Below are 60948 nucleotides of genomic sequence, written 5' to 3'. Positions count from 1 at the left end.
AGTCGTTACGATATCTTCTATATACTTCCCGTAGAGCCTGGAGCTCAGCAGGAGGCCAGGAGTGCCTCGCTCTCTGGAAGGCTTTTTGGGCAGTGGACTTGGCGCCTTAGGTTTTCTAGTTCCCTGCACCACCAAGGGACTGCTTTTAGGTGCTTCTGACGTTTTTTCATAGTTCTCTCACATGCTTGTTGAATTGTGGTTGTTAAGAGGGAGAGGTGTCCCTGTGGATCAAGATGGTTTAGTTGGGATGTATCCATTTGTAGCTTTGATTTTATATTGTCCTTGAAGGCATTCCAATCATCTGTTTTGGTGGAGTATCTGATGATATTGTGGTATATGGGAGGAGTACTATCAAGTTGTCTAGATAGATGGAAGGAGATGGCCCTGTGGTCTTAGGTGGTCCAGGCCTCATGAACTATCCATTATGATAACTTTTGTGCTATGGACCGTGTGGCGAGGGTAACGTCAATGGGGTTAATGGGACACAAACCACTGGCTTTCTTCTGTAGAGTCCACGTGAATTGAATCTTCTTAACACAACCCAGTTGGAAATGCTTTCACGTGTGGTCGCAGCAAACTCAAGAGAGTTGAGGACAGGACATCATAGGGTTCTGTCTTGCTGTTAGGGACAGTGGTCTGTTCTGGTTGACAGCCTGCATGTGACCTTGACCAGTTCTTGTAATGGTTCCTGTCTTCTGAAACTGCTTCCATTGCGATACTGTATGACACACGTCAGTGTTCTGCCTGCAACTGCCCAGCTTCAAGTAGTTCAACGGCCATCATTTCAACGCATCATCTAAATGACAATGACTTGCCATCCTGAGTACTGGAGATGCTATCCCACTGAGCAAGCCAAAAAATGGGAAAGAAATGATGCTGCAACCTGTGATTTTATAAGCATGAACAATTTGCATGCTATGGTGTCAAATATTTGCTTCAGCGGCACTTCACAATAAAATGAAAAACATTTATAAATATTATTAAAAAACTTCCCATTTCACTTATCCATCCCCACCAATAGTTTGTCTAGTTATTCTATTAATTTATTCAAGCTATTGACTTCCACACCAAGAAATGGAAGTTTGTTCCCACATGCTAGCTAATGGCAAACTTCAGCACATCTATTCTGCGACCATCCTTCCTCAATTTGAATTAAGCCCCCTCGTGTTTACTCTAAGCAAGAGAAAGAATCCTGTCAGCATTCAGCTTGCTCAATCCATTCAAAGCTTTGAACACCTTGAAGGTGCCTAGTCTCTAGATACTACAATTTGCAAAACTGAAGCCTTTAGTAAAAGTACCCTTTTTTTCTCCCATTGCAACTTTGCTGCCCTCTACCTGTTACAGCAGCTCTACATTCTAAAATGAAGCCTCCAGACATGTATGCAGTATCCAGATGTTGCCAAATCATTGCATTATACAATGGGAAAATAACCTTATTCCTGCTACCAAAATTGCTATATTCATTGACAAACCCTATCAGCTGTCCTGTCTGCACTGCTCGGAGAACTTCATATCCGACTGCACAATTACCCCTAAGGCCTTTTTCATTTTCCGTTTCATTGAGTGTAGTACCACACAGATGGTTCATTATTGTGGGATTACTTCTACACATATGCAGTACTTTGCATTTGTAAATGTTATTACAACTTAGTGCTATGTCTCAGGTCATTTAGTATCATTTACCACCATGCCAAGCTTTGTATTATCTGAAAAATTAGGGAATAATGATATTAATTACTGTCCATCAAACCATGGGGAAATTATACCAATAACATGAAGTATAATCACTTCATGTTATTGGTGGTAACCAATTTTTGCCTTCTCCCATTCAACCAACCCTTTATCAATAGCAGTAACTTGAATGCCACCCTGCTCCAATTTGCAAAACTATCTCTTGTGTGCAACAATACAGAAAGTTTTCCAGAAATCCAATTATGTAATATAATTTTTTCATCCAGTTCCTTTTAAGACTGCATCATGGTTGGTTAGTTAGGTTTTTTTTTTTTTAATGAAAACCCCAAACAGGAGAGGTATTAGAACCTAAAGTACTTAGTAGCATGCTTGGGTTGGAGGTTGAGAAGATGAAATAAGATATTTCTTGACATTAGACTTGAATTTCTGTAGACCGTAATTTTCAGGAAATACGTATGAAGAAAGGTTAGAGAAAATGGCAGTTGACCGAATAAACGAGGAAGGTGAAACGTTGGTATTGTGGGTTTGAAGTTGGACAGTAAATGGATGTTGGCTGGTGGCGGCACATGTTCGGACTGTTTTGAAAGAGAGAGCGGGAATTATAGAAGCCAATTCAGAAGAACAGCGCCCATGGAAGTTTCTGTAGAAAATACATGCAGCAGAAACAGTACGTCTATGAGACAGCGAGTGGAGAGACTCTGTTAGAGATGAATCATTAATTAACCTAACTGCCCTCTCCTGAATGGAATCAAGAAGCCTCAGAGAGGTTTTGGGGGCACCACCCCAGATGTGGGAACAATGTTCCATGGCAGGGCGGATTTGCGATTTATACAGAGTGAGCAGCTGTTTGGAAGAAAAGTAACGCTGAGAGCGAAAGAGAAAACCAAGTTTTTTAGATGCAGAGGAAGCAATATTTGTAATGTGCTTTTGCCAAGAGCGATTAGAAGTCAGGGTAATCCCCAAAAGAGATATATCAACTTGCCTAGAAATTGGAGTGTCACCAAAGATAAGCATAGGAGCAGAAGAATCCTTTTTGCGAGATATAAGACAGGACTGAGTTTTAGAAGGATTGAAATAAACTAAGTTGTCTTTGCCCGAATAGAGAATTATCTGGAGATCGGCATTTAACGAATTGGTAGCGGATATTTGAGAAGTTGAAGCTGATTGAGCAGGGCAAGGTTTCTCAAAATGGAAAGTGGAATGCAATGTGCTATCATTGGCAAAACTGTTGATAGGATTTCCAGTCTGTGGAAGAAGGTCATTAATATACAAAGGAAAAACAGTGGGGGAAAGAACTGAACCTTGGGGGACACCAGCATTAGTGGAGAAGTTAGATGACGGAGCCATCTACCATCACCCTGAATGAGCGATCAGAAAGAAAGCTGGATAACCAATTACAAAAAACAGTTGGCAAACCATCAGATGAAAGTTTGTTTAGAAGACCTTTATGCTAAACACGATCGAAAGAGTGATGTCAAGAGCAGCTGCTTGTGTTTCACCAAAGTTTTCCATTGAATTTGTCCATAAATGAGTAACATAAGTCATATTGTGGATCGACACTGACGGAATCCATACTGGCGATCGTTGATCGGACGGAAGGTTTCTAGGTAGCTTAAGAGTTAGTGGTTAATTGATTCCTCCATTACTTTAGAAGGAGTAGAAATAATTGTAATAGGACGATAATTCGATGGGAGGGATTTGTCACCCTTTTTAGGACCTGCTGGATATGAGCAAATTTCCAAGCAGAAGGAAAAACACTTTTGGAATAAGAAAGTGAAAAGGCGGCAACGACCAGGAGTAAGTTCAGGAGCACAGGTTTTGAGAACAACTGGAGAAATACCATTGGGACCTAGAGCTTTCTTTGCATCAAGATTCGTCAAAATCCTTTTGACAGAAGAACACAGAAGGCATTGAATGGAACGTGTTGGGAATGGTGGAAGGTGTTTTACCAAGATCATTAACACTTGAGTTGGAAGAAAAATGGGATGCTAGCAGATCAGCTTTATCGTTGGCTGAAGTGACAACAGAACCATCTGGTTTTGACAGAGGTGGGACCAGAGATGGGCAAAAGTTGTTGCCAATAGCTTTGGCAAGAGACCGGAATGCTTGGCTACCATTAGGGCAAGAAGCAAGTTTTCTACTCTTAGCCTGTTCAAAATCTAGTTTGGACTGATTAATAACTGCTTTGCAATTGTTATGAGCTTTGGTGTAGGCAAAAAATGAAACTGAAGAATTGGAAACAAGCCAGTTACAATATGCAACGTTCTTCTCTTGAACAGCATTAGCACATTTATTGGAAAACCAAGCTTTACATAAAGGACAAGATTTTAAAGTGGAGTGTGGAATAAAGGATTTCATTTCTACAAGAATAATTTCACTGACACGATCTGAGCAAACGTTGACATCAGAAGTTTTGAAACAATAATCCGACCAAGAAAAAGAAGAAAAGAAATCTTGCGGGTCATCCCATTTTGCATTCTTGTAATGCCAAACAATACGTGGTTGGGAACAGTCATAAAATAAAGGCTCCATTGGAGAAGAGACAATCACAAAGTTGTGATCTGAGGTACCTAAAGGACCACTCACTTCGACCATGTACTTAGAAGCGTTGTTTGTGAGAAAAAGATCAAGCGTGTTGGCTGTATGGTTAGGACTGTCCGGTATTCTGGTAGGTAAATGAACAATCTGTGTAAGGTCATTAGAAATTGAAAAAGCCTCAGCATCTCAACCAGCTGGGTCAGTGTGAGTAGAAAACGGAAGCCAGCTGGAGTTATGGACATTGAAATCACCAAGGAATATTATATCACTGCTGGGCAAGTTGGACTGGAGAAAGTCAAGTTGCAAAGAGAGGAAGTCAAAGAGCTCCAAGTGATTTGTGAAGTTGGGAGAACGGTAGGGACAGATGAGTTTGGCGCAATAAGGTAGAGAGATTTTAAGCCAGAGGAGATTCCAAATTACTAAGTCTGACAGGGAATATTGGAACGGACATATGCACAAGTACCACTTTTGAGGCGAACGGAATCATACAGCAAATAATTTGGGCAACTAAGATGAGCAGTAATTGAATCAACCGATAACTGAGATTCTGTCAGAAAAAGTATTTAGAGTTTGGCAGACTAAGTGGAAATGGACATCGTTGAGATTAGAATCTAGACCACATATATTTGTGAAATGAACTAGGAAGTGTTTGGGAGGTTTGGATCTTTCTGCAGATAAGCTTACTGTATTAGTTTGACAATTCATGTTGTATTCAACAGTAAGGAAAAGTGGGGGGGGGGGGACATGACGTATGAAGTACTGAAATTTTTGGATGTGCTGTACACATGGTAAGAATATACCCAGATCGTTGACATAACCTGGCCTTGATAATGCTCCCCGCATACACACTACTTGGACTCCCTCCAGTCACTTTGTGGCAGAGTAGAGGTAGCACTAGCTGATCTGGAAGCCTCCTAAAGAGTTATCAATAGGTTAGGTCCTGTGTACTAACTAGCGGCTTTGCCTGCGAATACTGTTTTAGATCTGTCCCCTCGAAATGTATATATGATTGTATCTCACCATGATGTCCATCATAACCTCAAAAGTCATCAGTCATACTGCATGATGGAAGAGATAGGGAACGGTTGGCCTCAAATTAGCTCTGTAGACTAAACATGGGTTCCACCACTTCAAGCCTCCAATAAGCAAAGTGGTGGTATTGCATCGGTTGATGAGAGTCATCTACGACCTAATAAATACCAACATCTGCCAACTATTAATAAGTATCTTTTGTTTATATTTCTATTTGTGATGCTCGTCATTAATGTGGCATATCATCCTGAAAAGGGTTAGAAATATGAAATTCCTAGGTGATACATTTCCTTCGAACGCCAGTGTATATATAAAGATACCAATTAAACAGTACTAGGCTGAATGCACGGGTCAGATCACCGAAGCTAAACAGCGTTAGGGCCAGTTAGTGCTTGGGCGGGTAACCACCTGGGAATCCCAGGTGGTGTAGGTGGCTTTTTTTTTACGGTTTCTCATTCAGAATCGAACCCTTACTCTCTTTTGTACATCATATTCAGCGTGACGCCATATCCATGTACAAAACCATCAGTTGCTTCTTGCCCGGATCCATATAATTGAAGTAACAGGGATTAAGCTTATTTTAACGGGACACAAGTTCTGTTGCAGCAACACAGCAGGGGAGGTGAATTATCCCACTCACCCAGACCACGTGTTCTCTGCGATTCGTTACCGATCTTCAGCAAGTTATTATCATCGATGCAGATGGTTACATCCTATTTCCTCGCAATCCTTTTGAACTGAATCTTCAGGCACGGCCCAGGCAGTTTTCACATGACATGACTTGCGTCCGTGGAGTGACAAAAATCGCAACGAAATGGAAACATAGCGATGCATGACGCAATCAGTACCTTTACAGCGCGGCCATGGTGTAACTCGCACGCGTTTTGCGTTTACTTGTTAAATCGCAATATCTGAGATTATAGCAGTCCAATTTTAAAATTTTAAAAACCAAAATATTCCTTTTGTCATTTTCTACCGTATTTCATAAAAGATTTCGACTGAAAAAAATTTATAATTCAATATGCCGAAGACTAATAGAGCATTATAAGGCGTATAGAGCATGAATGCAATGCGACCACCTCCATTCAATACATAGGAGAGAGAGATCTGTAAAAACTTCGTAATAAACTTGTAAAATAATTGTAAAATATTAAACCACAGTAACAGTGAAATAATATCGTTTCAATATATTCTAAAGAAATTTTACTTAACTTCCACTATGCATACTCGGCACACACAATTTTTTTTAGTTTTCTTCCCTAATTTTCAGATCCTAGCACAGTTCTTAATGGCGAACGTTTTAATCACCACTCAACAATCTTAGAGCAAATTTTGCTGACACTTAGCTCATGTTCGTCAGAATCGCAGTGCGATGTTAAACAGTCCTACAGGAGGTACCCAATTCAGCAGTTTCTTCTGTGCTTAATCGCTGATCGGAATGAATTTTTTCATGCACTTTGGCATCCATTCATTAATACATAAAGTTGTACGCCAACATGGACATTTGTCATCGACAGATTCTTGGCCTTTTTTGGAAATGTTTCATATACTATGAAATGCTTGTCGAACAGTCTCAATCCTTGCCCTGCAAGTCCTAGCAGGTGTACCACCTTTAGACCTAGAAATTGTCCGCACAGGTCTACTCTATGAAGTCTCCAAATGAAAGTAGGACACAATATTAGATTTCACCTCTGATCACCTCAACAACAGGACTGTAGAAGAAAAGAGACTTATCAATCATTTAACACATCTGGCAAACTAGGTGGACGAGTCTACAAAGGGGGCCATAACTGGAAAATTTATTCCAGAAGTCCAAACTGTTTATCCTAAATGCCCGACATGGTTCTCATCCGGGCCTACAAACCACCTTCCTTCTCACAGGGCACGGTTCCATTCTTGCAAAACTGACTTCTTTCCATGTAACAGACAAACCTCTGTGTAACTATGGATCCCCGGAAACCTGGGACCACCTTATGTACCACTGTCCGCTTTACGAAGAACTCCGACACATTCTCATTACCTTCTGCAGGATCAAGAAAACCATCTCTGGAACACGAGAAACACTACCGCGTCTTTTCCAAGTTTGCCCAAGACCTTTTTCCAAGCATCGAACTTTACCACAACCGTAAACTTCCGAAGGAACAGTGCCATACAACTCATTCTTAGTTCGTCCCAAGAGTGACACAACCACCAGCACAACTCAGATGCTGTCATTAGACCTTAGCCATGCTCCTTTGCCTTGACTTCCAGGGCGTGAGGGAGGAGGTGACTCCTCATCTCCCCCCTCGCCACCCCTCTTTTCCCTCTGATGGGGCATGGGCCTGCTCCACTGATTTGGGGGACGTCATCTCTATGGGACCCCTTATCTCTGTCTTTTCCCCCGGCCTTCAGTCTTCCCCTCTCTAACTTACAACTATTAGTGTCTGAATCATCTCTAAATTGCTAGAGCCCTACACACCCAAAAACTTAACATCAATTTGCATAACTAGTCTAACAAAACTCCTTCTGGTTAACCCTTACCTATAACTTTTTTTTTTAGGTTCTAGCCACTGAAATCTCAGGAAATTAGGTGATAGCACCTGCCAGAGTAAATAACTACACTGGTGGTTTTTTTTTTTTTTTTGGTTTTTTTTATGTGAACCCCAAACATGAGAGGTATTAGAACCTATAGTACTTAGAACCGTGCTTAGGTTGGAGGTTGAGAAGACGAAAGAAGATATTTGTTGACATTGGACTTGAACTTCTGTAGTTTGTAATTTTCAGGAAATACGTATGAAAGAAGGTAGTTCCAGAAAACGGCAGTTGAATGAATAAATGAGGAAGATGAAAAGTTGGTTCTGTGAGTTTGAAGTTGGACAGTAAATGGATGTTGGCTGGTGGCGGCACGTGTTCGGACTGTTTTGAAAGAGAGAGCGGGAATTATAGAAGCCAATTCAGAAGAACAGTGCCCATGAAAGTATCTGTAGGAGAGGCATGCAGCAGAAACAGTGCGTCTATGAGACAGCGAGTGGAGAGACTCTGTTAGAGATGAATCATTAATTAACCTAACTGCTCTCTCCTGAATGGAATCAAGAAGCCTGAGAGAGGTTTTGGGGGCACCACCCCAGATGTGGGAACAATATTCCATGGCAGGGCGGATTTGCGATTTATACAGAGTGAGAAGCTGTTTAGAAGAAAAGTAACGCCGAGAGCGAAAGATAAAACCAAGTTTTTTAGATGCAGAGGAAGCAATATTTGTAATGTGCTTGTGCCAAGAGAGATTAGAAGTCAGGGTAATCCCCAAAAGAGATATATCATTTTTCCTATAAATCGAAAGTCACTAAAGATAGTCACTAAAGCATAGGAGCAGAAGAATCCTTTTTTACGAGATATGAGACAAGACTGAGTTTTATAAGTGTTGAAATCAACTAAGTTGTCTTTGCCCCACTGGAGAATTACCTGAAGATCGGCATTTAAGGATTGATAGCAGATTTTCGAGAAGTTGAAGCTGATTGAGCAGGACTAGGTTTCTCAAATTGGAAAGTGTAATGCAGTGTGCTATCATCGCCAAAACTATGGATAGGATTTTCAGTCAATGGCAGAAGGTCATTAATATACATGAGGAAAAGAGGGGGGAAAGAACTGAACCTTCTCCACCGGCATTAGTGGAGAAGTTAGAAGACAGAGACCCATCTACCATCACCCTCAGTGAGCGATCAGAGAGAAAACTGGATAACCAATTACTAAAAACAGTTGGCAAACCATAAGATGGAAGCTTGTTTAGAAGACCTTTATGCCAAACACGATCAAAAGCCTTTGAGATGTCAAGAGCAACTACTTGTGTTTCACACAACCTTTCCATTGAATTAGTCCATAAATGGGTAACATAAGCCAGAATATCACCAGTGGATCGACACTGACGGAATCCATACTGGCGATCGTTGATCAGACGGAAGGTTTCTAGGTAGTTAAGAGTTGGCGGTTAATTGATTTCTCCATTACTTTAGAAAGAGTAGAAGTAATTGCAATGGGACGATAATTGGATGGGAGGGATTTGTCACCCTTTTTAAGAACTGGCTGGATATGAGCAAATTTCCAACCAGAAGGAAAAGCACCTTTGGAATAAGAAAGTGAAAAAAAGGCGGCAAATAATAGGAGTAAGTTCAGGAGCACAGGTTTTGAGAACAAGTGGAGAAATACCATCAGGATCTGGAGCTTTCTTAGCATCAAGATTCATCAAAATCGTTCTGATATCCTTCTGACGGAAGACCACAGGAGGCATTGAATGGAGCTTGTTGGGAATGGTGGGAGATGTTTTACCAAGATCATTAATACATGAGCTGGAAGAAAAATGGGATGCTAGCAGGTCAGCTTTATCCTTGGTTGAAGTGACTACAGAACCATCTGGTTTGGACAGAGGTGGGAGCAGAGATGGGCAAAAGTTGCGGCCAATAGCTTTGGCAAGAGACCAGAATGCTCGGCTACCATTAGGGCAAGAAGCAAGTTTTCTACTCTTAGCCTGTTCAAACTCCAGTTTGGACTGATTAATAACTGTTTTACAATTGTTGCGAGCAAAACTTAAGGACCAGTCAAGTTTTCACCTGTAGCTTCTCATACGAGTGGCTTGGATATGGGAAAAGCATACCAAAAGAAACCTCGTGAGGTACAGAAATTATGAAGGAAACAACACCGACACAGCAACGGAAACAAAACGGTACAGAAGGACTTTATTCAAAAATGGCAACACTGCACGGGCTTCCATGATACAGATACACCACTGCCAAATGTGGAACAAAGGGAAGAGGTAGTCTTCAGTACAATGTATGGCCACCTCTAATATCAATGCAGGCTTTGCACCGCCTGTCCATACTTAGAGCAATGTTGTTGATAAGTTCTTGCGGTAACCCGTCCATTCCTCTGTCAGCGCCATCTTCAGCTGGTGAACATTTTCTGATGGGTGTGGACGTGCCGCTAGGCATCTCCCCAGACCGTCCAATATGTGTGTGATGGGTTTAGAACGGTAGAACGGGTAGGCCAATCCATACGAACAATGTCCTCACGTTCCAAAAGCATATCAACAGCTGCTGTGCGATGGGGTGTGGCGTTATCATAAATAAACACGAACTCTGGGCCAATGGTACCTCGCTACTGTACTGAGTGGGGATGGATTACCTCAGTACAGTAGCGTGTCCCGATTACAGTACCGCCTTCCAGTATCTGGAGTTCACTCAAAATAACGCCTCCCCCAGACGAGAACACCTCGACCGCCATATCGATCTCTTTCAGTGATGTTTGCGGGGTTATACTGTGTGCCAACATCTCACCAGATTAGGTGACGTCCAGAATCGCTGCTGAGACTGAATTTACTCTCATCAGTAAAGAGTACCTTACTCCATTGCGCTGCTGTCCAGTCCTTGTATTCAATGTCGCTTCTTGATTAGACCGGGGTCCGAGCCCGTGACCACCAAATATGGAGGATGCGGAAAGGTCAGGGAAAGACCACCGCATATCCCCGGAGCAATATGACCTTAGTTGCTAATGCTCCTAAAAAAACAAAATAACAACAAATAACCATAACTGTAAATGGTGTCTCCACTGTAAACGGCGGCTAAATGACCAGAGGAACAACGTTATCCAACACTATACATATACAAAATCTATACACTTTTAAACCTCTGGCATTGACAGTGTTAGAGAGAGAGAGAGATAATCTTTAATGCCCTTCACGGCCAAAAAGCCAGGGGTTTACATTTTTACAGCCTCCCGAAACTTCCGGGAAAATAGAACAATTAATTTACAAAAAGCGGTAATTTTACAAAAGAAAACATATTTTGATACAAAGGAGAGAACTCCTTACGAGAGTTAGGTCTGATTGAGCTGGCTTAACATCGAGATAAGAACCAGCTCAATCAGACAGGAACAGATGCAAGGTACACATGTTATTGCTGATTAGTCCTACTAGACATAATTTTTTCCCTGTAAGTCCGGTCAACAGCGAATTTGTTTAGGTCGGCGTCAAGTGCCTGGGTTTGCTTGAACATCTGCTGAGGGAGGAACCTGTCCGAGAGATGCAGTCGCGCTGAATGCGAGTAGAGCTCGGGATTGGCCCTAAGGGCAGCAGGGGGAATCCTCCAGCCACAGGTATCCCAGAATGAAGGTGTTGCGATTATGCCTGTTATCATCTTGACTGTTACTAGGAGGCGTTGGTCGTCGACTAAGGTGGGAAGCCGTGGAATCCCGAGAGAGTTGGCAAGTTGCGTGGTACGAATCAGAGCTGGAAAGTTGTGCTTCCTGTTGGCCCACTTTAGTAGCCAGAATTCTGTGACAAAGAGTGGTTTCTTTATTGATGGTGCCGCTGACGCCCAAATTTCAGCAGCATAGAGTAAAGGTGGAAAGATGATTGTTCTTATGTACCTCACGGTTGTCTTTTTATCTCTGATATGAAGGAGATGCTGTTTTGCTATCCACCGGAGTCTTGAAGCACGTGTGAGGAGCATGTCTATGTGGACGTTGAATCGAAGTTTGGAGTCGAATACAACGCCCAGATCACGATGGCTGGATACAATTGGGATGAAGATGTTGCCGACCGAAGGCTGGAAACAAGAAGGAGTTTGCTTCAATGAATACACCATGAATTCGGACTTAGCAGGATTGATCTAGAGTCCGAACTGGCAGAGGTAAGATGTCGCTGCAGCGAGAATGTTGTTAATTTCCGTTTTTACCAGATCAAGGTCTTGACCAGGGATGATGGGAGTAAGTATCTTGATATCATCTGCATAGCTCAGTAGACATCGAGAATGTGCAACCAGTCGGAAGATAATAGATGAGAACAGAAGGCCGGAAAGGACCCCTCCTTGTGGGACTCCTGCGGTGACGGATCTAGTAAGGGTGCTATCTCCTGTATGAAGCTTTATAACTCTGTTATTCAGAAGAGAGGAGAGAAAGCATAATATGTTCCCTGTGATCTGGAAGTGGCATTCCAGGAGAGTGTGTAGTTGGTTTACTTGGACGGCATCAAATGCAGCCTCAATGTCTAAGTAAGTAACAGCTAGTTCGTGCCTTTTCTCGAATGCTGACAAGATAGTATTCGTGGTGGCTAGCAGATTTGTGATCGTCGATCTGTTTGGAAGGGAATAGTGAATTTGGGCTGGATTACTGGGCAAGATCTGCTTGGTGAGGATCGGGAGTAAGGTCTTCTCCAGGAGCTTCATCAGGCTGGAGGAGTTGGAGATGGGTCGGAAGTGTTTAGGTTTCGATGGCGACTGAACTTTGTCTAAAGGTTTGATGAGATAGTTTTCCCATTGCTGTGGGAAAATCTGGTTCGAGAGTAACTGGTTGAAAATAATTAAAAGTGGCTGAATAATGTACGGACTTAGGCATTTGAGCATGAATTGGGGAACTCCATCATCACCAGTGGTTGACGAGGCAGGTAGAGAATTGATGGCGACAATCAGCTGTTGTTTTGTGATCTGAATGGTGTTCAACACTTCTTGCTGGGTGGGCTCTGTTAGTAGAGCCAGATCTGAGTTTGGCATAGGATTACGATTAAATCTTGTGACGAAATCGAGCCACCATTCAGGATCAAGTTGTAAAGGAAAATGAAGGTTCACTTTCTTGTATGGAATTTTTCCTTTTGCCAGATCTCGGTTAACGTATAATTTGATTGCCTCAGATTTCAGGCGATTAAATTGAGTCGGTGCCCTTGAATAAACGATCCGATCATTGACATTTTGCGACTGTTTCCATGTGCGATGGAGCTGTTGCTTCAGCTGGAAACTCATTTTGAGTTCTGAATTCCACCAAAGTCTTGTATATGGACTGATTATGATTTTTTTAGAGGCAGCATATTTGGCAACCGTGTTGATCCAGTTTGTGAGAATGTTCACAGCTAGCTCTGGGTCACAAGTCTCTAAGGTCACCCAGGGAATGAGAGAGGCGGCTCTAATGCACTTATCTACATCAAGTGAGTTGGGACCAGTGATGTCAACCTTTTATTGTTGTCCTTCTGGTTTCTAATTTGGGGGCTGGCAGATATGCAGCCACATGTATTGGGACATGATCAGAGTCGAATGACGTTTCTGCAATGTAATCAAGGGTGCAAGGGACAGAGGCTAGAACTAGATCTAAGAGGTTATTCCCCCTGGTTGGAGCTTCATTAATAAGTTGTAGATCAGCACATCTGAAGTGTGCCAGAAGATCTTTTTTCAGATTAGATAGCTGAGGAGGTAAATTGAAATCACCACAAACTAAGTGAGAAGCTGTGGGATGCAGCTGATTGATTATCCAGTTGGAAACTTCAAGGATGATTTGCTGGGAAGGCGTTGGAGGTATGTACACCACACAGATGTCAAACGTCACGAAGTTGTATCTTAACGTAACGAGGATTGCTTCATGGTTAGGGGAGTTACTGGATTTATTATCCAATAGCTTGAAAGTGGATTTCTTGTAAAATATTGCGACGCCTCCACCCTTGCGTGCAATCCGAGATGTGAATACGACCTCATAATTAGCTGGGGCAGCTGCTGCTAGGAATTCTTCATCGTCATTGAGCCAGGTTTCGGTGATGGCGAGCAGGTCAAAATATCCGGGGAGCAGAATTTGCTCCATAGTGTCAAACTTGTTCCTAAGACTACGCACATTCTGATAAAATATAATGCAGCAGGTACTCTAGGTACTTTGATACGGACGGGTGGTCTCTGACATAGCACTACTCGATTCAGCGGGGTGTGTCTAGGACTGATGAGCACAGGGATCGGCATATTGGTGTTCCATGTCTGTGGTTCTGGTTGCGGTAACGAGATCTGGGATTGCTATGAATCAGAGTACCATTGGTGGGAGTCCTTTCCATTACTTCTATATCGCTGCCCTTTATGCCCGAGATATGGCATAACAAGAGCTCCAGCAGGCCACATTTCAGGATTGAAGAGTGCTTCAAAATCTGCATCAGCTACATCGATCTTAAAGGAGGCGTAGGTGGGATATTTTGTGGATAGCTTGGTGACTCTGCCATTCATTTTCAATGCAGCAAGAAGGTTTTCCACATCATCAGCTGCGGTAGCAGGGGAGAGCCTACTAATGAAGGCATTACGGATCTGCTTGCTCATCATTCCAGTGTTCGCAATTTGCATCTTGCTGAAGTGCAAATTGGTTCCAATAACTTTAAGATTGGGGCTCAGTTCCTTAAGAGTTGGATTACGGGTCAGTGTTTGTTCTTTTGTTCGTTGACTTGCAATCATTGCATACGTTGTAGTGTCTCTATGGGTCTTTACATTAGATACAATCGTAGTCCCTGCAATGGTTACCTCTCACGTTTTTTGAGGCGGAGCCACAATTGCGATGTACTTCAGCAGCCAAAGCATTATCCAGTTTCGAGCGCGAGGACCCCATATGTGAGTTTTGTGATCGCGAATAGGTGCGATTTGGCAGATTCTGCTCCTGATGAATTCTTTGGATCTTCTATGAGGCAGTATTTCCTGAGTATCCGTTGTGTTCTGTTTCTCACCCACAATGTATAGCAAGCGGAGATGGTGGAAGCCCCTAGTGCCATTTGACACTAACGTACTATACACTATTAAATGATAGATTTACTGACGTACAAGTTAGTGCAATTGCATGATTTCTATACGCAGCCAACTACTTAAGTATTTATAAATTGGTATCATTAAGTATACTCACTTAACCCGGTCTAAGTCCGCCCTGTTTTTGTCTAATTTTTAACCCTAACTCGAAAGTTGCTCCCCCCGAAGAAAACTAATAATTTTCATACTTTCTACTCAATTGACAAAATTGAAACTCTCAATATACATAAACAGAAGTATATTCTTTGATTTCCTACCTTTAGCGCTCAGCAAAAACTATTAATTCACTCTAAAACAGCAAAAACTATTAATTCACTCTAAAACAGCAAAAACTATTAATTCACTCTAAAACAGCAAAAACTATTAATTCACTCTAAAACAGCAGAAATGTACGATCACATTTCAATTTATTAAGTATTACTACTTAAGTAGTTGGCTACGTACAGAAATGATGCAATTGCACTAACTTGTACGTCAGTTAACTCCCTACGTAACCAGAGGCTTTAGCCCTAAACTATTCTGTAATGATAGGTTTATAAGCATCGCCGCATGCAGTTCATAGTATTTGGAAGATTTCTGCTCTGTTCCCATTCATCCCACAAAACACAATCGCGCACGGTCTATTTTCGTAACGATTATGATTGTAACAGAGGCCTAAGGTACCTCTGAACATGCTACTCATTATTTGCTTGGTATAGTGGGAAGTGTCCAAAACCAGTAATGTGGCCAGCCCTCCCTAAACTTACTCAGCTCTCTCACTTCCATTTGTTTACTAATCTTGACTGTTTACCGTCACCACTTCTTTTGCTATAAATAAAATCTTAGAACTTTTTTGATCAGACCTCACTTGTATAGGAATGTTTTTTTATTGAAATTTTGAATATTTGAATGCTTGAAATATCACTTTACTTTCCACTTCTTATTTAAACTTTTTTGTCAATGAAAGAAGAGAAGCTCTCATAAAATTTTTAAAACAGGTCCTGTATGAGGATCTTTTTTAAATATAATAGTGGAATAGTTTTAAAAATAAAAATAAACCAAGTAAGTAGAGTAATTGAAAGAACTAAATGGAACCTTTGCGTTTAAAAACTTTTTTAATGGAAAGTGCGGTGAGAATACAGTATTAGATAAGTCAATATAAGTTAAGTTTTCATATTGTATAATTTAATTCATTGCGTTTTTGAAGTTAAACAATATTTAACAAATTAATATTTAGAAATATAATGATTTTTTAAGGTAGATAAATTGAGTTTCTATTAATTGTGTAATTCACAACAAGTAAGTACACAACTGAAGTTTCTCAACTTTATTGATATCTTTTTAAATACACATTGCACATATATCTACAAAGATAATATAACCAAATATTCAATACTGGCAGTTTATATCACAGATGAAGCTGGTTACCACATGAGGAAGCATTATTCAGTTAAGAGTTTTTTGCAGATATAACTAACTGTTCTGATTTTTTTACTTTCCAAATAGCTCTTTTACCATTTCCTCCAGTTGCTCTCTTTGTAAAAGCAAAGCATCAGTACAGCGAATAAAGTCATCATTTTTGAAACAGTTGGCCCTGATTAAAAAAAAAAAAAAAAAGATTTTAAAAGTTGTATAAGGAAATACTATTTCACATACTGAAACATATATGTGTGTGTTCTGCGCGTGTAATTAGGAATACAGATGTAATATTTTCAATTATTTCTGTAAGAAGTTAACAAGTTCAGAAACCTCCAAATATAAAGATGAATCACTGCAGAAAGACATTGTTTAAACTGTGTATTTACACTGAGTGGACAGAAATCATAGGAGTAACGGTCCTTTCAGTGTACCTAGTAACGGGTCGGCCCACCTTTCGCCCAAATAATAGCGGTCACACACTGAGGCATTGAGCCCATTAGTTCACGAAAGCGTTCCACAGGAATTTCCATCTATGCTTGCTGCCCCGCTGTCCATAATTCAATCGCATTTCTAGGTGGAAGATCCAAAGCTCGAAAGGACCTTTCTACATCATCCAAAAGATACTCCACAGGGTTCATGTCCGGCAAACGGGTAGGCCATTCCATGGTGGTAAAATCTGCGGAATGCTCTTCGAACCATGTTTTAGTTACTTCGGCTTTGTTGGGATGCCCATTTTCCTGCTGGAAGAGTCCATTGCCCTGCGGGTGCACGATGACCATGAAGGGATACAGATGGTCTGCTAGGATGGACACATAACCTGGACCGTTCACAGATGCGTCTAGACGTACTAGAGGTCCCAATCTGTGTTAACGCCCCAGACCATTACCGACCATCCACCTGCGTGAACAGTTCCTTGTTGACATGGCAGGTGCATAGCTTCGTGCGGTTTCTGCCAGATACGCACCCTCCCGTCCACTCAAAATAACTGGAAACTTGACTCATCGGACCAGGAAACCCGTCTCCAAACATCCAAGGTTCAGTGCCGAAGTTCTTTTGCCCAGTTAAGGCGTAGAGTCTTGTGTCATGGTGTTCGCAATGGTACTCTGGTAGGTCGGCAGCTCCCATAACCAATTATTGCTAATTATCGCCTGATGGTCTTGTTAGAGACGTTTCTAGCACGTCCCTCGTTAAAGTTGGATGTGATTTGTGCCACTCTCGCCCTCCGGTTGGTGCCTCCGTAGCCAGGTGGGCAGGAGCAGCAGTGCGTAGAACACGCTTCTTGATTAGACCGGGGTTCGAGCCCGTGACCACCAAATACGGAGGATACGGAAAGGTCGGAATGACCACCGCATATACCCAGAGCAATATGACCTTAGTTGCTAATGCTGCTAAAAACCAAATAACAAACAAACAGCTCTCTGGTTGGCTGAAACAATGCGAGATAGACATCGACGGCCACTTTCATCAACCACCTTTTTCCCACAGCGCTGTCCACGATCAGATGTTATTCCGGAAATGGTGTATTCCAGATACACTCTTGATACTATCGAACGGGGACAGTGCAATTTCTGTACCACTCCGCGATATGCGTCGGGCACCCACTATCATTCACTTTCAAAATCGATTAACTCATGTCGTTTATTCATATTGACATCGAATTACCATCTAAGTGAATGTACCAATATAGCTGCCAAGCGGTGGGTTCGTCCATTAACGAGAGGGGTGACAGCGTCGAGTTGCCCAGGAACCAGGTATCCCATAAATTCAGTCCTTTCAGTGTATTTATTATTTATATTAATACAAAACACAAAAAGATAGTGAGCGTGCAGCATCCTTGATAAACAAACGAGGAATTTATTAACATTAGAATTTTCAAGATATATATATACATATACAGTATATTATATTAGGATTACTATACGGGTTACTATAATATATATATTATGTAATCCATTACGGGTTACTATAATATATATCTATATATATATATTATAGTAATATTGTAGTGTATATATATATATATATATATATATATATATATATTATAGTAATCCGTAATGGATTACATATACCCATATAGTGTCAAATTCCTAGGAGTAATCCTTGATGCCAATCTCACCTATAAAAAACAAATCCAAGCTCAGTATTCCAAAGCCCTGAGAGCGTTCTGGGGAATGAAAATTGATCTGTGCAAAACGCACAATAAGAAAATAATCAAGAAGTACCTCACAACTTACTTCTGTAGTGTACTCTCCTATGCCGTGGAAATTTGGTCGGCGGCACCACCCACCAGCCTCAGGAAACTATGGGGCTTCGAATTCTGGGTGCTGAAGTGGGCCAACTTGTGGTCGCACCAGAACTACACAACGTCTAAATCTACTCTCTGCTGCAACCTGCAATATACGCCCATAGTCCACAGAGCCCATGTGCTAAAAATAAAGTCATTCCTTCATCTGTGCTCAGCTAAGCAGGATCACATCAACATCTGGAACACGGTTGGTTGGCGTTTGCCAGGCAGACATCTCCGTAGTACCCCCTCCTTGTGCTCAAGGCTCCAGCGGTTACAGAATTTCAAAAGACACTTCCCAAATGTGACTCTGGACACTCTCAACTCGCTCCCCATCGACATTGACCTGTGGAATATAGACAAGGCATATCGAGATGGCATCTTGTCCCATCTTGCTGTTTGTAAAGGACATTTATGTAAGTGCCGATCTTAGTTAGCCGATGTAATTTCATGTTCAGCTCAACTTGTAGTCCTTTTTCACTGTAATTACTACTTCATTCATTTTTACATTGTGACTATTATCTTTGCTTTGATCTATTAATTATTATTTAGTTATTATTATTATTATTATTTATTTTTTTTTTATAAATCAAAATCACTTGTATAAACGACTAACTGTAAGATTCCTCTGGCTTTCTGTGTAAGGAATCACTAGTGTATAAAATTTATGTTAATAAACAATCTTTTTATTATTATGTATTTTGTCTGTAAATTGCTTGGTCGATTTGAGAAAACACCTCAGTTTCTTGGATGGGAAAAACCTTGCTGTTTACACCGGAGGTCGACTAACTCTGCCACGGAGTGAAAAAAAAAAAGCCCGTTGCAGTTCCTCGCGTAATCGATGGGATTTCACCCGCAAAGACTGGGGCCACAAAGGCCGGGTTTCATGTCATTTTTACATGGCGGTATTTATTTCAATTGTCACACATGGCGCCGCGGTGTGGTATAATAGTTTGACGATAGTAAGAATACGTTTGATCCTTCAGGTCCAACGGCTTATGATGCTGCAAATGACTCGTGCATGTCAGACCACATCAACCGCCGCACAACACGTTCTTATTGGATACCTACCACTAGATCTTCATGGCATATACTTCAGCCTCTTTCATGCCATCAGGTTGAAATACTCACCATTAAAACACATACGGACACTAATATCAAACATGAGATGACTCGTGTGGACTGAACTGGTTTCTTTATGCGGCACGATGTAATAGTTCATCAACAGGTGAAATTACTAAACTATTCATTTCAGATGTCGCCTTCCTCAACAAAGGATGTTGCAACTGGCTCTATCCCAGTGGCGGAGAGGGCTAGGATCAGCAGGTGCATTGTACGCCCTGACTCCGAAATCTGATATTGTGGCGCTTTTTAGCATTATGCAATTGGCACCATTTTTTGTGAATGCATCTGCTGACAAAAAATCCTGCCTACTCCACTGTTCTATCCTAATGTCTACACATTCTTCATTTTGACTGGCCATGGGTCATTTAAAAGGCATCTTCTTGACTTTAGTCTGGAGGACGATACTTTTTTGCATCTGTGGAGATCCAGAGAAATGGAACCACGTGATGCACTCCTGTCCGACCTACTTCTTCCGGCCCTCAATGCACCGACAATCCATCCAGAGGCTAGGATGGATTGTCGACCTATGCCAATGCGGTCTTCAACAGCCGCTACTATCATTCACAACCTCCAACTGGAACACCTATATCTACCACAGCGCATTCTGTCGACTAGCCCCCCACTGCCAGTCACAGCAGAAATTAAGTAACTTGTCAGCCATATGGATATACCAACCAGTGTAATGATTCTGTGCTCCTCAGTATGCACCATTGCAGTTACTTCACCAGTGTCTACTACGTGACCACTCGAGAGCCATCTGTAGCTTTTCCTTGTCCATCCACCGTGACTTCATCTTCTGCAATGCTCAAACGTGTTCTCTGCTGCTCCTAGAAGACTTCACCGGGTGATACTCAACTTTTCTTGATAAAACTCCTACCGGAGATTCTTGCCAACGTTGACACCTCTCTGCGGGGGATAAACCAATTGTGCCCCCAAGGATCTTCCTTGGGTGGGATTCCTGCCTTCACCTCTTCTCCTTGAAGTTTCTTTGCTGACGCCTGCTTTCCACCGGTATGGGATTATATGCGTATCCTCTCAATGATATCTGTACTTGAAAGCAATCTCGAATCTCGGGAAAACGTTAAGTAGTCTGATTGCTGTAAATTAAATGACAATAACGATCTCAGAGGAGCATTTACTGAATTTAAAGAAGAGCAAGGTTCTGATGGAGGATGCTGCATATATTCAGTTATAATTTAAAAGACTGCATGTTAAGTGTATCAAACCGTTGGGATTGTTAATGAGAGCATCGTCAGACTTTGATGATTCTGTTGGATTAAAAGTGTGCTAAAGCCTCCTTAAGTCTACAAAGGTGGTGGTAAAGAGTTGAGTAAACTAGATCAGATCAGCGAGTTCTATAGTAGAAAGATCATGGAATTTGTAGTTAAGTATAGGACCACCTCAACAAAAATGTTATTTAGAATAGATCTCACCATGGGTTCGTAACGGGAAGTCATGCTTGATCAGTCTGTTAAATTACTATTATGTAGTCATTAAATAGCTGGATGCAGGTGACAGTTGATATTATTATCTATATTTTAGTAAAGACTTTGATAATGTCTCTCATACATAGATAGAGTGGAAAAAGATGAAGTTTAAAATCCCATACTGGTCCGGCTGGCTAAATGTTTCGATACTATCAGGTTTCTTCAAATATAGGAGAAGAGGGTTGTCACAAATGGTTAGACTTCAGGTGGACTAGCATAAGTAGGGTTCCCCCCATCGGGCTCATTGTTGGGTCGCCTCCCATTTCTAATTTTGCTAAATGATAACACCATTTCGGCATTTTGAAAAAAAAAAAAAAAAAAAGAAAAACACTGATATTTACTCAGAAAAGGATGTTTCTGAATCATTTTCTAATGCTGATTTCAAAAATTACTTTCGTTTGTTTCGATAATGTCAGATTTCTTCAAAAATCACGAAAGAAAATTTGAAAATTAATTTTACAGAATTTGTGCACTGAAATTATAACAAAATGCTACTTTTACAAGACTTTTATATTTAAAAATTATGATTTAAATATTGAAAACATTAAAAAGGGCAGTGAGGTAAATAGTCCGCTAAGAACTCACCTCTCATTTTAAAAACTGGCCTATGAGTAAAATTTTCGTTTCTTTAATTTTCTTGCAAATCCTTCTTATTTACAGTCCCTCATCAGTATCCAACAAGTCAGCCATCACGTTGGCATTCCACCTTCCCTGATACCCCATCTCCATGTCTTTAATATCCTGGTGAAACCTCTCACTCTGGTCTTCACTAACACTTCCTTGATTTTCTTGGAAGTAGTCGATGTGGGAGTGTAAAAAATGTATCTTGACACTCATATTGGAGCTCAGCTTCTTGAAGTTTGCCAATATATTTTCAACCAGATTCTTGTAGTCAGTATCCTTGTTATTCCCTAATAAGTTCTGAACCACATACCTGAAGCTAATCCATACCTGTTTTTCTTTTTTATTCATAATTCCCTCAAAATCTACGTCCCTCATCCGTTTATAAATTTGAGTTCCAACAAAAATACCTTGTTTTGGCTTCTTTCGGTGATCAATAGGAATTTAATACAAAGGCAGTTGAAGCAGGAACCTTCCTGGGGTAAACTTTCATAAACCGTTTCATCAAATCCAGTTTGATGCGCAAGACAGAAGGAAGGGCAATTTTGGGATTTACCAGTGATTTATGAACTATGTTGTTTAATCCAGGAAAAAAACTGCTCTCCTTTGGATATACCTTGACATCCCAGTACTTACTCCTTATCTGACTGTCCCACTCACACAAAAAAGAAGGCATTTTTGTATAGCCAGATTGCTATCCAAGTAACAAGCCTATCACTTTGAAATACCCACAGCAAATTTTTGCACAATCTCAATGCTTCAACACAGGTTCGGACGACTTTATGTGGAGTCCATTGTTTATCTTGATCACAGCGTTTCACTCCAAAATAAGCACTGTCCACAATTTTTCCAAATTCTCTAATATCTTGACTTTCCTTGAGGACTACATGCTATGATGTGGTCACAAAGGAATTAGATGGAAAAAATAATTTTGATATCATATACTTGGATTTTAGGAAAGCTTTTGATACTGTTGCACATGGAAAACTACAGTAAAAGTTGGAGCAGTACGGCTTTAAGGGCAAGTTGGTACAATGGATAAAAGGATGGTTGAGTGGAAGAACACAGAGAGTGGCAATGAATGGACACTGCTCTTTATTGACTAATGTTATTAGTGGAGTTCCCCAGTGGTCCGTTTTGTCCCATTGTTGTTTTCTGTATTCATTAATGATATTGAGAAGGTATATCAGGCTTAATGTCCAAGTTTTCAGACGATGCAAAGTTGTTAGGGTTTTTAATGACAGCAAAGACCGTACACTGCGGCAACCCATCTAGAAAAGTTGAGAAGATGGGCTGAGAAGTGGCAACTGAAGTTTAACTTTTACAAATGCAAAATACTGCATATGAGTAGAAGTAACTCCAGAGAAACGTACCACACTTAAGGTGGTAGAAATAAAAAATACCTGTGAGTAATTGTGCAGTCAGATATGAAATTTTCTAAGCATTTCAGACAGGCTTCCAGAGCAGGTCATGGGGTCTTGTCAATGATATACAGGAATTTTTCTAGTAGGGAAAATGAGGCGATTATCTCTTTGTATAAGGCAATCGTCAGGCCACGCCTTGAGTACTGCGTACAGGTCTGGAGGCATCATTTTAGGAAGGATATAGAGTTGCTTGAGCGAGTGACCTCTCTCTCTCTTTCCCCCCCCCCTCGTGGAATGTACGGTGGACCATACAATGAGAACATCCTGAAATTATTATGACCCCTCCTCTACAGAGAGGAGTACAGAGTACAGAGAGGGCAACAAGATTGTGAGGGGAAAGAAAGGGTCGTCTTACCAAGAAAGGCTTAAGTTCTGCAATTAACTTAAGTTCTTAATTAAGTTCTGCAGCGTCTGGAGACTAGGCACCTGAGAGGTGATCTAATTGAGGTGTATAAGGTTTTGTAAGGATTTAGCAGGCTCAATTCTGATGGGATTCTTCCTCTTGCTCAGATTACGAACCTGAGGGAGTATAAATTCAAATTGAGGAAAGACAGTTTTAGAATAGATGTGCGGAAATTTGTCTTTAGCCAGCGGGCAGTTGATTGCTGGAACAAACTTTCATCTGTCATTGTGGAAGTTGAGAGTTTAAATAAATTCTTGAGAATTTATTTTGGATGTGTGAAATGGTTTTTTTTTTTTTTTGGCCGATGCCACATAAGCTTGCTTTCTTGCATCACATGCTTGTACTACTACTAACATGGAATTTTCACATATTTTGAAATGTAAACAAGCAGCTAGAAAAGCACATGGTGTGCAATTCATAATTTGCAGGACATTTGCTACACTCATTAACCAAAACATTATGACCACCTACTTAATAGAGTACATGTATAGGGACAGCGTGCATGTCACAATCACAGTTCTTGGTTTGTGACATGTTGCATTTGAAGTTCTTTGCATATGACCTCTCTCTCCCCCCCCCTCGTGGAATGTACGGTGGACCATACAATGAAAACATCCTGAAATTATTATGACCCCTCCTCTTTCTCCTTATCCTTCTCCCAACTTCCCAGCATTCATGATCTCACGCATTGCGAAGAGTGGACCTGATCTATATCGCGAGAAACATCTCGAAACCATGACAGCCCTTCCTCAAAACTTCATAGTTAAGAAAACATTCAGGTAATAAGAATTCTCCAGTTGGTTGTTATAGGGTTTTAGGCGCATTAGCAACTTAGGCCGTAATGCGCCGAATATATTATGTCTGTAAGTTTCGCGTGTTCTGTGGTCGACTTTCTGATTTCTGGACGAAAAAACCCGAATCTCCAGGAGAAAAGACCATGCTACTCTTGAGAGAACGACTAACTCAGCCACGCTGTGAAAAAGGCGCATAAAATTCTTCACGTCATCTCTGGGATTCGAACTCGTCTTCCACTCGGTGTGGGAAGGACGTCGATTCTATCAACCATACTACCCACGAGGACAAGAATTCTCCATGCTTCAACGGCACGATTTCCTTTGATCCATAGTCAAAGTTTAATGTGCTTGTATCTTGCACCATACCATTTGACGGTGTCCATTTCTTTTTGTTATCAAAGTCTTACAGGCTGCTTCCTTGCGTGAAAATTCATGTTATGAGGCTCTCTACATATCATGGAAATAAAATTGCTTTTGTTGGTGCATACAGTTCCAAAGTCAAATTCTCAAGAGTTAGATCGCAAGACAAGGTCTATGAAGCCACATTGGCTCCTGTCATTCAGTATTTTATGCCTTTTCCAATAATACCGATTGCTGTCTAGAAGTAATGTTTTTTTAAAGCTGTATTTCATTTTATCTTATTAATTGATTAGTAATTCGAAGACCTTTGAGAGCTGTGACATTCATTCACTGGAATGAATGGGTGTTAAATAACTATCAATATACTAATTCTTTTAAAAAAATGTTTTTTAATACCTGCATGACGTGTGGATGTCAGGTTCGCGATAAAGCTGAAAACACTCTTCACAGATTCTCTCAAGTCGAGTGAATTTGGCCTTGTCATAAACTCCCATGCATCCTAAGCTAGCAAAGCTGCGTTTATGGAGTGTTCGAGCATATGTAGATATTGGCAGAAGAACAAAGACTCCTAAGAGAACGGTGCAGATGGTCATCTGATTCTTGAACAGGTTCATCTGTAATTGAAAAACAGAAAAAAAAAAAAGTATGTTCATGTGTTAATTATGAAGTAAAAGATCCATACACAGTTCATTAAAAATCATGGTTTTAAATCAAGCTGTTATACGTAAATTATCAAAACCGTTCTTTTTCCACGAGTTTTGCATATACACTCTACAGTATATCAACATACCACATATCATTCGATAGGGCCTGACGAAGAATAAAATTTATGATATTAACCAGAATTAAATGGATCAGTTTTTAATTATGGAATTACATATTTGTATATTCACTTTTTTTTCGAAAGTTGGCTCAATTATCCTTAGGAACATTTTTCGAATTATGCGAAGTATTTCGATTTAATGCGAATTTTTAATGGATGTGGATCAGTCACTACGGCGTTTTGTTTTTAAGACTTTTTTAGGAATGAATGGTCAAATAAAAATTTTGAGACTTACACGTATATTTTTAGAACTACACATCTAATATAGAACTCCCGTATTACAAAAAAAATCCTTCATATGATTCAATTAGAGAAGGAAATTATGGTATATTACTAAGAAGTTATATTACTAAGAGAGCTTTTAAGAAATCATACTTTACCGTGATTAATCTTAAAATTGTTTTAATTAGTTTATTGGTAAGAAAAGTACAACATTATTACAAACATTTTCCTAATCATTCCCAATATCTAAATTAAAAAGCCGCTACGTTTCTGCATTCCATATTGAATTCAATCCTCTAACCATTAGATGGATATAGTCTAAGAAAGATTTTTAAGAATTCACACTTTTTCCATGTGAATATTGTTTTAATTAGTTTCGTTATGTGAATATTGTTTTAATTAGCTGGTAGGAAAAGGATAAAGTTATTACAAACTAACAAGTTCCAATATTCAAATTAAATAACGCCAACGTTGCGAATTCTATATAGAATTCCGCATCCGAGACAAATTTTTAAGTTCTGAACGAGTGTTAGACCACTGCTCGCACCTAATCATATTTTTAATGGACGAACAAATTGTAACTATCGGGAAGAGAAGAGATACATTAAACAGTGTCTATTTCCGAAGTCAATTTTAATTCCAACCAGTTGGTCAAAAACTATTCAGTGGTACACAAACTTCTGTGAGCAGTGCAGACGGCCTGCTAGGACAGCCATGGGATTACATCAAGGGATTATATTACATACAGAAATTTTGCCAATAGAAGTAAGGAGATGATTATCCTGTTGTATAAGGCAATGTATAGGCCACGTTTTGAGTACTGCGTAGAGGTTTGGAAGCCTTATTTCAGGAAAAATGTAGAGCCGTTTGGGACTGGTTCAGAGAAGAGCAGCGATGTTAGCGAGGATAACAAAAGGATGTTTTTACCAAAAATGACCAGTTCTGAAAAGTTCACCCTTCTGGAAACTAGGTTCCTGCAAGGGCTGAGGTATTTAAATTTTGAAAGGATTGAGTAAGCGAACGAACGAACACCTCAATCAGATCCCGAGAGCTGCGTTGCAGTATTCAGATAAAACTGTCACGTGTGGGTGTAGAGAAAGTCTGAGGAATCTGCCTCAGTGCTTTACGAACGTAACGATGTTTCAAGGAGCAGGGTGGAGCAGGGATTTTAACACTAATAAACACTCCAAGTGTTTATTAGTGTTAAGAACCATCAATCATTTACCCAACTCGGACGATTCCGAGATGCCAAAACCTGATAGTTCTGTGGAGACGATTCCCCTTCAGGTGCTCGCACGATGATTATCGTGCGAACACCATGCCATGAATTTGATCTTTATAATTCTCCATTCCATACAGCGAGTAGCGTAAAGCCATTGTTTGAGGAAAACGAATTCCGACAATTCGCCTAGCCAGCCTAGAATCCGGAACTGAATCCCGTCGATGACGTTTTTGATGAACTCGAATGCCAGATCAGGAACTGCCAAAGTTTATGGGGTTTTGAGTGGTGTGAGTTGAAGGAGTTACTTTCCTTTCCATTCTTCTACGCCGTTTCTTTTCTTCTTCCACTCCTACATTTTACTTTCCCTCTACGTTTTGCTTTTCTAAGTCTAATAGGGACAAGTGGATAATAGAGTTATTATCCCACACATATACAATAAGCTCCGAAACGGTGCCGTATGGGTGATGTTATCCGCTGAGAATAAGTAATAATAGTCTTCTCCTATGGTGAAGCGTTACTTATTGGAGGTAGTGCAATATCATGGCAACTCATTGTGAAGATATTCACAATATGAGATTATACTTAATGATACCAATTAAGTATATTGCAACACCAGGGTACCTGCCCGCCCACCGATGATGAAGCCAACTAGCTTCGAAACGGCCGTCTGGGGAGCCTGTTAATCACAGAGTTTCCGAGAATAGGTAACAACAGTCTTCTCTACTGGGGAAGCTTTGCCTATTCGAGGAGTTTTTGAGTGGTGTGAGTTGAAGGAGTAGTTGTCCCTTTCCTTCTTCGACGGCTTTTCTTCTTTTTCCTCTCTACTGTCACTTTCCTACACCTTTTTTGCTGTATTAAGTCTAATAGGGACAGTATGAGGATAAAAGAGTATATTATAATTTTTCTAATTTTTCCAAATTATATACCTTTTTTCAAACGGCGCTGTGAGAGGCTTATTTGTGAATTGTTTCGTTCAGATGTGTTCTACTCGTTCTGAAGATTGAGGAAAGTGTTTGATCGTATCAAGAGGTTAGCGGCGGTTTTTCCAGCTGAGGTAACCCCTTTGCGGGGAACCTCCTTTAGAGGGGTAGTAAGTGAATAATTTATTCTTTTGTTTTACATTTCTTTGAAATTTATTTCTGCCAAGTTTACATACGAATTTTTTTGTTTTGTTTTGTTTTGTCGGGCAGGACACGGGATTTGTATCTATTCATATTCCTTAAAGGAACGGAGACTAATTATGGCACAATTCTTTTATTCGAGAAAGGACAGTGGAGTTTCAGACTACAGAAGTTTGTTCAATTAGAGAGGTAATGTTGGGAGTGACTCAGGTTGTTTCGGTTCGCGAGATAAAAGGATTAACTCCATTACTGAGGCAGAAATATCAGTTGGTCTTGAACACAGTAGAGGCAAGAGAAAAAGTTTTGAAACGGTTTTCTTTTCTAAATGTCGTGATAAAACCTGTGAAAATTGGTAACATACGCAAAGTTGTTACTATTGACAGGTTTCCGGTAGAAATATCCAATAGTCCTGTCGAGAGCTTTTTTTAACAAATTTTGTAAGGTTGTTAAGTCTAAGGAAAGAATATGAGGAATGGCCAGGCGTAGAAACAGGTACGGTGCAAATTCATATGGACATGAAAACTCCCTTGCCAAACATCATTGATTTGATGGGTCACAGGTTATTGATTAATTACCCAGGAGTTCAGAAAGTTTGTTTGAGATGTGGAGGTAAAGACCATTTGGGAGCAGAATGCCAAAAAAAATCACGTTGTTTTAATTGCAATGGCACAGGTCATATTATGGCCAACTGCCCTAATAATTGTAAAAAATGCGGACCTTCCACGCATAAGTTCATTCAATGCCTGGAGGGTACGTTTGCCGAAAGAGTTGCTGGTGGGGGAGGACAGCAGAAAGCGCGCGAACCGCCAAAAGAAAAACCTATGCCTAATACTGAGAGTACGGAAAATATAGTAGCTCAGAAGGGTGAGACACAGATAAAAGAAATCACGCCAACATTTACAATAGCGTACGATATGTCGCCAACAGTCGGAACTGACCTAGGGCATGGAAGTGGAAAATACAATACGAAATGTACATAAGCGGGGGGAGGGGGAGAAGGAAGAAATAAGCAGTAAAACTAAAAGAGCAAAAGGGAAACAGAAGAAATTCAAGAAGAATGTAGGTAAGGAAAGTCGGCAAGACGGATCCGTAACCTCGGGACAAGGATTGGCTCTGAGGACTGGGCCGGTCGGGAGGCCAAAACAAAACAAATGGAGGAAACGTAAAGGGGAAAGAGGTATCAATTTTGTCAGGCGGTAGGAAAGATCGCAAAATACTTTCGGGGTCAGATTTGGATTCAGATGGTATACAAACAAGAGAATATGAAGGAATAGAATGGTTAAATGTAGTAGGCAACACAAAAGAATATAGGCGAAGCTTGGCGGAAATTGTTAAAACTCGAGGAGAACCGGTTTTTCTTTGGAATGAAAACGAGGAGGGTGAAGTAATAAATATACAGTTCGTCCGGGGAGATTTCGTTATTTTCAATATTAGAAATAAGACGGTTGGAGATTTCACCGTGTTACTCACCAGTAACAAGTTAAAATTAAATGCTGATCATGGGAATATCTTAGCAGAAGTTCTGCTCATAATGTCCGGAATAACATTTATGTGGTTAAATGTACAGGGTCTGAGAGCGGTTAATAAACAAAGGACGATATGGAAAATTATGATGAACATGAGGGTGAAAATTTGGTTTCTACAAGAAACTCACTTCGCAAGTTTAGCAGACATCCAGCAGTTTCAAAACAGATACCGGTTGTTAGGATTTTGGAGCTTTGGGACAAATCGATCTGCAGGAGTGGGAATAGTAGTGGTTCCTCCAATTTTAGGGACTATGCGACTAGCGGGTATGAATACAGAAGGTCGGGTTGTTGCAGTAGATTGGAGTTATGGGGGGGGGGGCATACTATTAGACTAATCAGTGTCTATAGTCCAAATTCTACATTGGAAAGGAAAATTCTTTTCAGGGACTGGGCAACTATTTGAGGAGGACGCAGTGGGTTGTAACGGCAGGGGACTAGAACTGCGTTCCTGACCCCGTCATTGACAAAATTCTGGGGGAAACGCGTATCTTGGTACAAGGGGGGGATAGTAAATTAATCAAGGTTGTACTAAATGGGACTTGGTAGACGTCTGGAAGGAAAAAATCCGGGGAACCGAGCGGCCACCAGAATAGCTAATAATATAGGAACTAGAATAGATCGCACTTATACAACGTGACAATTGAAGGATAAGATAACAATGACACGGCATGTGAGATTTGCTGGAGGTCGACAAGTTTCAGATAACATGGCGGTAATGGGGAATGGAGACTTGTTTACGAACGTTAGTATGGGAAAAGGCTATTGAAAGCCTAACCCAGCAGTTCTGGAGAGAGTAAGCGATAGAGGACTGGGACTTCACAACAGTTATTGTTGTTTGTTTGTTTGTTACTTGGTTTTTAGGAGCATTAGCAACTAAGGCCATATTGCTCCGGGGATATGCGGTGGTCATTCCCTGATCTTTCCGCATCCTCCGTATTTGGTGGTGACGGGCTCGAACCCCGGTCTAATCAAGGAGCGTGTGCTACGCACTGCTGCTCCTGCCCACCTGGCTACGGAGGCGCCTTCAACAGTTATTAAAAAGATAGTACAGCAAGGTGGAAATGAGTGGGAAACGTGGGAGAAAATTAAAGAAAGTTCAAAATCATTTTATTATTCAAAAATTAAGGAAACAAACGAACAACGTAAAAATCGAGTGAAAGATCTTTTATAAGAAAAAAAGAATTTGCCAACAGTGCGGGAATGAAAGGACAACAGCAGAAGTACAGGCTGTTATTGACGGTATAATATTGGAAGAAGAGAAAGAAAAGGCGCGTAAAATACAGTTAAAATTTAGGGAGGCTGATAGTCCTTCAGCTTACCAAAGCTGAAGGACTATCAGCGTTTTACCAAAGAAGACTAAGGCTAAATAATCTAGCCAAAACGGTCCAAGAAATTAGACAATGGTAACACATATTCATCAACGCCCATTATTGCGAATCGTTTTGTAAATTATTATGAAAAAGAGCTTGCTTTGCAAAAAAAAAAAAAAAAAAATACTGGATAGGTGCACACAGTTAAGGAAAAAAATTATATGTCCCTTTAAGGGTGGTTTAAAACCATTCTACTGGACACTGTTTAACTTAGAAAATCCAGAAAAGCCAAATTTAGGAAAACATAAATCGCGGTTATTTTTTAAAAATCTTAAAATTAGTGGAAACTACCCATCGCGTATTAACTTCGTGGAGGGTTGGTTACGGAAATATACCAGTGAACGATATCACGTATAGATTTAGTCAGACGGGTAACAGATTATGCGAATTTTGTACTGAAATTGAAACAGTGCACCATCTATTTTATTGTCGATTTGCGCAGAAAGTTTGGAAGAGAATTTGTAGGTTTTTGAGGATAAAACAGTTCACGCTGGAGGAGGTAATTCACTTGCAATTCGATCACCCTCGGGCAAGAAAAAAAATGTTCACGCTATTTTTAATTACAGAGGCAAAATATCATGTGTGGAAGCTTCGAAAACGGAAAAGGTTTGGGACCTTTAGGGGATATCTTTGGGACTTGAAACAAACAATGTCTGCTTCCATGCAAAGGTTTGCCGACCGGGCTAGCCAGGTGGGTAAAGTGCCTGCCTAGCAACCCAAAGGTCGCGGGTTCGAATCGATCAGAGTAAAAAAATGCAAAAACCTTGGGAGGTGCATTATGGCCACAGAAGCCGATGCGCCAACAACTAACTAACGAAAAAAAAAAAAAAAGCAAAGGTTTTTACAGTTGGAAAAATGGCGTTTAGGATCCGACAAGTTTCTTAAAAGGCGGGGAGAGCCACCACTTCTTTGGTGTTTGGTCGGAGATGAGGTACATCTAAAATATGGTTTTAGATATAATACTTATTATATATTATATTATATATTACATTATATATTATATATTACTTATTCGAGGTAGTGCAATATCATGGCAACTCGTTGGGAAGGTATTCACAATATGTAATGACGTAATACTTAATGATGCCAATTTATAACTACTTAATAGTTGGCTATGTACTGAAATGATGCAATTGCCCTAACTTGTACGCTCATCTAGTTTATTAAAGAATTTTTCCCTATGGCAGGTTTCTCTACCACTTATTCCACCCATAATAAGACATCCACACTTGTTTTTCCATTCCATCTCCTTGTAGATACTCGTCATACTCTTCACAGTCTTCTGGTCTGTAGATCACTCCCACTTTACAAAAATGACTTCACCACCCCTGTTTTCCCTAAATACATCATTATACATGCCATAATGGAACTCTTCCTCCCCGATTTCCGGGTGGCACCTCGTTTCTGTTAGCCTTATTATATCAGCATCAGTTGTCCTAATCAGGATTTCGAATTTACCGATTTTGTTGATAACATTCCTGACATTACTCTAGATACATTTAAGACCAAGTGTTCTTCTGTATTTTACTACCGTGACACAAACCCCTTGAAGTTATTTAGGCTTGTTTCCCTAGCTTTATCTTTCCGCTCATTTGAAACGTTGCGATCCTAAGAAAATATTTTTCGAAATGGGACGGTACCATAATATTTTTGTTACCATTCTATTATTGTAGATTAGGTCTAAAACAGTGGTTCGGAACGTTTTTGCGAAATTCAAGTGTAATGGAATTATCAAATGAATATTGAGGAATGCATCTTATATCGGATTTTAATGACTGTTGTTTTTGTAACAGGGTTTTAGGACTCTGGTTGTACTGTACTATCTGACGATGATACGTCTCTGGTTACTCCGTGAGACTGACTCAAAAAAACATGCTTGTGTGAGACTGACTAACTCAGCCACATTGCGAAAAAGCCCAATAAAAAATTCCTCACGTGATCGAACTCAAGTCTTTTCCACCCAGTGGGGAGGACGGCGATTCTAGCAACTGTGCTACATGCTTAAAATGAATCATCACCAGGTTGAATGCACTTGTTATACCATTCTTATTACATCATGAGAGATTATTAGCGCCTAGGATGCAAAAGGTTTTGGCTATAAGTAATATGATTTCTAATTCACAATTCGGCTTTAAGAAAGGCTCCTCCACCGAAGACGCCATCAGAAATTTGGTGAATCTATGTAATACAACACAGTAGAAAACATGATGGTTATTGTTATCCACTTTGAGGGCGCTTTCGATACACTCTGGTGGGAGAGCGCCCTCAGATCACTTCGACAGGCAGAATATGATGATTTACTCTATCAGGTTATTAGATCGTATTTTTCAAATAGGCAGATAAAAGTCATCTCACAACGTTTGGTATTTTCAAAATTCATATCCAGAGGATGCCTGCAAGACTCGGTCCTTGGGCCTTTCCTCTGTAATTCTGTTATAGACCAATGGTTACTAAACGAAAATCAAATTTACAATAAAATAGCATATGCTGACGATTTAGTGCTATATATACCAAGCAGATCAAGGCGTTTGCTGGAAACACACGGGAAAGAAATCCTGGATGATTTACTGGAATGGTCTAGAATAAACAAATAAAAAATTTCGGAGACGAAAACTAAAATTATGATCTTCAATAATAAACTGGATTATAACAGACCTCCTAAACTTCATATCAACGATGCCCAAATTCCTTATGTTTCTCAAAATCTTGGTCTCTTAATTGATGATAAATTTTCTTTTATCCTCCACGTAAAGAACTTAGCTGAAAAGATTAAGAAGTTTACTGCCAATGTGCCAATTGTAGCATATGCGTCTCCCATATGGTTCCCTAGGGTTACTCACGTCACAGGTAAGGCCAAACTTTTATTATTGCAGAGAAAGATGATGTTGGCAACAAACAGATGCCGCAGAACAACATCAACCAATGCATTACAAGTGATCTCAGGTTGTATTCCGATTGACTTTTATGTGGCATACCGAGACATGATTTCTAACTTAAAGAAATGTTTAGCAATTCACACTTGTTGTAAGTAATCCTGGACATTGTAAGTAATCCGACCACGGACATTCGGCAGGAGAAAATTAATCTTTGGGCAAAATTCACTGAGAAGTGGAAATACAGATGGCAATCTAGTGAAAGAGGACTCACTAATAGGGAGTTCATTGAAGATGCAACATTTGCTGTAAATAAGAAAGTTATGGGATGGTTTTATCCTTCAACGACAACGTCGTATTTAATAACTGGACATGGTTCACTGCGGGATAAATTGTGTAAATTTGGACTTGAACCTAATCCTTTGCGTTTCTGTGGGGTAGTAGAAGATTGGAGGCATGTTCTACTTTATTGTCCGGCTTATGACGACTTCAGACAAGAACTATTTAACATCACTCAACCTATTAGGACTGATAACCTCAATATTTTGATTCAAGATGCCAAGAACTTTGCGGCACTCCAATCTTTTTCTGACAAGGTATTTAAAAGAAGACCCACCTTGTTTACTAATTCTAGAAGTGGACAGTAGACTGATGTATTCATGAACTCATATTTCTGTTCTTTGTTTGTTATTTGGTTTTCAGGAGCATTAGCAACTAAGGCCATATTGCTCCGGGGATTTGCGGTGGTCATTCCCTGACCTTTCCGCATCCTCCGTATTTAGTGGTCACGGGCTCGAACCCCGGTCTAATCAAGAAGCGTGTGCTACTCACTGCTGCTCCTGGCTACGGAGGCGGCCCTTATATTTCTACCTTACTAGGTCAAACAGCTTTTAACTTAGAAACGAAATTTAGTTTTCTTAAATTAGTAATAATTTGGAATGTATATAATGGTATTAACTATACATATAAGGATTTATTTGTTCTCTGGGATTGAGAATTTTTGGTTCAATTGTTTTATTGGGCTAACGACCTGTAGCCTGTGTTGCCCCGGTTCATATCTAGTTTTAGGATAAGACTACACAAGCTGTATAGTCTTTTTTTGGGTTATAAGTTAATCTAGTATTTAAAATCATATTTTAACATGCATTCAACTTTATACTAGACTTAGCAAATTTCTCCTTTTTTTTCCTCGGGTTGGGCATCCTAAGGGCTCCTGTCCTTTGGTATTGCACTCCTTCCGCTGGACGACAAATTAGTGCAGCAGCACTAGATAATAGAACCGGGCAGAACTCTCCATGCTTAAAAATGAGCACTAGGCAGTGATTGACCGAGTGTTGTTCGCTGTAGGCAGTGTTGGTTTTTCAACACAGATTTTCCAAGATGGAGTTCGACTAAACGTCTAGGTGCCACCCAAAACAAGTACATACGCATATTACACCGTTCTAAAAGTGTCTGTAAAGAGTTAGGAAGGCATCCAAAGAGATAATGTTTGGTTTGACAGTTACGTTTTTCGTTATGTCTTCAACATAATGAAATCTCTTTCCTGTGTGGGCAGTTTACACCTTGGGAAAAAAGGAAGCGGCCGCTAGTACTAAATCTGAAGAGTAGGGTGGATAGTTGATCTGTATAATGCCGTGTTTCTTCAGAAATGTCTTTACAATTGCAGAATGGGCAGAAAGGACCAGCCGCCTTTCACTCGAAATTGCGGCCTCACCCTAAAATGCGCTACAATGTTCTTTGAAGCACCTGTACATATAATACAGCAGTGACGTTCCCTCCCCTTTAGGTACACTTTCCTTGTGAAGCACACCCTGTTTGTCAAGAAACATGATCAGCATCGTCTTGATCCTGGACTTTTGTAAACAAAACTTTTTGAGCCTTGGTAATGATTTCGAAGTTCATTGTATGTTTTGACGATTCGTCTCTGGTTGTACTGCAACCATCACCCAACACTCATCTCCAGTGACCATAGTCGAGGAAATTAGGATTGTCTTGACAAGTCTGAATGAGTCTCCAAATGATAATACTCTTCGTTGCTTCTGCTTATCCAACTGAGGCTGTGTGGAAAAGTTTGCACAGATCTTCCTTTTCCTTAAATTTTCATGCGGAATTTGATAAATCGTTTCTTTACTTATATCCAATTCATCAGCCATTATTATTCTGAGGGTCAAATGATCCTGCCACAATTTCCCAAAATTCTGAAACTGTGTCCTCCTTTCATAACTGAAAACTGATAAGAAAAGGAGACAGGAACAGCCATATTAAATGCATATGTGAACACTAGAAAAAGAGAAATGAACCATAATAGTCTACTGAAAATAATAACGTCTTCCAAACAGTCAAAAGATGCTGTAAGGGAATTAATCACGCTTAAAAATTAAGTAAGACATAAAAAAAATAAAAAGATTTATTAATCAGCAAAATAGATCACAAATTGTTATTGTATTTTAACAATAGAAAACAATTTGCGACATAGAAAACAATTTTAACAATTCGTGCAGGCAGCGGAGATGCACAAATGTCTCTGCCCATCCTACACTTGTAAAGGCAAAGTTATGTCATCTCAAGGCACTGTTACATCATCCTGTAAAATTAGTGTGAGGTTACATCACCATTACATAATATTAGAGTGGTATTGCATCACTTTGTTTATAAAAGAATCCACCTGCTGCTTCACTTTCTCTTCAGCAGCGGCATGGCATACACCCAGTTAACTCCTAGGAAGAAAAGCGTAATTATTTCTCTTGCCAGGAAGGGCTTTTCTAGTCGACATACTGTATATCTGCTAAAGTTGGCTTTAACCAGTCTACTCTGTCAAAGTTACTTAAAAAGAAACGTGAACCCGGAGATCTAAAAAGAAAATCTGTAACCGGACTCAAAGAAAATTACTGCAGCCAAGGACAGAATTTTGAAGTGTTTATACCTTCCTGATACTCCCGTAAGTTCCACATACATAAAATCCGTGTGGAAGGAACATACTGGAGTAAATGAAAGTGATAGAACTGTTCGACGAAGACTTCTGATGGGTAGTCTGAAAGCATATCGATCCTGCAAGAAGCCTTAATTGACAAATTCATGAGGAAAAAGTGATTCACCTGGGCTAAAGAACATGCAAATTGGACAGTTGAGAAATGGGAATCTGTAATATTCTCTGATGAAACCTAACCTAATTTAACTCCCACAGACCAAATGGTTAATGATACCTTTTGGCGTAGATCTAACGAAGCTTACCACCCAGACTCTATTCAATTAACAGTAAAGTTTCTATTGGACCAAATGGTTTGAGGGCAGATGAGTGGGCAGAATACATTTTGTAAATAGTGATGTTAATAGTGACTACACAAAAAAATTTTGTTTTTTTATTTGTTTATATAAAAATTTTTTTTGTAAAAAAATTTAAAGGAGGCTCTTCTACCACTCATCAGAGAGAGAGAAAATCTACAGTGATGCAATTTATGCAGTGAAAAGGGAAAGAATTGAGAATGAGAGGGAAATTTTATGAATTGGGGCCATTACAAAGCAAAAAGACCCCGAATGATAATATATGAATATATAAATCAAAAAGAATGAATATATAAATCAAAAAGAAGGTTGTGTTTGTGTGTAAAGTGTGTTTAAGGTCTAACGGCATCAGAGGTTTTCCCATCTCCGAAAAAGAAGGTCGTATGAAAGTTAAGGAGGAAGCGAATCTACTGGATACACGAATAAATAAATGTCTTACGATAACAACCTCGATGTTGTTATTATCAAGGGCCAACTACCGAAATTTGAAGAAAAGACTGCGACATGTAAGCCTCTGTTTCTGATATAAACGTTATACAATTAAACGTTATTACATTTTGAATTTATCAAATAAGGAAAGTTAAAGTCAAAATATTTACGAAAGAAAACACTATTATAAACAAGAAGACCTCAGGCGGAGAAAATAGCAGAGATCAATAAAGCCTACAAGGAAAACAAAAATAAGCTTATGTTGTTAATGTTTAATTAAATTTGTAATAAATATATCCCAGCATAGAAAACGAAATAAAGAACGAACAAAGTAGCAAAATAAAGGATGTCAAACTTTGTGAAGGAGAGAAAGTTTAATATACGAGAAAGAATATAGCTTTTTGTTTTACGCGCCACCGATTGGTTCAGGGACGCAACACCTTTATGTGTGTGTATAAAGGGTATTGTAATATATGCTATACGATATATATCACAACTCCTTTATATATAAGGGTGTTGCGACCGTGAGCTGCCTGAGCCAATCCATTTATGCACGAGTAACAAAAAGCTGTATTCTTCCTCGTATATTAAACTTTCTCTCCTTTTTAACATCCTTTATTTTGCTACTTTGTTCGTTCTTTATTTAATTTTCCATGCTGGGCTTATATATCACGAATTTAATTAAACATTAACAGCATACAATTGTTTTTGTTTCCTTATAGACTATTCCTTACGTAAGAGTTGGTATTATTAACAGTTGTTGATAAACAAAAATGCCTTTCTCCATGAAAATTCAACAGAAGAACTAATTTTTATGAAAGTATTGTGTAATGCAGATAATCAATAAATCGATTAGAATTCTAATTTAAAATGTTACAGCTATACGACTTTATTAAATTGCATATAATGTTACTTAACGCTGCCTGGCAACTGAATAATACGGTTAAACCAATTTAGAGATTGGATAGCTTCACCCTACTACACCGGTGTAATGTAGTGTATCGTCTTTCCCGGGTTAATAATGCGTTTTAAATGAGTAAATGTACATCTGATAAACGGAATTTATGTTATTGTTATTATTGTAGGAGCATCAACAACTAGGGCCATATATATTGTTTACAAATTTCGTGTGTTATGAGGTAGATTTTCTGTTTTTCTAGACGAAAAACAAGAGTTTCCAGGAGAAAAAATCATGCTACCGGCGCTGAAACCAACTAACTGAACCACGTTGTGAAAAAAGTTCACAACGTGGTTGAGCGCATAAAAATTCTTCCTGTCATCGACGGGACTCGAACCCAGGCGGTGGGAAGAGGACGGCGATCCCCAACTATGCTACCGACGAGGGCACAGAATTTATCGAGTTGTGTGTATACTCACTTATACTGCACATCATTGACCCTATGCTTGAAAGGCTGCGTCTGTTTATATACGAATTATATATTCAGTATATATTTTTACAATCGTGGGGTTAACCGACAGTATTCACATTTATTAAATTTACTCTACACCCGGACAAATAATCCAGAAAAGAAAGACAACCAAAATTTAAGAGAGAAACTTACCCTTCTTCTTGTAGCTGCTGTCTTCAGAGTAGACGAAGTGATGGTTGCAGTATTTTGTCCACTATTATATACCGTAAATAACCACCAGGGGCTTCCATATATCGCCATGTACTATCAGGAGTGGCTGTGCTTCGAAGCATCCTCTGTAACGACACCAACGCTGTTCATTCAAAATAACTTATTTCTGACGTCATCAGATGAGATAAACATACAAATGAAAGTTCGATTTTGGTTCGACAAGTGGTTACCAAAGATCACTCTCAGGGATTCCTCGCTGACCACGAGAGCTAATAATGACCCCACGAGATTTGCACGAAGCAGATCGTCTATTCTTTTCCACAGTAGTGACTCCTGCCGCTTATTCGATCTCAATTTCATCACAGATTCCTCCGTAGACTCTTCTCATTGGAAATGTGTGCGTGTTTTTTCCCTGAGGACAGTAGTTGTCACCCTCGTAACCTTCCGCCCCAACGGTAGAGATGACGGACTCGCTGGAAGTAAACAGAAGCAAATGGTACCTTTATTTTGTTCTTAATAACGTAGTATATAGCTTAACATACAGTTTCGGATTACTATTTCCAAACTCATCCCAAAATAATGGGAATGGGGAAGCAGCAGAAATACTGCTTTCTGAAGAGTGTCAGTTCTAAATGTGATAAACTTTAAAAATATATATGTGGACGGGCACTCTCTCTTTCTCTCTCTCTCCAGATTAAATATATCATTTAGTGTACAAATATTTTAACGTTTTACACATTGTATGAGGGATACAGTAAGCGAAAGAAATTTCTTTACATCTTTTGTGGGCTCATTAATTAGTACGGAACTTCTTGAAAACTAAATTCTTGGGCCGTCTAATGGCTAACAGGACTGATTCGGCTTGCAGAAAAATTTTCACAGCCCTCGATATTTCGTAGAGTGTTAAATAGTATACTATGCACCAAAAAGCTAAAACGGATAAAATTTTTCTTCCTAAGAAGTAATTTAAATCAAAATAAAAATTTTAATTCGGTATTAAATGTAGTATAGTAATGCAGGTGCTTGTTAAAGAGATTTCTTTATATTGTAATTGGCCAGGATTGATATTAATGTGGGCAACTATGGTGAATCCTCCTTGTAATTTTTTAATTTAATTTATGCTGATTAAACTTACGTATTAGCGATTATTTTCTACTATGCTTTTTTCTGTTGCCATTTGGGAACTGAGGTTTCATACTTGAGATACTGTGATTTTTGGACGGATTAAAATGTTTCTGTTGTAATATACACTGAATGATCACTGAATTATGACCACCCTTACGAAAAGTAAATGCGACCCGTTGACCACGTGAGGTACGAGAGTGCGCAGTTAGTCGACGTACGTAGCATAGATAAGGTATCAGTGGTTCAGCAGGTAGTAAAATTCCGAGCGCGATGGGTAAAAGGAAGGATTTATCGGACTTTGATAAAGGACAGATTGTGGGAGCTCGACGAGCTGGTACCTCGATTTCCCAAACGGCTGAACTGGTGGGGTGTTCTAGAGCCGCCGAAGTTAAAGTGTATCAGGACTGGCGTCAAAATGGTCAACCAACGACTTGACGGCAAACCTACAAAGATCAGCGAAAGGTTGAAATTAGAGGTGAGCGCCAGGGGTCCGACGACTCCTACAAGCGAGCAGGCGCAGCCCTGTTCAAAAGTTGACTACCCAATAGAACGTAGGCCAATCCGGAACAATATCTGGCATGACCATGCGTCGCACGCTCGCACGTATGGGCTATACCAGCAGACGACCCCTACGGCATCCTCTCCAAACCAAGGTTCATCGGCGTAAAAGACTCGCCTGGTGCAAAGAGCATACAAGTTGGACGTTAGAAGACTGGAAGAAGGTGCGCTGATCGGATGAGTCACGTTATTTACTCCACACCGTGGATGGTCGTGTACGGATTTGGCGTCAACAACATGAGGCTCTTCATCCTTCATGCATGGTATCAAAGGTGCAGGCCAGTGGAGGCGGTTGTATGGTGTGAGGCATGTTTCACTGGCAGGAATTTGGATCCCTGGTGCATGTGGAACAACGTATCACTGGTCTCCGCTATCGTCAACTGCTTGCTGACTGTGTACATCCCACCTCGCTATGTTACATTTTTTTCCGAATGGCGATGGTGTCTTCCAAGATGACAATGCGCCGAGCCATCGGGCACTTGTTGTGCAGGAATGGTTTGAGGAATACAGTTCTGACTTCCAGCATATCGATTGGCCTCTGAACTCCCTCCGATATCAATCCCATAAAGCACTGGTGGGACGCTATGGAAAGGCATATCAGGCGTCTGGATACACCAATAACCTCCATACCTGCATTGCTGGCCGCATTACACACAACTTGGTTGGCCATACCTCCCGAACGCTTCTTGTTTAATTTGCTGTACTGAGGGCAAAAGGACGACCTACGAAGTACAGGTAGGTGGTCATAATTCAGTGATCACTCAGTTTAAATGTTAAGGTTCAAGATCGAATACAGGACAGCTACAATAAAAAAAATAGAGTTAATATATGTTGGATCATCGAGCATATTATAAAGTTGAAGGTCCACATAAAATAGAAGCTTTTATACAATATTTGAATTGTAAAATGGATTAAAATTCAAAGATTAAGAAACGAGAATATTTAATAAATGATAAAAGAAAGAGTGCGGTTATCATTTCTAAGAAGGAAAACTTAAGAAAATACTATACAAGCATCAGTCCGTAAGTAATGCCTTTTCGTTCATAAAAGTATAAAAGGACAACAGATACAAAAAAGTATACAGTATTTGAAATTTATATTAAACAAGCATCGGGAAACACATATGCATTATTCTGTATCCACCTTGTTTATCAATACATTTTCCCATTGTTCTTCCCTACTCACTTATGCAGTACGATAAAATTATGAACCCTGCTGTTACAGCCAGCCCGTTACTCTCTTTTTCAGCTCCACATCACTCAAAAAGTGTTTTGAGTGATGTAATAACGCGCGAATCCTAGGTTTGCAGTTTTCATCTGAGTCATATGGGCAATGCATGTGGACCACGATAAAGCCCATATGACTTACTTTTCATCTGAGACATATGGGCATTATCATGTTCCAATATCATTTCGTGTTTAGAGTTTTTCTTTTTGTTTTATATCCCTAATACGCTTGTCAAGGTTTAACAATATCGTTCCATATTCATAGTCTGACCATTTTTTTAAAAAAATCGACTAAATTGCCCTTTTCTGTTCCAAAATATAGTGGATATAATTGTTTATGATGATTTTGTGATGATAACTCGAAGTATTTTCTTCAATGGAGATGACAGATGTGTCCATTCCATAGACTAGTGTTTCGAATAAGGGTCATCACGGATTATTTAGATCTCATCACCTATTACCAGGCTTTAAAAAAAATCTCATTGAAAGTTATTTCACTCCTGCAAAGTTCTTGGCAGACTTCTTGCCTGAAAATTTTCACATCTCTTATTAATATCATGAGTACTCATTTGTAGCATATTTTTCTGTAATCTAATGTGCCTAAATGATTAATACACTTCTTTGGGCATCGTAGTGCTGGCATCATTACATATACGGTTATTGTCCTTTATTTTTGAATCCTTCCATCCGAAATTTTACAATTTTCTTCAGTGCACACAGACCATACGAAGATTTTTTACTATTTACGGGTTTCGCCTCTTTTCTTTTCTCCTGGTACAGTATATTTAACTCTGCCTTTAATCTCTGTATCTCTTTTTCTTTTTTCCACTGCAGGGTTTTTCGTCAGGAAAAACAGGCAAATCGACCATAGAACACACTAAATTTACGGACATAATACACAGTGCATAGCAGATGAATTTAATTATTCGGGTGACCTAAACTAATAGTTTATTTTTTTTTTTTATGCTAGCAATATTTTAATCTGCGCAGGTAGTCCAATGGTTATAATCACAGTCCTCCCCACACCAAGTGGAAAAGGTCCGGCATCGGATTCCGTCAATGACGCGCGTCAACTTACACATAGGTTTTTTCATTCGGTAGCCGAGAATTAGTCGATCTCTGGCGTGGATAGCAAGATTTTTACCCCCCCCCCCCCGAAGCTCTGGATTTTCGGCCAGAAAAACAGGCAAATCGACCAGAGAACTGACACAATTTATGGACGTAATAGAGAATACGGGCTTATAATCGTTTAAGTTGCTTCATGTGCCAGAAGTATGGAAAAATGCAATTGGCTTGTTATAGTGCTCTTGCCTACGCCTGTTGTGGAACAAAGAACCATAAAATTACTGTATATTTAGCTCCAAAACCGACATGTATTACCTGCCAAGGAAAGCACCCTACTTGCTCATGAGTAAGCTTGCAGTGGAAAAAAGAAAAAGATACAGAGATTAAAGGCCGAGTTAAATATACTGTACCAGGAGAAAAGAAAAGCGGTGAAACCCGTAAATAGTTAAAAACCTTCATACGCCCAGATGGTTTTAGGAAGGTGTCTCATCGGAACGAAATTACTATACCACCTAAAGAGCCATTTACGCCCATAGCACTCTATTTATTAAGCTCGCAAACATCCCTCCCGAGAAACACCAGTCAGCTACTGTTCCTATAAGAGTACCTCCTTCTGCACCCGTCAATCAAAACGTAGTGTAAAGGGAAATCGAAAAAACTGAACCAGAACCAAACTGAAACGAAAGAAAAACATTGACGTTGAGGTAAAGTACCAGACCACTCGGTCTTGGAACTCTTTGTAGAGAAAGAAATGGGCACAGGATAGCATCCATACTTCCCCAACAAAATATAAATCCAAGGCTGAAAAAAACCAAGCCCTCATCACTTCGAAAGCCAACCGACGGATTCACCAAATCCAAATAATGGATAAGTTCCTAAAATGGAAGTGTCGTGGATTCCGACGAAATTTAGATGACATCGAGGTCCTCCTGCAAAAGTATAAACCGATTTTCTTTTGCTTCATATTTAAAGGCGTGCTCTCTTTCTCTTCCTCCTCCTCCGTGCTCTCTCCTCTATGTTGGATGTAGATTGGTGTACTTTATTTCGGTTGCATCATGCACTTGATCGAAATTCGAATATGGGTCTCATAATCGAAATATGCATCTTCCAGAAATAGCATCTTTTAGTGGCTTGACCCTATTCACCATCAAGCTGTTCGTATTGCTGCTAGTGCGTTCAGAATATCTGTCCAAGTCTATATGTGGACGCATATGAACCGCACTCATTGCTCTAATGGAAGCAGTTGTCTCTATAATATGCATTTAAACTGAAATCCTTGACAGGCAACCCCATGTGAACATCCATTTTTGAGCCATCGCGGGAAAATGTAATAATCGCCAGATTTTCAACTGCCCATTCGGTATTCATATCCAAAAGCTAATCGGAGAACTTAACATTACGGTAGACTAGGTTGCCCGATTACTAAGGCAACCCCTTCCATCTTGGCATGCTCATATTCCAGCATGCGACTTCTCGATTAAGAACTGGATGAAGCCTGATCTCCTTCTACGTTCTACTTTATTGAGCACACCAAGCTGAACATTCTGATTTCTTGTTCAATTTACACAGATGGCTCGCAGTCGGAATCGTGTACAATCTGCTGCTGCCTTTGAAGACTACTATATCTGAAAAGGTTCCCACTGAATGCAGCATATAACTGCAGAGCTGCATACTATAGAATTAGTCTTGTATCACATAAGAACTCATAAATTCTAACGGTTATATGTATCAAATTATACACTGAGTGATCACTGAATTATGACAACTCCTATGAAAACTGAATGCGATCCGTTGACCACGTGAGATACGAGAGTGCGGAGTTAATCGACCTACATAGCATAGGTAAGGTGTCAGTGATTCAGTAGGCAGTGAAATTCCGAGCGTGATGGGTAAAAGGAAGGATTTATCGGACTTTGATAAAGGACAGATTGTGGGTGCTCCACGAGCTGTTGCCTCGATTTCCCAAACAGCTGAACTGGTAGAGTGTTCGAGAGCCGCCGTAGTTAAAGTGTACCAGGACCGGCGTCAAAATGGTCAACCAACGACCCAACGGCAAAACTGCAAAGGTCAGCGAAAGGTTGATGTTAGAGATAACCGCCGGGTCCGACGACTCCTACAGGCGAACAGGCACAGCACTGTTCAAGAGTTGACTACCCAATACAACATGGGCCAACCCGGAACAATATCTGGCATGACCATGCGTCGTACACTCGCACGTATGGGCTATACTAGCAGACGACCCCTACGGCATCCTCTCCTAACCAAGGTTCATCGGCGTAAAAGACTCGCCTGGTGCAAAAAGCATGCAAGTTGGACGTTAGAAGATTGGAAGAAGGTGTGCTGGTCGGATGAGTGACGACACCGTGGATGGTCGTGTACGGATTTCGAGTCAACAATATGAGGCTCTTGATCCATCATGCATGATATCAAAAGTGCAGGCCGATGGAGGCGGTTGTATGGTGTGGGACATGTTTCGCTGGCAGGAACCTGGACCCCTGGTGCATGTGGAACAACGTATCACTGGTCTCCGCTATCGTCAACTGTTGCTGACTGTGTACACCCCACCCCGCTATATTACACTTTTTTCCGAATGGCGATGGTGTCTTCCAAGATGACAATGCGCCGAGCAATGGTTCGAGGAATACAGTTCTGACTTCCAAGCATAACGATTGGCCTCCGAACTCCCTCCGATATCAATCCCATAGAGCACTTGTGGGACGCTATGAAAATGCATATCAGGCGTCTGGATACGTCAATCACCTCCATACCTGCATTGCTGGCCGCATTACACACAGAACTTGGTTGGCTATACCTCCCGAACGCTTCTTGTTGAATCAATGCCACGTCGGATAGCTGCTGTATTGAGGGCAAAAGGAGGACCTACGAAGTACTAGGTAGGTGGTCATAATTCAGTGATCACTTAGTGTATATCAACAGTTGCATTAAAAATCGGTGGCAATAATAATAAACACCGAAAAGATTTCAGTATATTACAGGCTTTATCAGCGATTAGATATACTACACATCCGGTCCTGCATCGTGTTCAGTGGATGGTACTATTATATTGGGGTTGCCCGGAATGTTAATTCAGCTACCCACGTGTATTGTGTCTATAAATTTCGTGTGTTCTCTGGTCGATTTTCCTGCTTTACTGGACGAAAAAATCCCAGTTTTTCCGGGGAAAAACCTTGTTATCTGCGCCCGAGATCGACTAACTCAGTCACGGAGTGAAAAACAGCAGACGGTACACTCTCTCTATGAGGGTGGATTTGATATCCACATATGCTGGATTGCCAGCCACATTGGGATTAATGGAAATGGTTTGGTGATACTGCAGCCAAATCAACAACTATCACGAATAATCTTAGCATGTCAGTCCCCAATACAGTAAGTCCCCAGACTACATTGCAAATAATACCTAATAACGTATAGGCAGGAGTGGAAAGATAAAGGAAACACTGTGATAAGAGTTAAGGATAAGATAGGATATGAAAAGATTTAAAGATAAGAAATAAGATATGCACTAGGGCTTACAATACCGAGATCCCGGGATCCTGGTCATTTTTTCCGGTATTAAAAAATACCGGTTTTCGGTACTAATTAAAAAAAAAAAAAAGTTTATAATTTAATCACACAAAGGTTATAAAATCACCTTTGTGTGATTATGACGTCCTTATCTCTACTAGCAAATGTTCGATAAATCATCGATAGGACACCATGCAACATTGCAACCTGTCCACAATTCTCGGACAACTTCATGTCTGACGTATCGTAACTCCCAAGTCCCGTTCCTCCACTACTGACTTTAGTTCAACTCCATCAAGTGTATAATAAGTTATTTTGGGGTTGCTGTTCCTCAGGTGTAAGACCTTGCATTTTGCTGAATTAAAGCATATAGCTGCCACTTTTCTGACCATCCCGGAAGTCTATCTAGGTCACTCTGAAGCATTAACTACGCTACTGATCTTTACATCATCTGCAAGTTTAGACATCACACCCTATATCCCTTCATAGATGTCATTTAAGATAATCAAAAACAACAGTGGTCCCAATACTGATCCTTGGGGAACCCCACTTCTTACATTAACCCAATCTGAGGAATAACCATTTATCACAACCCCCTGCCTGGTGCCCTCAAGCCATCGTGCTATCCATCTAAGGGTTTTTCATATGACTCCAGCCTGCTCCAACTTATAAAGTAACCGCTCATGTGGGACTGAGCAAAATGCTTTGCTGATATCTAAATAAGCAATGTCGAAATTATTCTCTAAATCCAGCTCACGAGTGACCTGTCAAAATGGCTAACCAGATTTGTTAAACATTATTTTCCCTTTACAAAACCATGCTGTGTATCCTACAGAATTTCACTTCCATCTAAATGATCCTGAATTCCACCCTTGATCATTGCCTCCATGATTTTCCCTACTACTGAAGTTAGACTGGCCGGTCGGTAATTTCCCGACCGGCCTTTCGTTCCAATTTACACCAATCCAACGGAATCTTTCCTGAGTCCAGTGATGCTCTCATAACTAGCCTTAATGGTTCAGTGCACTCACTTGTCGCCTCCTTTAAGATTACAGAGTATATGCCATCAACCACAGGAGTCTTACTCGCCTTTGGGCACGAAAGTTCTCATTAAATCAACATGTGAAATTTCAACATCATTAATTACATTTTTTTCAACTTCACTCCCGTAATTTCTCATTGACGTGAAGGGTTTTTCTTCTGTAAATATCGATGCAAATGTCGTAGATGTCGAGTTCATCTGCAACATCAGTTGGGGTATCTAATACTATCCCACGCAATTACATATGCGTCCGATCTGATTTGTCCTTCTCTTCTTTGCATTTATATATGTGAAGAATTCCTTAACTGCACTCTTTGCTCTCTTTATTCCTTAACCCCACTCTTTGCTCTCTCCCAGACCCAGTAAAGATACTATAGGGAAAATTATACTTCGCTCAATAAAACGTCTTTCTCCTTCAGAAAGTGATGAACATAATTCAACCATGGAAGACCAACATGGAACATAACATCAGTGTTCCGCAAATTCTTTCCAAAATAAGAAATTGCCTGACTCCAATGAAATTTTAAAAGATGAACTTGAGTCGGAAATTAATGAAATACTTTTAATTATTTTTGCTAAAAAAGTTCAAAGCCTAGAAAATATGGACTGAGATAGTATTTGATTATCTCAGTACCAGAATAAAATCCGAAAGGGCGTTTTTTGCCGCTAATCAAATATGTACCAAAATTAGATCCATTTTAAGCGATCATACTATTGATTGCTTATGTTTCTTAAGAGCTCACTTTATTCGGACAAGTAGTGTGGATGCTTAAACATAACTAAACTTTACAGTAACAATATATGTATTTTTTTGTTTTTATAATAACTCTATTTTTAATGATTTTTTTTCAGAATATTTATTATTGCAATAAATGTTTATTTAAAACTTGAATTCAAGTAATTACAGTACTTGTTTTTTCTTTACTTTATTGTCCTAACTGTCATCAAAATTTATTGAGAAAAACGTTTGTTTTTTGAATACCGGTATCCCGGTTTTCATACCGGGATACCGGTATTAAGATTTTGACCGGTATTGTAAGCCCTAGTATGCACCAATATAGTGTTGGGCTACACCCTCTGATTTTAAAACAATTTTTATTCTATGTAGAATAGAATAAAAACTAAGAGGAATACTGGACCATTCTTCATGGAGGATTTCAAACTCCTTGAGTGATGAAGGTGGAGTTAATCTGCTTCTCCCTCTCTTCTCAAATATGCCCAAAGTGCCTCAATAACGTTTAACTCTGGTGATTGTCTAGCATACAAGTTAATGCAATTGCAACATTTCTGTAGTCTGGTTATTGTGCAAGACCTGGGAGATGCTTAGCATCATTTTCATACGCCTCAAACAAAGATTGGACACCATCTGGCTGGGTGTATTGGAGCATTATCACCTTGAAACATGGTACAGTTTGTAGGAAACGATGTTTGCACCATGGGATGAACCTGGTCGCTCAGAATAAATAAAGAAATAAATTTTCTGTTTATACTCCGGCACAACAACCAAGTCAGTAGAGTTTACAATAAATCATCAATACAAATATTTATCGTATTTAGTAGTCACGGGCTTGAACCCCGGTCCACTCAAGGAACGCGTACTATGCACTCTCGCTCCTGACCACTGGGCTACGTCAGGCCTAAAATATTAGAGGCCTGACGTAGCCGAAGTGGTCAGGAGCGCCGGTGCAGTAGCACACCGGGGTTCAAGCCCGTCACTGCTAAATACAATTAACGTTTGTATTGATGATTTATTGTAAATTCTACTGACCTATGTAGATTAGATTCTACTGACCTATGTAGGTCAGATTCTACTGACCTATGTATGTTCTTGTTTATACTCCGTGCCGGAGTATAAACAAGAACATAAATTCACCAGTTCAGGGGGGAATACGTGGAATACCATGTTCAAGTGTGGAGACCGCATCCTAAAGAAAGACATTGTGCTTCTTGAAAGGGTTCAGAGACGGGTAACACCTGGTGAGATTGGCAAAAGAGCGTCCGTCCATATGAGGAAAGACTTCGAATATGTGGGTTGCAGAGCTTGGAAACTAGGCACCTTAGAGGAGACTTGAGTGAGGTGTTTAAGGCTCTGAGAGGCATAAGTAAAATGAATGAGGACGAAATTTTCACGGTTATATTGGATTCTAGATTATAGAGGTTATAGAGGATTCTAGAACTAGGGGCCATAATTTCAAGTTAGGGAGTGATGTTTAGACTGAATTGCAGGAAGTTTTATTTTAGATAGCGAGTTATAAATTATTGGAATAAGTTACCTATATGAGTGATAGAGGCTGACAGTTGGGAAATTATCAAAGATCAGCTGGATGATTACCTACTGGAGGAAGGAAAGCCATAGGTTGTCTATTTCCTTTTCTCTTATTAATTATTTAATTTTTTAAATTTGCTTCTTATTATTATTTATTTTATTTTATTATTATTATTTATTTATTTATTTTATTTTTTTGGCTGGTACAGCATAAACCATAGACTTCCTTGCACCATGTAGCCATTGCTAATACCAATAATAGGACCTAAAGAACAGCAAGGTATTGCTGCCCAAACCATTGTTGATCCTCCTCCATGTTTGACGGTTGGCACTACTCAGAATGATGCGCCGCTACCTTTGGCATTCGCTAAACACAAACTCTCCCTCACGTTGCAAAAAGTGTGAATGATGGTCGCCTGAAAATATGACATACTTCCAATCATCAAGTGTCTAGTTTTTGTGTTCCTTACGCCATTGCATCCTCTTTCTAGCATTACCATCAGCAACGAGTGGCTTTATAAAGATCTGCCGAACTGTTTTGCTGGAAAGTGAAAGACTCATGAAGTTCTGCAGTTATTTTTGAAGCATCTGTAGGACGAGCTAAAAAGGCGTGTTCGTCAGCACGATCACACCGATCGCTCATGACACTCCAGGAATTGACGACAATTTTGTTACTTGAATGGTCCTATGTTCCTTATGTCACTTTTCCATGCCCTAATAAAGTGGCATGGCAGTGTACAAGAATGACAGTTATTGTCATAAAGCTCTATCATCAGTCTTGGGAAACAACATGATTGAGTAGTTAGCTGTCAGGTATGTTCATACTCTCTACATACACAAGAATTTTGCATGCATGTGTTTCAAAATTAGTCATAAAACAGATGCAATTTGCTTTGAAATTGTATAGTATTTCGGTCTCATATTGAGTTTTATAAAGACGCATTTACAAAGTGGTATTATAAAACCGAATTTAATTAAATTCGTTCAAGAAGATCTCGTGGAATTTCATCTCATATATAATTTTCTTCATATTCAGATTTTATGATTATAATTTAAACTTTCGAAAACCGGTGGTGCATATTCGTACTATTCGTATATTTTTATGTGTTCCACATTTACAAGCAGTTTTAAAAATGTTTTGTTAGTTTTGCTTTTAAAAATTATATGCAGTACTGATTTATTACATTGCCCCTTTCATAAAAACAGATTTCTTGCAGCCTGTTTTGAAGAGAAAACTCTGGAATTTTTCTCTTGCTGTATCAGGACAAGGGGTAAATTATATAACGTATACCCAGAACCAGTTCATACTGCATTTTAGTTTAAATTACGGGATCTGTTGTAATAATATGAATCTTGTATAGTTTAAGAATTTGAAGATGTATAGTTTAGGAATTTGCAGACGTAAATAAGACGTAAGACATAGTTTAAGAATTTGCAGACTCTAAAAAACTATTTATGAGCGTCACCCAGAATGTTAATTCAACTACTCATGTGTATTGTCTGTAAATTGCATGTGTTCTCTGATCGATTTGCCTGTTTTGCTGGAGGAAAAATCCCAGTTTCTAGGGGGAACCTTGCCTGAACTCTACGCCTGAGACCGATTAACTCAGCCCATTAAAAAAGCCCATTAAAGTTCCTCATTGAGGGGATTCGAACCCAGGCCATTTCCACTCGGTGTAGGGAGGACGGCGACGATACCACTGTGCTAACGCGCAGACAGACGTAAGCTAAAAATGGAGCCAAAACTCCGGAAGATCATATAAGACCACCCGCTAGCTGAAGGCAAACTTCAGCATATGCAGTATCCTTTTTTATCCATATGCATTACCTACATTACCATCTCTCCTACAAACATCCGTCTTCAAAATTTGAACTTATGCTCTCTCATGTGTGTAGTCTGAGCAAGAGGAAGAATGCCATCAGCGTTGATCTCGCTTAATCCATTCAAAGCTTTATGCACCTAAATCAGATCACCTGACAGGTGCTTAGCCCCCAGATCCATAATTTTCAGAACTAAAACCCTTCATGGTAAGATCGCCCTTTTATTTCCCTCACTAATCTCGTTTCCCTTCTCTGCACCGGTTCCAGCAGATCTACATCCTTCCTAAAATGACGCCTCCAGACTGTATTTAGTGTTCAAGGTGATTCCTAACCATTATCTTGTATAATGGGATAATCACCTCCTTATGTTTGTTAGCAAAATTCCTATATATCATTGACAACATCTCCATGAGCTGTCCTTGAAGCCTATCTGTTCTGCTCAGCGAACTTCATATCTCGCTTCCCAATTATCCCCAGGTCTCTTTCATTTAACACTACCCTGAGCGTAGAACGTAACAACTGTGTACCACACAGTTGTTACGTTAGTCTGGCATCACTGCTACACACACACACACACACACACACACACACACACACACACACACATACAGTATCCTTTTTTATCCGTATGCATTACCTGCATTTATCAAACATATATAACATTATATTTGATAAATGTAGATAAACTCATACATTTAAAAATATGGGACATTGCCAGGACAGCTGTTTCGAAGCTTACTGCCGTGTGGTTATTAGTACGAGTATTAGTTTTAGCAATGGCCATACGGTGCAAGGAAGCGTATGGCTTATGCTGCACCAGCCAAAAAAAAAAAAATAATAATAATAATAAAATAACAAAAAATTAAATAAAATAAAATAAAATAAAATAATACGAATAAAAATAAATAATAATTATTCTGGTGATGTTACATAAATTTAAAAAAATATTAGCAACTTAGGTAGAACCGTGCATTTGTCCTTAAGTTGAGCATAAACCCAAGCTTTAGTGCCGAGTACTCGGCGCTTGATCTTCAACCAGAGAGCAGAAAGTCTCTTCCTTAGCGAACTCGAAGTTAACGCGTACGAATTTTGACTATATCTCAACTACTGCGTTGAAATAATCCTGAAGTCCTATAGCATATATGCGGAGACTGAAGCAGATCAAATACACACTTGTTTCAGTTTTTCTGAATTGTGCCTACAACATGATGTTAAACAACTTTATGTTAAACAGGTTGTGGGAAGAGTTTCAGATCATTTAAAATTGTACAGTTACTTCGTCATAGACTACTATACAGTATTCCCGTAACTGCAAAATGTCGAAACTATAATGCTAGATTTTCAGAGGCTGTCTTAAATTTATGTGCTTGTTTCAAAATGCAGGCCATAAAGAAACTTGGCCTGCTAAATGTAAACATTTATTTTAAAGTTTAATGAAGGGCATAAACTTTTTAAAATATGAAAAATTATAAATCTCATAAATAACAAAATCAGTTTTTGTAATAACTGAAAAGAATAAATGGTATTATTGGTATGAATAACTAGTAAATAGGTTCTGCTAATAATGATATTTAATACCTGCACGACGTAAGAATGTCAGATTCACGATAAAGCTGGAAACACTTCACAGATTCTCTCCAGTCGGGTGAATTTGGCCTTGTCGTATACTACATGCAACCTAGGCTAGCAAAATTATTACGTTTATGGAGTGTTCTAGTATACGTAGAGATTGGTAGTAGAATGAAGACGCCTAAGAGAACAGTGCAGATTGTCATCTGGTTCTTGTAATGGTTCATCTGTAATAAGAAAAAAAAAACAAAAAACAAAACCACATATACAAGTTATTTGCCTATCTAAACGCAGTATATCTGAAGAATGGCGCGATACAAGTCTGACTAGCGGTAAAACGATGACTTATTTTATATTTGTGCTATGGATACATATGAGAGCATGCGAATAGCAGATACATTTATAAGAGCATCGTTCGACTCGGGGGAGGATTGGAGATGTGAAAATATATCTCCAATTCGCAAAGAAGGATCAAACACGAGTAATTACAGACTGTTAGTTTAACTTCTGTTCAGCGGAAAATAATGGAGTCATTGGTTAAAGAAGCTTTGCAGGATCATCTAAACAAAACTGCAGTTACAGTTCAGACACAGAATGGGTATGTTAAGGAAAGTCTTGTCTGATCAATTTGATTGGATACTATGATGTCGTCACAAAGGAACTGAATGAAAAAAATAATTTTGATATCATATACTTGGATTTGGGGAAAGTTTTTGATACTGTTTCACCTGGAAGTCTACTGTACAAATTGGAGCGGTATGGCATTAAGGGCAAGTTGCTACAATGGATAAAAGGATGGTTGAATGGGAGAAGAGAGAGAGAAAGAGAGAGTGGTAATCAATGGACATTGCCCTTCGTGGACTAATGTTATTATTGGAATCCCCCCAGGGTTCGGTGTTGGGCCCATTGTTGTTTTGTATATTTATCAATGATATTAATGAACGATATCAGGCTTAATGTCGAAGGTTGCAGATGATATAAAGGTTGGCAGAGTTGTTAATGACAGTATGCCACTGCAATAGGATCTAGAAAAGTTGGACAAATGAGCTGAGAAGTGGCAACTGTAGTTTAACATTGACAAATGCAAAGTACTGCAGTAACCCCAAAGAAACGTACCAACTGTGTGGTAATTGTGCAATCAGATATGAAGTGCAGACAGGCTACCAGAGCAGGTCATGAGGGTCTTGTCAAGGATATACAGGAATTTTGCTAGCAGGGATAAGGAGGTGATTATCCCCTTCTATAAGGTATAGTGCGGCCACATTTTGAGTACAGAGAAGGGCAACAAGACTGGTTAGGGGAACAAAGGGGCTCTTACCTAGAAACTGCAGCGTCTGGAGACTATGCACCTGCGAGGCGATCTGATTGAGGTGCATAAGGCATTGATGGTTTAAGCAGGCTCAATGCTGATGGGATTCTACCTCCTGCCCAGATTACAAACCTGAGGTAGCATCAACTCAAATTGAGGAAAGACAGCTGTAGAAATAATAACAGGAGAAGCTAAAGGAAAACAGGTATTCTTACTGCGTGTAGATTTGACTCCATCCGATTCAACTTTGCCATTCTCATTTAAGAGGCGGCAGTTTCCTATTCTGCTGGCTTTAAATAAAAGTCAAGGGCAAACGTCTGATAGAGTCAGAATCTTGCTTATTAACCCTGTACAGCATTTTGTTACTGCCAATTGTATGCAATGTCTCGGGTCAGATAATTTCAGCATATTAAGATAAGGTTACCATAAGGGCACAAAAATATAAAAAAATGTCGTTTTCAAAGTATTATAATAGCGACTGTACATTTTGTACGAGTGAAATTGTTACACAAATTTTGACTAATTGGAAAGATGGTGAAACGAAAGAAAATTTATAAGTTTCCTCAGATACAAAAAGTGAGAAAGGATTCGAAGCGTACTAGCTTACCTGCTCACGACAAAACACGGACTACATTTATTTAGGAGAGCTAGAGAAAAACTCTGCTACCAATTGCTAAATTTTCTCAACGGGTACACCTAAAAATTCCCAAATATATTATTATATATTTGGGCGTTTAAAAATATTCCTTAACTATTAAAAATTTCATTAAAATTGAACTAATTGAAATCCGAAAATTATAATTTCTTTTTTCCATACAAATTGTATGGAAAAGAGAAATTCATCAATTAAATGTAGTTTTAGTCATAATGGGGTTATTAGTTTTAGATGGTCCGTGTCCGCCTCGCATGTATTGGTGTGTAAGACTCGTGAATGTAGTATCGCTATATATATATATATATATATATATATATATATATATATATATAGACAGAAAAGATACAGAAATTGAAAAATAAAAAAAGAGTATGCTGAGGAAAGTAGGGGTAAATACGTTTGTAATTAAACTGAATGGCTAAGTTTGGAGAATGTAAGACTATAGCGTTTTATTAAGCTCTATGAAGTTATAATCTTAGTATTTAATTGATAAGGAGATAACTATATTTGGTTTTTACTTCTATTAATCACATATAAAGAAAAAAATAATAATTCAATTAAAAAACCGAATTTCTGCGCTCGAAATGTAACACACTGCGTTCATTATCCAACTAGTTTTTCTTTATATCCAACTAGTTTTTATGTTTTCACTAGTGCTGTCTTTTCTGGCATTTACCAGATTTCTAATCGAGCGCTGGCTGTTGTAGCTGACTCTTCGGTTGTTATCAGCACGTACTAATATACAACAGATATGCACTCCGAAAGTTTTGCTGTTTAAACCATAATAGCAGCTTCAGTCTCCAGTGCTCCCTTACTTTTTTCAGCTGTTCCGCAAACGGCTGGTTGGATTTCAATAGTATCGGATGGATATATGACTGCTTTATTGAGTACAAAATACTGAATACCCACGTACAGAAATTTTTTTCCGTTTTATTCACAAATCTCGTGAAACTCGAAAACTGTTTCTGTTTATCTCGATAATTAATTTTCTTAAATATATTTATTTGGGATACATATTACATATCAAAGTCAGTGGAGGAAATGAATTCATAGGCGAAAGATGTTTTCATTAAGAAAGTTCCTATTAACAGAATTCTTATGCACAATCTAGTGTGGAGTGAACTGCCCGAGGGGTTTGTTACATACTTGATATGTGCTTACCACGGCAGGACTTGTGAAAGACACCTGGAAAAATGGTATGTTGGCCGTGCTACCAGGCTACAGCTATCTCTGATTAATTTTGAACTTGAGCTGTACATTTCCTTTCGTGTCAACATCTGGAAAATTCAATCAACCGATGTAACTACAGATGCTACTACCACGTTGGTAAACACAACGATTGGTCACATTTGCCTTTAAAAGACCAAACTTTGAAGCTCTGACGTATGAAAAACGTCCAATGGAATAAGATTCTGCAAAATTAAATTTCATACCTTATTTTAGTTTCCGTATTGCGTAGTGCCCAGAAACCGAATTTCGTTTTCATTGTAGACTGTGTAGAATTTTGTATGCCATTAGTACGAGTCAATTAAATAACTAAAATGTAAATTAAGCATGTTACAATCAAATACAGTAATGGCTTACAAATTTAACACTATTGTACACGCTAGAGCAATTATTCTAAATGGAAGTCTATATTCGAAGTCTATATTGGGTTTGGAACGTGGGAATTTTCAAGCTTGCTTCCAACAGCATCTGCGCCATACTGTACTGAGCCGCTGGGCTTCTGGGTGAGTATAAGCTCTGCTTTTCAATTCTGGAATCTTTTTATTTATTTTTAGTTGGCAGTTCGATTTTTACATTTTTTCTTGTATGTATGTAGCAATTGGCACCTCTTCAGCATTGCTTGTTGTGGTTTCCCACAATTCCTTTAAACGTGGTATAACAGCTTGTAATTTTGTAAATCATCACTCATTAAAACAACACAAGAACGTTGCCTTAAATAAAGAAGGAATTGTCATCTCTTTTATGATAAAGGACATTAACTGTAGAAAAGACCAAACAGCACTTCTCCTTATGGTACCTCCATATCTGCATCTCTGATGTACTTGATTTTTCCATGTTCAAAGAGAATAGTTCCTTCTGACAGGAAGGAACTATTCTCTTTGAACATTTAAATTAGGCATTTAAAAAGCCAGGGTAGCACCATTGATATAGAAAAAGTGTAGCCATTCCTCAAAACCCAGCTAGTGGAAATATCCAAAAATTTTTTTAAAAAATAAGGAAAGAAGTAAAATAATATAATATAAGTTTATTTAGCAGAGCAATTTGGTACGATCAAAAGTGAACTGTGGCATTTGGAACAAGAAGTAGTAGTTGTTTTAGTAGGATCAGCGACTAAGGCTATATTGAACCGTGTCTGTAAATTGCGTATGTTCTATGGTCGATTTTCTGTTTTCTGGACGAATTACCCGAATTTCCAGGAGAAATAACCATGCTACCCTCGCCTGAGACGGACTAGCTCAGCAACGTTGCCAGAAAGGCCCATAAAAATTCCTCCCGTCATCGGGAGGAATTTCCACTCGGTGTGGGGAGGACGGTAATTCTATCAACTGTACAACAAATTAATAATGTAAGATTGGTTTTTATTTAAAATAAGGGCTAAATAAATGAAATCGCATAATTACTGTAAGATATGGGAAAATGTTGCACAGTTCAGTAGTTGTTCAGTAACAACACTAAATAGCTGAAATTCTCTTTAAAGAGGACCAGAAGGGCAGCTGATACTCAAAAATATTGAGCATAAAAAATATTCCCAAGCGCGCCGTTTATAGAAAATATTCATTCGATATGCGAAATCATTGAATATGTTAATGAATAAAAATTCAGTAATAATTTCAACTTATTATGCGCAGCGATAGCGTCTGAAGGTAACAGACGCTGTCCGCAATCCAAATCGAAATTGGTTTTCTATTGTAAACTTTCTTTGTTTTATTTTTTATCACAATGGTTTTCACAATTGGGTTATTTAAGAATTAATATTTACTGTGATACAGTGATCATAAAGTGGTTTCTGTCGAAATATGATTGAAGTCATATCATTTGCACTTTACAATAAAATCAAAAGGAAGTAATAAATGGCAGTATTAACATTATTCTTTCCCTATCATAGTACAAAAACTAGAAAAAAACTGCAAAACCATAAACCAGCATCTTTGAGTGAGTGAGTCCCTTCCTCCGATAGCTGAAATCTTCAAAGTACTGAAATTACGGTTTCAATATCTTATGTCCACAATTATATACTACTAATAACTAACCAGGGGCAACCATATATTTCTGTGTTTTAGAGCAGTGGCTGCGCAAGACTTCAACACAGTTTACGGAAAATAACTCGATTATACAATTAATACAAGAAACAAACGAAAGTTAAAATTTTAGTTTTCGAAAAGTGAAAGCAAAGGAGGTCACTTACACCATTCCTTAGTGAGCACAGGATATAATGATGAGCCCACTAGAGGCGCGTGAAAATAGATTGTTTATTCTGATTTCACCATAGTAATTTTTGCTGCTTATTTGGTTTCGCTTTCCGAATTCTCTGTAGACTCTTCTCTTTATTGGAAATATGTGTTTCTTCCCTGAGGACAACAGTTGTCGTCGTAACCTGCCGCCCCAGCGGTGAAGATGACAGATTTGACTCGTGCGGAATAAATAAATAAATGGCATCTATGACCAGGGGCGTCCACAGAAAATTTTCCATGGGGGGGGGGGGCAAAGCTTGGAGACAAATAATTACATCAATAAATTTTTATTTAATTAATTTTTTTTTCTCAAGTAGATTATAGAATATAGTATTGCATCAATAGAAAAACACACACATAATGTATATAAATTGAAAATATAAAGGAAACAAGAATTAATATACAGGGTGATTCATTACCAGTGCGACAAACTTGCATGAGGTGTAGGGGGCCCAAAGACGAATCGGAATCGCATAGCATTGCAGGGTACGAAATGCCTTCGTCATGCGGTAGAGGACGTTGAACGGGAGGTCGCGTGAACAGCGATCCCGCTGGAAGTCAGCATTTGCGAACCGGTTCCCGAGGCAGTAGGATGGACGAGTATTCAAACGTTGAACTAGCCGACATGCACCTCTAGTATGGAGCTGCGGACTGTAACGGGCGCGCCGCTCTGCGCTTGTACCAGGAACGTTTCCCGCACAGGCGTGCTCCTCATCATACGATTTTCGCACGTGTGTAGAGAAGGTTACGTGAAACTGGTTGTTTCACGAGAGGTACCATGAATCGAGAGCGAACGACGAGGACGCCAGACAATGAGGAGAATGTCCTACGTCTTGCAGAAGGCAATCCGAGTAGTGACGTAGCCCAGTGGTCAGGAGCGAGAGTGCATAGCACGCGTTCCTTGAGTGGACCGGGGTTCAAGCCCGTGACTGCTAAATACGATAAATATTTGTATTGACGATTTATTGTAAACTCTACTGACTTGGTTATCGTGCCAGGGTATAAACAGAAAATTTATTTTTTATTTTATTCGAGCGATAGGCCAACGATTGAGTATTTCTCAATCCACTGTATGGAGGATACTGTCAACAAACCAAATGAGTTCATACCATCTGCAACGCGTCCAATCATTGGAGCTTGCAGATTATCCACTCCGGAGGACTTTTGCTACTTGGTTTTTTCAACAGAAACGGTTCGCAAATGCTGACTTCCAGCGGGATCGCTGTTCACGCGACCTCCCGTTCAATGTCCTCTACAGCATGACGGACATTTCGGACCCTGCAATGCTATGTGATTCCGATTCGTCTTTTTGACCCCTACACCTCCTGCAAGTTTGTCGCCCTGCTAGTGAATCACCCTGTATATATAGATCATAATAATTTCAATAATCACATATCGTATAAGAATTGAATTCTCCGTCTATCGCTTGCAAACCTATTGATGACATTTTCAATAAATTTCTTCTTTACCGCTTCCTCTTCTAGTTTCTTCCTGTGCACACTAATCATACATAAACCTGATAAGCGAGTTTCTGAGATAGTGGACCTTAACCATTTTTTCACACGTTTCAAGGTGCTGAAACTTCTTTCAATGGTACAGGTCGTAACAGGTAATGTCATACCAATAGTTATTGCCGAATTAATAGAAGGGAAATAGTCGCAATGTTCCAAAACTTCTGGTAAAGTTTGGGGAATATCAGTCGAAGGAAAATTTGTCCATTTTTCATACCACGTTGTTGCCTCTATTTCTAAATATTGTAAATTGTATTTTTCTCTTACTCTTTTGACGTTGTTTTGGAACTTTATTTTATCTATTTTTAGAATATTCTTGGGATGAAACTGAAATACTGAAAATGCTGTTTCGTTATCCGAGGAAAATTTTGATTTTAAGGATGAAATTAAAGAATCTAAGTATGGGATAAATATTGATTGCCGATAATAGTCTTCAGGTGTGATTCAAGGATACTTGCATCTATATTTCTGTATGGAACATCGTCTAGGTATTTTTATTTTCATTGTTAATTTTTCAGCCATATCTAGTGAAAGTTTATAAATCTCTTCAAATTTTTCCCTATGAAATGCAAATATTTTAAGTAAGTCCTCAATACGTTGGTGAGCGGCTAGTAAATCTACATTTATGGCTTGTAATGTTTGGGTTATTGGT

General features: G+C 39.4%; 1 protein-coding gene across 1 annotated transcript; it reads right to left on the bottom strand.

Moving 5' to 3' along the window:
• Positions 1-16201: 16201 nt before the first annotated feature.
• Positions 16202-39256, bottom strand: LOC150077380 (CHH-like protein). The gene is made up of 3 exons (XM_090385882.1): positions 39149-39256; positions 25115-25332; positions 16202-16392 (listed from the first exon to the last, which is right to left on the bottom strand). The coding sequence occupies exons 1-3, from the start codon at positions 39254-39256 to the stop codon at positions 16290-16292; spliced, it is 429 nt and encodes a 142-aa protein (XP_090242008.1). The 3' UTR covers positions 16202-16289.
• Between the last annotated feature and the right edge of the window lie 21692 nt (positions 39257-60948).

This window comes from Mastigoproctus giganteus, chromosome 12 (genome assembly GCF_048544385.1).
Source record: "Mastigoproctus giganteus isolate SK-2022 chromosome 12, ASM4854438v1, whole genome shotgun sequence".
NCBI lineage: Eukaryota > Metazoa > Arthropoda > Arachnida > Uropygi > Thelyphonidae > Mastigoproctus > Mastigoproctus giganteus.
This window is presented reverse-complemented; position numbering and strand designations above follow the sequence as displayed.

Bases quoted from the DNA above. Each gene is read 5' to 3' on its own strand.
- LOC150077380 (XM_090385882.1), bottom strand. From the start codon at position 39,256: ATGGCGATATATGGAAGCCCCTGGTGGTTATTTACGGTATATAATAGT. The intron at 25,333-39,148 runs GTAAGTTTCTCT...TTTCAATTACAG, and splicing joins CAGCAGCTACAAGAAGAAGG to ATGAACCTGTTCAAGAATCA. The intron at 16,393-25,114 runs GTATTAAAAAAC...TTTTTTAATCAG, and splicing joins GACATCCACACGTCATGCAG to GGCCAACTGTTTCAAAAATG.